The sequence below is a fragment of the Neolamprologus brichardi genome, chromosome 1 (assembly GCF_056152115.1).
Source record: "Neolamprologus brichardi isolate AB-2024 chromosome 1, ASM5615211v1, whole genome shotgun sequence".
Taxonomy (NCBI): Eukaryota; Metazoa; Chordata; class Actinopteri; order Cichliformes; family Cichlidae; genus Neolamprologus; species Neolamprologus brichardi.
In genome coordinates this window covers 26544438-26606628 of record NC_142104.1, presented here as the reverse complement: position 1 = coordinate 26606628, position 62191 = coordinate 26544438, and the positions used below count along the sequence as shown (strand labels likewise).

General features: G+C 39.8%; 1 protein-coding gene across 2 annotated transcripts; it reads right to left on the bottom strand.

Moving 5' to 3' along the window:
- Nucleotides 1-3047: 3047 nt before the first annotated feature.
- Nucleotides 3048-60050, bottom strand: nhsb (Nance-Horan syndrome b (congenital cataracts and dental anomalies)). 2 transcript variants are annotated; one of them, XM_087839945.1, is made up of 13 exons: nt 59453-60050; nt 17000-17152; nt 16778-16914; nt 14884-14931; nt 14608-14652; nt 14441-14482; nt 14027-14089; nt 13012-13204; nt 11810-11941; nt 11303-11455; nt 7835-11023; nt 7477-7600; nt 3048-4050 (listed from the first exon to the last, which is right to left on the bottom strand). In XM_087839945.1, exons 1-13 carry the CDS (start codon nt 59730-59732, stop codon nt 3417-3419), a joined length of 5193 nt encoding a protein of 1730 aa, XP_087696071.1. In that variant the 5' UTR covers nt 59733-60050; the 3' UTR covers nt 3048-3416. The 2 variants fall into 2 exon arrangements, with proteins under 2 accessions (XP_087696071.1, XP_006780475.2); XM_006780412.2 differs by lacking the exon at nt 14027-14089.
- Nucleotides 60051-62191: the final 2141 nt, after the last annotated feature.

The following is a 62191-nucleotide window of genomic DNA, read 5'->3' as shown; positions in this document are numbered from 1 at the left end:
CAAAAGAAAGAATTTGCAACATTTTTTTTCTTTAAAAACTTATTTACATTTTTATACAAAAATACAAAAGTGATTCAAATCTGATAAGTCCTAGCTAGTTTTAAGCATGGAGCATCTTTTAAATACTTACAGTTTGTTTTCAGTGTTTATTTTTTCTCCTCTATGTCACTTTTTTTTTAAAAGTCTGTTTAGTGTTATTCCATACTGTACACTTCTGAATAAAAATATCAAGTGGTTGTCATCAAACTTCCCCTTGCGTGCAGATATTGGAAACAGATTGAAAAAAAAAATCCATAAAGGTTACAGATTCTTGTTTTGTTGTATTCCCAAGCTGCTGAGGACTTAGGTTTTAGAGGGCGAAAAGAGTGTTAAACTAGAGTCTGCATGGCAACCTCAAGAGTTTCTCTTTCTTACAAAATGTGTCAACCCCTCTGTCCACTCCTTGCAAATAAAAGAAACAGTCTTGGAATACCTTTAAGGCGTCAGTGCCAGGTACAGTACGGAAAAATCACAAACTAAACTAAAGGCCAAATACTTAACTGGTCAAATACTGAGTGTTTGGAGAATTTCACATGGCAATTCACAGTCACGTTGCATTTTTCATGTAATACTGTTACAGCCCTACAAATGATTTTATTTCAGTTATTCAGTAATAATATTAGTGGGAAACAAAATATTTAGCTATTAGTCAAAAGTAGATGGTGGCACATCCAAACTAGTTTTTTGTATTTACGAATTCATGTTTTTCCTTGCTTACTCTTTATTTGTACATTGTATTGAAACTGGCGTGTACACATATGCACTTTAAACATAATCAGCAGTTTCTCCTGGAAAATATTTCTCTCACTTCCACAGCTCCACCAGGACTAGGACCCAGCACCAAAAGTGTTCAGATTTCTCCCGCCCAGCAGATTCTAGATAATTTTCTTTACAGTCTCTAATAACCTATGATTGTCCAGTGAGTAGATATACAGTACAAGATAAACCCCTGTTTGTGATCACGACTATACAGAACAGAATTAGCCAGACAGTTTGTACATCTATAGAACACACTATTGAACTTGACATTTGAACAGAAAATACAAAAATCTCTTCTCATGGAGACATCCCTCAGATAAAAATAATGATTTGGCGGTGTCCTTTTCTTTTCTTCTCCCTCGCCCATCCCCACCCCCCACCCCCCACTGTTGCTTATTGCATGCGACAGAAAACACAACAAATAAAACAGTGAACAGGAACAGGTGCGCTTCAGCAGTATGAGTATGATAAATGTCAAAGTAATCAGTTCACAGCTTTTTACTCTCTCCATCTTACACAGTGTCAGTTCTGCAATTGATATTCGCTGAGTATCAAACAGTTGTGGTTTGCTATCTATCTATCTATCTATCTATCTATCTATCTATCTATCTATCTATCTATCTATCTATCTATCTATCTATCATTACAATAAAACAGTAATATGCTTGCTGAGGTATTCACAGAATACAGTGAGTGGTTTCAATTGAAGTACGGTCTCTGAATGTAAGACGTGTATGTGTTGCGTTTGCTGTGGTAGGCAGGTGAGAGTTCAAGCTTTCCACTGATGATAGTTTGCTTCTGTAAAACACTGTGTAATGTTTATTTGAAGGATGAGAGAGAGTTCACAGCACACTCGAAACCGGGTGTGGGAGAGAAAAGGCTGCAGCGAGGCAATCGGTACCCTGCTGACTGTTGAACACTGGATGTATGCAGTCCTTTCCTCCTCTTGCCTCCTCTCGTTCAGATTTTGAAATATATGAGGTTTGGAGTGCAAGACAAAATGGTGTACACCTGACACTGGGTTGAGCTTTCACCTGTCTAATGCTACACTGGGTCAGTGCAAATGAAGGAGAGGCAACAAGGAGAGGAGAACAGTGTACATTGCTAAGATTTATGTGTTATGTTTTCAGTGAGACCTGTTCTTTGCTACACTCAGATTGATTCCTTATAAAATTTCTGTTTGTCATTTTATATAGATATGAGTTTTCTTTATATTCAGTACAAATATACATATGCATTTCACTATAAGATATATTTTCTTTTCAAGGAATATTCTTGAATAATCATGAAGTGCAAAAGCGAAGTTGATACCTTTCCAAATGAACCTCTAGTCAAACCGATTTAGAACCATCTAAAGCATTTTCACCATCTGCACTCAGTGGTGTATTTAAATCTGGTTGAAATGTACCTTTTTTTCCACTTAAGTCAGCACAGCAAGACTGGCCAGCAGCTGGAAAATCTTTAATCAGTCTAAGCATACTAGATTTCAGGGTTGGGTTCATGGTTGACTTTTGGTGAAACATGGCACAGCTCCATGTATACATGCAGAGATTTACAAATTCCCTGCTTAAAACCACCTCTGGTAGAGAAAGGCCACTGTGCGATTGTCCAGAATTAGCATGTATCTTAGACAAATAGGCGCAAGCCCTTGCTCCTTCTTATTAAACACTCAAATCCAAGACGAATCAGTTTAGATCACCGGCAATGTGGTACAAATGTCAACCAAATCTTTCTGCAGAGAAAGATTCATATAATACAAAAGAACCACAAAAATGTCAACAGAAACCAGGATCCAGGGGATGTTTCCATATAGGTTCATGCAACATGGTGAAACTTTATCATCATGTTCTGAGAAGCAATTTTACAAAAATACATGCATCATGTCATCTTTTTGGATATAATTTATGTGAAGAAATATATGATTGGCTCTGTGTGATATACTCTCTATGCCAGGTCTGCAGATGGAAATCCAGTCTAATAAGTCAATGCTGTTTTGAGAGATAACTTCCACAATGAGACAAACCTTGCTGGTTGGCAGGAATATTGAATATGGAGTCTAGGAAGTTGATGCTTTGGGCACCACAAGTTAAAAGAATATTAATTGTCATAAGAATTTTTAAATTGAATAAGAAAGCAGTTCCTCAATGACATACACACACCCACATCATTCACAACACAAGAAGTAGAAATATCAGTGGATGTTGCATGTGCTTGCTCATGCAAACACAAACGCACCTTGTCTACACTCCACAAAATTTCTTTTTATAATTTTTCAAACATTTTGAACTCGTTATTTCTTTCTTTCGTTATTTTTTTAAAAAGATAGTTCAATCAAAATAAGTCTTGCATTTTTTTTTTCGATGAGGGAATTATTTATTTAATACACTATTTTTTCATAGTTTTTCATAACCTTTATGGTTCAAATCCTCACAACAGTTTGACACCTTTTTATAGAATAAAATATCCACAACCGGATTTATTTCTGCAACAGTCAGATTTTGTGTGTCGTAAGAATTACACCATTGGCCTCGATGACACAGCCATCCAAGAAAAGTAGAAGGGGCTGTTTGAAATGCAGGGCACAGCTAAGAATAGAGGACATCACGCATTGGGTGGCTTTAGGATGATCTGTCATCATGGGGGCTCCCATCTGAGTTCTCGGTCTCCCCTTCAGAAATGGCTTGCATGGGGGCTGTGTAGAGGCGACTGCGTGTACTGTAGCGACTACTGTTGGCTACAGGGGGTATCCGAGAACGTCCTTGTCGAGATGCAGCCGACATAGGCAGGGTTTTCGATGCAAAACTCTCAGAGTTGGCCCTGGGAAAAAGACCTGGTATCTGGATTGGGTCGAGGCCAGAAATGGGGGTCTCCTGGAGCGTAGAGGGTGGCTCCTCTCCCTGTCTAATGGGGCCTTCCTGGACAGACTCCCCTGGTGTTTTAGGGGTAATAGGGCTTTTCAGAATCTCTGTAGCTGACATGCGATAGCTGGAATCAGTCCTGCTTCCTTTTTTTAGCAACAAGAGTTTAAATTCCTCGTTCGACGTACTTGATTTCTTGGCGCTGCGATAGATTGGCACAGGGGCTCGTTGTGACCCAACAGCAGTGGCTAAGGTAGCTGGAATGTTGAGAGGAGGTGCTGGAGGGATAATGACGGTGGGCACATTGCTGGGGGTCACTGGTACTGGAGGGCAGAGACGAGACTTAGCATTTAAGTCGCCAGAATCTTTACGACCCAGGACCTTTCTCTTGGATCTAAATAAGGAAATCACAATACAGTCACAATTAAAGTCCAGACAAGGAATAAACAGAAAACATAACATGTAGCAGAGTCAGTACAAAAAATAATCTAGAAAATAGATATATTACAAACACTGCATAGACTTTGGTCGTGTCCAAATTCATGGGCTGCATCCTCCTGAGGCCGCATTTGTAGACCGATTACGTCACAGCGACGCCAAATTCATAGACTCCTACGAATGCAGCCGACAAATGCGTCCTCCTTTTCCCCGATTTTGAAGGATGGGTCGGGTGTGTCCTTCGTGGCCTACCATATCCCAGAATTCATAGCGCGGCCCAGCCAGACTCCAGTTTCCAACAATGGCAATTTTAAAATTACTCATACTAATCTTTCTGGGTCACAAAATAAACTTTTAACATATTTTCAGGCAAGAAAGTAGCTGTGTAAACTTCAAATATCTGCTCGGTTTATCAAGATATCGCATATTTGCAAAAGTGCTTCGACGTTTTCGGAGACATCTGCTACCCACCAGCTTGATAGCTAGCCGGGAGCTCGAGGGTCACTGATGCCGCCGAGAACGGCACAACTCCCGGCACATCATTTTCAGATCACCGCGGACTTTCGCTACTCAGGTTAAACATAATATATAAGTCACTTAGACAACCTAAAAATGTTGTTGTTGGGCTTTTTTCAGTGTTTTATTTGTTTGTGAGTAAATTGGTTTGGCTGAGATTAAAGTTATTAGATTAGATTAGATAAAATAAAAATTTATTAATCCCCCGGGTGGGTTCCTCCTTGGTTTTTACACAGCTGACTAAACGTCAAACAGAAAACTGATTAAACAGAAGTATGAGACGGTCGAGAATTTACGCCAGTGTCCTGTTATATTTTAGATAGCAAGGAGCAGACGGCTGAGTTTATTAAACTCCACCGAGACAGTGCTGACGCTAATCAGAAGCAGGGGCGATTTTAGCCCATTTTTGGGGGTGCTTCAGCACCCCCAAAATGAATCAAAGCACCCCCAAAGATTTCTTTCTTTTTTTGACAATATTTGCTGTTTGTGTGACACACTACTAAAAATATAAAAAGCATACAGTACTGTACTTGTTTGAGACGTAACATTTTAACAACAAAAGTATAGATAACCCCCCCTCCCAAAATGGTTTGTTCCAGCTCTCTCCTGCTCTGGCTCTAGCGCTCTTGCTGCCAGAGCGATGGTGGCTGAGACACAGCGGAGCGGAGGTGTGAGTGCCTGGCTTAAAACAGGACATATTAGCTGCATTTAACCTTCAGTTACTCTTTATATAGTTAGGTAGGAGTCAGACCATGTTTCTTTTTAACTGAAAAACATTACACCCAGGTAACCTGCAGTGTTGAAAACGTGTTTTCCGACAATGTTTGCTACCCTACAATCCGTCCTGCTCTGTAGTAAATTCAGCGACATTTCACCGTCCTGTTCCTCCCATTGAAATGTATACAGCCTATTTAAAAATCTAAAACTTTAAATTTTCCGTAGCCTAAAGTTGTTACCACTGTCCTGTTTTAAATGGATACTAACTAGCTAACTGACTGAATGCCCATTAACCTTATAACTCCTGTTGTGTGTGTGTGTGTGTGTGCGTGTGTGCGTACAGAGAGACAGCCAGGTTCATAATGAATATGAGGAAGTTTTTTTAAAAAAAAGGAGCCACATTCAGGTGAAAGTGTAAAATCAAATGATCCGTCAATCAAGAATAATGTTGGATCAGTGTTTCAATATTTATATATTTTAGTAGATGTTCATGTGGTTTGGTTATTTGCCTTTTGGTTGAAAGTACACTGAGAGAGGACTTTTTTATTAGTGATCTTAAGAGTATTTTTTCATATTAATTTAATTTTCATCTAATTTAATACAATCTATTTGTGTATGATTGTCAGTCCAAAGAGGGAGAGAGGAAAGAGAGGAATGTGAGGAGAAAGGGCAAGGTCAGGAAGAACCAGGTAAGAAAACAGACAGGGAACAGTGACAGGCACAACAGAAACTCACACAATCTGGAAGTTGTGTCCTCCCTATATTAAAGCTGCTATACAGAATCTGCAAAACAAACTGGGTTGAAACATTTTGACCCTCTTTAACAACATTACAACATAACATTATAATTGATTGGGGAGATTAAAATTAATGATATATTTTTATGTGGTTCAGCCACAACTCTTCTAAAACCTCAGCCAGTAATAGGTAGGCCAGCTTTTGGACCGTCCAGTTGTCTGTATGACTGCCGCAGTACATACATCACATTTGCACACTATCAGAAAGTGCCAAACAGCCCTGGTGGAGTGAGGAGCTGTAAAGAGAAGCAGAGTGCTCTGTTTATATTCTAAAAATGTTTTAAGCTTGTTTCAAAGATTCTGTACAGCAGCTTTAAATGTTTTCCAAAAGCACACATACACTTCTCAGTGTTTCTCAAACTTTTTACAGTGTGTACCACCTGATAAAATGTCAAGCTCTCCTAAGTACCACTATGAAAGCATGAAACTCATAAATCTTACAACAGAAAATTAGTATTATTAAATTAGTAAAATTAGTATCTGCATACATTGTACACATTGTATACATTCTACCACAGGCAAAGTTGCCTCCATTTTTATAGTTTTTATTAATATTATGTAATAATTTATTTGTAACAATTTATTCTGTTTCGGGAGTATTTTTTATGTATCTGTATTATATTATACATACACATTAAATGTGAATCTCTGTCCAAAAAATGCACTCAGTTTACTTCTTACTCACTATGAGCATCATTCATTATTCTCACCCAGTAATTAAGGTTAGGATATGTATTTTTTTTATTCCAATCCATTCTTCTTTAGCAGCATTTAAATAACCTTGATCAGATTTGATGGTTTTGTTACAGACTTTTCAAAAAAGTGTTTTGCTTTTCTTTCACAAATGTGGGGATTAAATTGTGTTAAAATGTACAAAACAGTGATGTCATGTTTTGTGACGAGGACCCAGGCACAGAGAGACTTGATGAATTTAAGAATCTTATGATTTAATAAAGAAATTTGCAGACTTACACAGAGATGGTAAAATTATGATGACTGATAATGGAGATGAATACAACAGACGATGAGGACAGGGAGGAACAGGGGTTTAAATGCACCAAAGTGACAGTCAGAGAGAACTCGGGACAACATTTAAGGATGCAGGGACTGACAGAGACAGGTTTATCTTGCCTGGCTGGGCAGCTCTCTGGGTGCTCAGCACCCCCAAAGCTCTGATTCTAGAATCGCCCCTGATCAGAAGGCTAGACCGTCCAATTCCCCCAGCTGTTTACGTCCGGCCTACCCAACCTTCTGATGACCCGACCCACGTAGACTGCGAAGGCCGGGTCCTCAGGAGGATGCAGCCCATGAATTTGGACACGACCATTGTAATTAAATATATTGACCAGTACCTGTGTATCATGGCAAACAGGTCCTCAGTTGTCCGGGTCTTATTGGGTGACGTGATAATGATGTCATCATCCACTTTGGTGTCATCCATCAGAGGGGAGAGCGAATTATCACTGGGTGTGGAATCTGTAGCACACAACATCCCTAACACATGTCATCTGGCTGTCTGATCACTTAGTATGCAGTCGATGAAATAGCCATCCCTTAAACTACCTTTTTTTTTTTTTAGAATTTTAATGTTGTTTTGTGATAAAACAGCTTAATATTAATAAACATCATGGCATTTTGTGAGATTTTCTTTATTTTTTACAAAATAATACCCTACTTCTTCTGGAAGTGGTATTTTGTTTAGAAACATACCTTTACTGAAGTAATCCTCAGTGTCAGGAGTCGTGGAGTCATCTTTGCTTTCCTGTGGCTGTTGTTGCTGGGCACTTCTGGTAGCACCTGATGTCACTTCCTCCTCTTCTTCCTGTTCTTCGTGTCCTCTATTTCTTGGGTCACTGATTAGGTAAGAATGCAATGTCTCCATTGTGGTACCAGGCACTTTGATTGGACTAGCCCAGGGCCCTGAGTCTGAGTGGGATCCCCCAGCAAACTCATATGCTGGGGGTGGAGGATGATCTGATCGGATACCTCCTCTGGGACATACAGGTCTAGGGGGTTCTTTCACGTGCTCTTCCTCTTCCTCCTCTTCATCTTCATCATCATCATCATCCTGGGAGAAGGAGCGTTCTCCTAAAACCCTAAACTCAGGATGTGCACGAGATGAGTGGGTGAGCCCTCTGAACTCTCTATGAGAATGGATATGTGTGTGTAGATCCACGGGAGATGGATGGGGAGCACGTGGGACAGGTCGATGCACAGGTGAGCTGTCCTCAGAGAGGTCTGATGATGGGTCCATTCGGGTTCGGAAGGCAGTCATAGCCCAGAAAGTTCCAGGTCCATAGCGGTCCTGTCTAAGTAGCAGGCTTTCATAAGATGGAGGCCCATCAGGATGACGGCCAGGAGGTGTTGGTTGTGCATGCTCAGGGGAGAAGGTGTGCTCGTGACCTGGTGGTCTAGGAGGAGGTCTGCGAGGAGGGAGAGGCCTAGTGTTAGGAGGTGGCGGAGCCAGAGTAGAAGCACTAGGAGGACATTTGGGTCTTGTAGCAGTTTCTGTTACACTTGGTGTTTCCTGGTCTGTAGTGTAAGTAATTTGTGGATCTGCAGATTGGCTAACAGAATGAAGCTGCACTGATCGAAGAGCAGATGGTGTTATCGCTGACAGATTTGAACTAGGAATTGTTAATGTAGAGTTTGAACTTGGTGGTGGGTTGGTATTTGATGCTTCAGGAGCCAACATCTTTGTGCCAGTGGCTAAAACATTTGCAGCTCTGTGTTTGCTATGGTGCAATGTGTGCATGTGGTAAGTCCGGTGGGATAACGTGTGTCTGACATAGCCACCATGAAGGATACTGAGATCCAGCTGAGAAGGTGGAGGTGGAAAGTCTGGGTCTCTCTTATAGCAAGAGGAAATGGAAGCTCCATCTCTGGGGAAATGCTGCAGGGAAGCGAGAGAAGACTTCCTCTCTGGCACTTTGGGCTTCCTCTTGCCAGTTGAAGGAGACAATGGTCCAGGGAAAAATGCTGCCGAAGATGTGGGCAGGGTTGATGTAGGTGTTTCTGATTGGCTGGAATAACCACTTGATGGTGAAGCCAGACCAGCCAGTTTCTCAGGAGACCCTAGTTTGAAGTCTTCAGGTGGGAGTGGTGAACTAGTTGCCACGGTGTCTGAAGCCTGGGTAGGGGCCTGGGTTTGGGTTTCTGTGGAAGAGGAAGAGCTGTCTGGTGACTTGATACACTCCATGACAGTAGTGCCTGTGGCGGTGCTTGAGTTGGACATGGATGTGTACTCACCATTGGTGGACTTCAGTTCACTGTTATGAAGCCAAAGGTCTGCATAGTCAGATTGCACAGCACCTTCATCTTTAAATGAGTGTGTATCTGCAGAGCTGAAAGACATGGGCTCTACTATGTCCACGGTTTCCCCCAGTCCCATTCCCCATGTTCCCAAAGGCTCTGCCACTAAACAGGATGTCTGTAATGGTTCTGGAGCAACTCCAAGCTCTAGGTCCAGTTCCAGCTTCATATCTGTGGAAGACAAAGTAAGCTCCTGCTCAATAACCATCTTTGGTTGATCCTGATCTGCCTGTGTGTCCGTTCCGACATCAACACTACCACTGGGTTCCTTTAGTGAGGAGGTTCGTTTGGGTGGTGGAGGTTTTACTTTCGGTTTCCTCAATGAACGAGATGTCCTCCCCAGGGTTAGAGTGCCTGCTCTGAAGTCAGCTGAGGGCTCAGGGTAAACTCCATGTGATAGTGGTGCTGCCACAGTGTTGGACTGACCACAGTCAGGCCCTTGGTCTGCATAGTTATACATGTATCCTCTATAACTCTGATTACACTCTCTGATATGCACAGAGGAGGAATAGAAACTTTCTGTATCAGATGGGTAATGAGAGCCAGGCTCTGTTTCAGTGTTGCTCGTTTTGTCACTGAAGCCAGCTTGGTCTTCAAGGCTATGTTTAGAGCTGTACTCTTGGGTTACCCCATGGCTCTTGCTCAGGTTTTGGGTCTGGTCAGGGTCTTGATCTTGGTCAGTCTGATCTTGGTCTGGAGGGTATGTCCACTCTCCTTCACTGGCTGTACTGACCCCTGCATCATCCAGCTGGTCTGTGGCTGAGGATGTGAATGAGCTTGATCTGTGACCCTGGCCTTGGGGTCTGAGGTCAGAGTGATATGAGGGATCGAGGGAGAATCCCTCATCAATAGCATTGGGCACGGTGTTGAGTGACAGCTCTGAATCACAGTGGGATGAGCCTGTCAATGGTGGAGAAGAGGGTGGCGGGATGGTTTCAGATGTTTGTGAGGGGCAGGTAGAACTAGAACCACTCCAGTTCCCGCTGGATGACTGGTGGTCTTCTTTGTGATCCACATGGCTGCCTAAGACTCCTGTTGTAGACACTGAATGAATAGGGCTACTAAAAGTATCTGAGCTTGACGAGATCTCGCAGCTGCCCATGTCAGCCTTGCGTGGTAACCGTGAACGACCCCTCTCCATCCAGCTATGCTCTGGGCTTCCACCTCCTCCACCTCCTCTGTCTCTCTCCCCAGTTCGCTGCAGCCTTTTTAGGCTTCCAAGTTGTAGCGGCTCTGGAGCTGCTTGGTCATCTGTGCTCTCCTCTTCATCCTTCATCATCATCATCTTCATTCTTGGACTGGGGCCAGCTGGAATAAAGTCCTCTGCTTCGTAAGGTGACAATTCTTCATCCTCATCATCATCGTCATAATTGTCATCGTCATCCTCATCACTATCCATCAGACGTCCACCCTCTCGTGGAAGGCTACGGGAGCGCAATCGCCCACCATGGGATGTAGCTGTGGTGTATGTTGAGTCTGACTGGTCACCAAGAGAAGAAATATTTCCTGTTGAATGGGACAAAGAGGCAGGAATTCCCTGATGGCCTCGCTGAGCTCTAATACGCCTTCTGGAGGGAGCAGCTGTACCTGAAAATGAAAAAACAGAAAAGAGAGAGGGGAACAGATGGAGATATTTCTTAATGCATGTGGCCTGTAGATTGTAACTGCAAAAAAAAATTGATTATAATTCCAGATCAAATAATCACGTTTAGGGATGAAAGTAGATAAGCAGCTTCGAGATAATTTTCATGCAATGGGATCTAGAGGGTCTTTGAAAACAGAGTAGATTAATCAAGGAGGAACCGTGCTGTAATGTGTGGTAAAAGTGCTCACCCTAAAGAACCTCCTCCAGTATCAGAAACTTACATGCTATAAGAAAATCATCTGTCTGGCAGCCAGAGTCACGAGTGTGATGGAGGCGACCACTGACTGAGAGTTCTTCCTGACAGAGCGAGAGTTGATGTGGATTGGCATGGATAATCACTGTGCGCTCTCTTGCCACAGGTGATTCATCGGAATCTGAAAGCAAAGAATCAAAGTGTCTTTACTTTCGGAAATATCCTGCGCTAATTTTTTCATCTGAGTTTTTCTTCAGAACGTGATATCCACAAACAACCCCGCAGGAAGACGAACCCTTAAATAAACAACAACTTTGTTTTTTAATATCCTTTTGGCTCGCATCTTTAAACTTTACACATAATTGTGAAGTTTTTTTAACTCATGATCAAAATAATTCACATTTAAGCCTCTTTAAAAATGGAGAACCAAATTAGCTGTTTGCAAAAAAATACATGTCATCTTTTTTATTGCCAAAAGTACAAAAATACATAGTATAGTAAAATACTATGTGAGAAGGATTTTATTATAACATACCCATATCGTGCTGTACTCTTTTGGGTATTCCTGTTATGGTTTTCCTCCTCCTTAGCTTCCTTCTCCTCTGAAGAACTGACTGAGAATGGACTAGAGAGCATCGAGCACTTGCTTCCCTGTCAAACCCAACTCCTGTAATAACAACAATGTATATATAAAATGTTGTTTAATAATCTTTTTAAAGAAACTATCTGGTATGATCCCAGGTTTGGGAATATCTAGATGAGAAAGTCTCTGTTTGGGTCCTGACGGTCCTAAAGGCCAGTCAAAGTCATCATCATCATCGTGCTATAATGATTTTGGCATAGGCTGTATGTTTGTTCCTGAAGTCCTCCAAGATGACTGGTTCAATCTTGATTAAACTTACCCTATAAACTGCCTAGGGTACCAAGATTCACAACATCTATATGGCAATTGATTAGAATATTTACTTCAAATAAAATGTACTGTTTCTTTTTCTGTGTATGTGTATATAGAAACTGCACAATCAAGGCCAGTTACACCTTTTCTATGCATGTAAATAGAATCTAACATTTGCACGTTCATATGCTCCTTACACATGCGTTTTAATAGTCACCATAGGGTTTAAGCCATAAGAATTGTCAAGTTTTTATTTTCTATCCGGTACGATTCTACACCATTAACTATGGGTGAATGATGGTCACAACAGATTGCAGAGTAAGGGGAATCTTTCCAGACATGTGCATGGTATGGCCAAAGAACCGTGATAGTTGTAAAAGGCCGCAAGTAGTTGCTGCAAACAGCAGGTGTGGCTGTTCTTTCCTTTGAGGCAATATATTTCTTTGCCACTTCAGTTGCATCTTAATTTCTGTGTTTACAATTAAAAGTTCCTATTATTGCTATTAATGTGCGGTTTAAAGCGTTTGACCTATTGCAAATGGTAAAAGTACTGCCCTTTCCTCTTTTAGTGACTGTGCAAACGTGTACTTTAAAACAGTGTTGAAAATCATATTTACTAGTAACTATGTAGTCTGTATGTAGTTCTTAAATAGAGCTTAAGCTATTAAAGCTTATGATTTCAACATTTACAAATAACAGAACAGATATGTTTAACAGTAACAGCCCATGAATGAGCTGTAGCACATACCGAATAAGGCCTGTGCATTATATGTTTCAGAATATAAACTGATTTAAATGCTGTTTATTTTTCAACTTTATTTTCTCTTTCTTCTTTAACTTACCTGTGACATTGATCGGGATGATACAGGAAGAGATAGCATGAGAATCGCCAGATGACTTGTGATCTGATGGTGGGACGTTTTCCTTTGACCAGTTTGTCTGCTTATCCTGGGTTGAAGGTGCACTGGGAGCTGAGGCCTGGGCTCTGTTGCTTCCCAAGACCTCACCGCCTTCACCTTCCCCTGTAGAGGTAGCCTGTAAGAAACAGGCAGAGATTGGTAGCATTAAATGTGTGTTAGGATTTAATTTAAGAAAGTTACAGATTAACAGTAACTACTTACATTGTTGAGGTGATTTTTTTTTTTTTTTTTTTTTTTTTTTTTACAATTTCTCTAACAATATCATATACACTCATGGGCACTTCATTAGGTACACTTTATTCAAATAATGAATGACACAAATATCTATTCGGCCAATCACATGCCAGCAACTCAAGATATTTAGGTTTGTAGACATTGACAAAATTACCCAACAGAGATGAAATTCAAGAATCAGAATGGGGAAGTGATTTTGAATGTGATATGGTTGTTGGTGACAGAAGTGTACCCATCTTCTGGTGGCTGCTTTGAGCATGATAACATATCATGTCACAAAGTGCCAATCATCTCAAACTGGCTTTTTGAACATGACAGTGAGTTCACTGTACTCAAATGACCCCCACAGTCATCAGATCTCATTCTAATAGATCACCTTTGGGATGTGGTGGTGGCACAGAAGATTTACATCCTGGATATGTAGCTGACAAATCTGTAGCAACTGTGAGTTTATCTTGTCAGACCAAAACCTCTGAAGAATGTTTTCAGCACCATGTTGAATCTATGATATGAAGAATTGAGGGAAAAAGTGTCCAATCCAGCACTAGTAAGGCGTACATAATGAAGTGTCCAATGAATCTATGCAATAGCTAAGTCTAATTCAAAGTACTCCACACTGAAAGCTGTAGCTGAATGACTCAAACTACTAAACAAGTAATATGATAGGAAAATTAAAGAAATCAAAAACGAAAAAGCTTGGTACCTTTCTATTCCATGGAATGAAGATGCAACTTTCAATAGGGTGAAGTGAGTAAAAGCACTCAAACTAAGAACACAAAATATAACAAAAAATAAATTAATTAAGTCGATGAAGTGACATGTGAAATCCAAAAAATTTAAAATAATTCCAAATAAAAAGATTAAAGGAAAATCAAAAGGTGACAACTGAACAAGGCAGTGCACTCTTTTCAACCTTTTCTCCCCAACAGATATTTAATCGTTGCTGCTACATGTTCCCGTTCTTCAACCCACAACCCAGGAAATTTTTAAACATATGTTATATAGTAACAATCCTGCATTTATCTCCTAAAATAAAAGCTGTAAAAAAAGAAAAAGAAAAAAGGTGTACAAATATTTGACATCAGATGTCAGGTAAGTCACATCACATCTCTCTTACCTTTCTTTGGATCGTCTGAACATCTGCTTCTCTTGGCCTCTCCTGTAGTAGAAAGAAACACGCACATAAAAGCAAGCATTTTTTTTTACACACACAGGCAAATGTTGTAAAGTCTGTCAGGACTGAAAATGATCAATTTTTGGCCAAGTTTAAATGTTCTTTCTTACTTTTCTCTGTATGGTCTGGATTTCTGATTCTTTCACAGGCCTCTCCTTCAAGAGTTTTCGAAACAAGAAAGAGTAGAGCGAGTGTAATTAAAAACACACAACCTCTACACAAAAATGTTCCAAAGCAATTAAAAAAAATAGAAGTGGTATAAAAGATGTAGCATGATAACATATAGTTCCAGACACACAGCCTTAACTGTGCACAAATGTGCATATAACATAAATTTCACATTAGCATGTGTCAATAGAAAAATCACAAACAAATTTCTGTTTTACCTTCCTGGGTTGATAGTCTAAGTCTCGCTCCCTTTCTGCTCTCTCTTGCTGCATGCAAAAGTTAGAATAAGATATTTTATCATTTTATTGGAAGACACGAAGTACAGATTTCATAAAAACCAACAAAAAGTTGTGCCAACAGCACCACACGGCAATTTGAACCAGTTAAGGAAACACTTTAAGCTTATCTAAACAGCTTATTGTCACCTGTACACAGAATTCAAAGTAAGCAATTTTCTGATTTCATATCAATCAATCAATTTATTTATAAATATTTATGTGGGCGATCGTGGCTCAAGAGTTGGCAGTTCGTCTTCATAATCAGAACAACAGTCTCGTTGTTGTACCCTTGGGCAAGACACTTCACCCGTTGCCTACTGGTGGTGGTCAGAGGGCCCGGTGGCACCAGTGTCCGGCAGCCTCGCCTCTGTCAGTGCGCCCCAGGGCAGCTGTGGCTACAGTGTAGCTTTCCATCACGTGTGTGTGAATGGGTGAATGAATGTAGTGTAAAGCGCTTTGGGGTCCTTATGGACTAAGTAAAGCGCTATACAAATACAGGCCATTTACCATTTATAAGCACATTTGAAAACAATACAGGTTGACCAAAGTGCTGTACATAGTTGTGATGACCCACTGCACCCTGCCTTCCTTTTGGCTCATGTGTGTCTTGTTTGCAGGCACTGGACAGGCAGAGTTCCCGTTTACAATCAGTGACACTGGCAACACCTGGGCCAGTGTGCCAGGACTCTATATAAAAAGCCTTTAGGGCATAGTTTTGGTTGGCTCTGAGACACCAGGTTGGACTTTGGCTGCGTTAGGTTTGGTGTTTTACTTTTGACATTATTAGATGCATCATGTTCCACTCATTCATTCCTTCACACACTACTGATGGTACTGATTACACTTACCACTGTTTGTTTTTGACAGTAGGGTTTCTTTTCTGTTTTATTTATTTAAAAGAATAAAGCAGCTTGGAATACATTCCTAACCATTTCTGGGTTTTTTTTTTTGTCATGACAAAAAAGTAAAAAGTAGATCAAACACACACAAAGAACAAAACTCAGTCGCAATTAAATTATGTGTTTTTAAACAGCTTTTTAAAAATGTCAAGTGTTGAAGAGGTCCTAGTTTCAAGAGGCAGATTGTTCCAAAGTTTGGGTGCAGCGATCGCAAAGGCCCGATCTCCTCTGGTTTTTTGTCTGCTTCTAGGGACAACTAGACTTATCAGCTGACCTGAGAGTTCTATTAGGAGTATTTTTAGTTCCCTTAAAAGCTATGATTTGTGAGCTCCACACACAACATTCACAAATGCAAACATTATATTGGTTCAGAGCATGGAGTAGTTTCTCCTACTTGGAGGCACACGGCAGAATTGTTTTAAGACGGGTTTACACAACTATCATGGCCAAAATAACTCACAATGATAATTTTATCAGGCTATAAAAATATGTGATTGCAGCAAAAATTATATCAATCAAATTAATCTCTAACTTTCTTTATTGTGTGTTTGATCACTTGTGTTGCATAGGAATCGCAATCAAAATATGGGTGGAGGGAGGTGGAACTCTGACACCGTAAGTATATGAAAATATTATCTTTTATTTTGTTTTACAGGAGTCAACAATAAGTGTTAAGGTGCAATATCAAAATACATGCATTTGACTGAAGAAGAATCTTGGAGATACTGATGCCAAATTCCAAATTTTATCACAATTTTTGCTACAGATATTAACTGACCACTGATAAGATGCACAGTCCTAAACGAGGATTTATGAAGCAAGGGAAGTCCCTGGTGTAGTTGCTGTCATTTACAGTGAACCGCATCTTAACTCCACCCTGTTTGTTAAACGTAACATACTCTTAGTTCATGTTACTCTCAGTGAGTCATCCTTACCGCTCTTGCCAGGCGACTCCTCTGTTGCCGCCGGATGGTGTGGGGCGAAGGGAAGGTGGGCATGGGGGGCGCCACTGAGATAGAGATGGTCACCCTGTTTCTCTCCCGACTCGTGGACCGCTGCCGCTGTTGTTCATCTGTGAAAACCGAACACACGAGTACAAATTTCCAATCCATACTTTGTACATAATGCAACTTTGCCCCTGATTTTGCCTCTCTCACCTCGGTGCAGAGCTCTGAGACTGAGCTGAGCATTTCTGTGCAGCTCCTCCAGACACGGCGGTCGGGTGCAAGGATGAAATACATTGTGCTGCTGGTGCCATGGAGCCTGATAGTGAACCGACAGCTTGCTCTCTATGTCGAGGTTTGACACCGCTAAGATGAGAGGAGAGAGACACAATTAATTCTCTTAAATAGAATCTTTGATATGACTATCCATGTTTAAGTTTTAACTTGGGACTCTTGAGTTTGCGTGTCCAGTCACAAACTAAAATATGGTTTCTACATCATAAATAAACAGGACGTGCAGAAATCAAAATTGTCTCCCAAAAAATTTGAAGCAAAACAACAATGCTATGAATTGATGATGAGGAGAAGAAGGAAAAGCGATCAACATCATCGAGGACCATGTGAAGAAACAGGAGAGAGATGCACTAAATTCACAGAAAGACTATGACAAGCTCCCCAAGATGCTTGAATTAGGAAAGCTGCTGTTGTGCTGAAGGCCAGCACAATAAATGTAGATATAATGTAGTTTTCATTCATTTAATATGACATTAATTCATAAATAACTTCACTTTTGGAATTTTAAATAGTTTTGAAGGCAATCTCTATTTACTTTTAGAACAAAGGGCTTTTGCAGAGTGCTTTGCGCACACACATACAAGTATATCCTTCGATCCATATTCTTAACTATTTGTTCAGTTCAGGGTCACTAGGAGGCTCGAGCTTATTCCAGCCGTCAGAGGACTAACACAGACAGAAAGACAAGCATTCACTCCCACCTTCACACCTTTGACCAATTTAAAATCACCAGTTAACCTAACAAGTATGTCTTTAGACATGCTTGCAGGGGGAAGCTGGCGTGCCTGAAGAGATCCTACGCAGGCACAGGGAGAACATGCAGGCTCCACACTGAAAGACTTCAGCCAGTCAACCTTCTTCAAATCTGTTTACAGACAGAATTTGCCAGTCTCTAGTCTGTATGTCTTGTGCATGAAAACACGAGACAAAGCCCTGACACACCAGCAGGTGGCAGCTAAACCCACACCTTAAACTCTGAACATACCAACAGACCACTGTAAATTTCTCAGTCCTTCATGTTTTTATTGCAACAAAGATTTCAGCAAAGAAAAATTTCTCCCATCATAAATGATATATATATATATATATATATATATATATATATATATATATATATATATATATATATATATATATATATATCTCATTTGTATATATGTATGTATGTATGTATGTATAATTCATAAAGATAATGTTTTTGAAGATATAACAAGACTTCACACAGCCGAAGAAAAGAACTTGAACTTTTTTAAGAGAAACTGAGATATATTTTAGTTTCATTACAAGTAGGACAGACAAGCAAAATATATTGACCAAAGCTGGAAGAAAAGCTGAGTGTCTGTACATTGCTGACACATTATGTCCATTAAATTGGTACATTGTTGCTGTTTAGTACAACCAGCATTTCTATATGAGTACTCATAAAGTGTGGTATGATCTTAATCAAGTCAGATTAAACTGAACAAACTGAAAGCAGTGCCTGCATGAATGCTGATTTAAAGTCCAGTCTCTTGCCAACTTTCTCTCTTTTATCCATCATTGCTCTGTTTTTTACTCTACGTCTAAGTCTCTGTTTCCCCAAACTGTGATATTTGCAGATGCAGTGTCAGCAACTTGCAACATTGTTGCCAAGAATTGCATAAAACACCATTAATGACAAGAGAGGGGGAAGTATAAAAGAAAAAAGTAGAGTGCAAAAGAGAGTAAATGCTTGAGAATATAAAAACCAAATTTTGTGATAAATGTATCAACTCTTAGATCAACAGTATGTTTATCTAAGTTTAAAGGCAGAAAAATGTCAGTTTGTTTCAACTGGACAATTATTGTGTGTTCAGATGTTACAACCCCAAAATTAATTGCAATGCTGTAACACTGCAATTAACAGCAAATTGAAGCACCTATATGTCAAACAGCTGCTTTTATTACACTGACAGTGTTGGATGAACACAGTTTTGCCACATGCAGTTTCCTTTCTCTTGCCATTTTGGGTGTGCTGAATATCTGCAGGAGGACTGGTGGCACTTATAACAGCTTGGGCACAGTCCAAAATAGTTTCTCTATGAAAAGAAATTCATGGTTCTATGAAAAATGATATTATATATATATATATATATATATATATATATATATATATATATATATATATATATATATATATATATATATATATATATATATATAAAACTCTAAATATAAATAATCCTAGTAAATTAAAAAAATGAATAGAATTCAAATGAAAATCGAACAAACAGAGCTTATTAATCTAGAAATCATGAAACTTAACTTTTTGAAATACATGCTTTTAAATCTGATACTGGCAACATGTTTCATTCAAGTCATGTTTACCTCAGTGTTGCATCATTTTTTTCAACAGCACTCTGTTTCATAGCTGCTTTACAGTAGTTGAAAAAGATCTTTTCTTTCTTCCCAGTTTTGCTTGATGTAAACTTCAGATGTTTAACTTCATCATAAATTATTCCCACTTCTGATAGATTTGATCAAAGATTTGGCAATAGTATTCGTAATCTGTGAAACAAAAGGGATGGAAAGAGGATGCCATGCCTATCTGGGATGCTCTTTTAAGACTCAGTCATGTTATTAATAGAGCTTTATTAATGAACTAGTTGTGAGATGTCTCACCAGGTGTTCTTTTTTTAAGAACTGCAAAACTGTTTGTTGCCTTTATATCACTGTTTCATTTAAGAGCTTTTACCAGCAAATTCAATATATCTGTCAAAAATAATCAACATTTTATAAGTTGTTTTTTGTGCTACTTTTGATTCAATATGTGCTAAATGATCTAAAAATGTATTTTTATTACCATTTTACACAGTGTCAGAACTATACTTGTATCAAGGTTGTATGAAGCAGGACTACAACCAGACATAATCATCTGTGACAACTACACATGTCCCAGATTTAGCATTAACTTTTCTATTACTGGTCCAGCTATATTTATATATAGTTATATATATATACAGATTTTGTATCTCTTTTTTAAATCTCTTTCAATCTCTCTTGTGCAGATGTGAGTGAATGTAAGTCATTAGTAGAATGTATTAGGGTGTATCTGGGTCAGGCAGTATACTCCCTAGGCAGTAGCTGCAGAATCTTGTCATAGTAGACAGCTGTTATATAAGAAACACAAGCCAGCCAGTTCTGCTGAGGAAAATTGCACTGTGAGCGTATGGCAACTCAAACGGTGCAACATCTCATATTTTCTGAGATTCTGGTTTTGTATCTCCTCCTGGTCCACTGTGGCCTTTTTCTGTGGAATTTGCATGGTCTCCTTGTGTCTCTGTGGGTAACTGGTGATTCTGAACCGGCTGAGAATGTGAGGTAGATAATATGCTCATGCATGGAATAGTGTACTGTATTAAAGTATTTTGAGTGGTCAGTGTGAGCACAAATGACTATAAAGATGTAAATGACGTTACTGTATTTACATTACAGTTACAATTACAAGCTACAATCAGCTGATTTTATTTCATGTGTGGAAAGAGAAAAATGGCACAGTGGTACAGCAATAGAGCTTCTGAGGAGTGGAGATACGGAAATTACTTTAATTTTTATTGCACAATAGGATGAGAGTGCGATGGTAAAGTTGAAGTGGCATCCAGCTACATTATGCTGCTCATACAACTTTAGCCCTTTGCAAGCAGCTGCACAGACAACATGATAACACAAAGCTAGCAAAGAATCCAGACTGACTTTATAGCTGTGTTTGCTGTCTCCTGCCCAGCAGCCAGACCCTGATCTTCACCTGGTAGCAAAGGGAGTGATTTCTATTATTGAAGGCTCTCTGCCTTACAGTATAAAGCGCCTTGAGTTGAACGTTGTTGTGATTGTGCGCTGTATGTAAATAAAATGGAATTGAATTGAATGAGAACTCACACTTGTAGGCTCCGTTTCTACCTTTTCATGTTTCTAAAGTAGAATCACTGTGGCGATTGCTTTAAAGTCTCTTTGGGCTGCTTTTCATCTTTGCTTTGTGTTGCCGGCTGTGTTTTCATGTGCAAATACTAAAGAAAGATCCTACGTGTGTCACCATTAGGGTAGAGATTTGTGTTGGCGTGTGGGACTGTAGCCTATAGGTTTATATTGTTAACTGGTAATGATGTAATAATTTCAGGTAATTTTATAGAGTAATGATACAATAATAAGTAGTGTAATGAATCACTTTCTGTGGTGAGTAACCAAGTAACATACTGCTTAACTTAAATGTATTACTTAAATAACGAGTATTGTATAATACATTATTTTTCTTGAGTCTTTACCCCAGCACTGCTCCCGATACAATATTATTGCAATTTTGAACATTTTGCAATATTCTATATGATTATTGCATTAACATATATTGCAATTTATCAAACTTTTTTTTGGGAAAATGATGTCCTTCAATTTAAACTTTCCATATCTCTTTGTCACTAAAAGGTCCCGTAAATGTTGTCATAAGACTGCCAGTCTGCGATTGAATGGGATCAAGTTTGCAGTTAAATTAAATCAGCTTCTGATAATACAGCAAATAACAGTGATTAATCGTCAAAAATCACATATCTGTTGCTGTCTACATAGACAAAAATTCACCTTTAATTTTAACATTTACTCAAAGCAACCTCCCTGTTCCCTCAAGTTGCGCTCATTTTACAAATACTTAGTCAACATGTTGGCAGTCTGTCCACATTTATAAATGAGGTACCAATTATTTGCCAACCTTTGACAATCTCTCTGAGAGATTGGCAAGATGGGCCCTTTTGTTTGTAGTATTCCTGGAGTATTTTAATTTATTATAATAAAATATCAATATTTTGTGTGACTGTATCAATACAATATTGCCAGACAAAATGTACTTATATATGCAGTATCAGTTTTTTCCAACCCCTATAAAAATGGCAGTATAATCGTTTGCTGTACAAGGCTTATTGTTATAAAAACGAAGAATTAATTTAATCAGTTAATCTTTAGGTTGATTTATTGATTAATGTCTATTAATCTATACAATATACAATGGCATACAATATATATTTTTAAACTTGACCAACAGTACAAAACTCAGTCAACTAAACGTTTATACAAAGTGGCAACTTAGATACCAACATGGAAGTGCTTAAAAGCCAGTCCCTCATGGCAGAAATAAACATACCTTGGCACAAAAAAAATATGCTTTTATCTCTTCCTGGTTCTCTAATCGCTAGTTTCCCTGATCTTGACAACTGAAAAGGACTTAATTCTTTTTTTTCTAACCACATGCATAGATTTTCTGCCATTTATCCCACAAGGAGAATATCTATGTAGGAAGTCCCCAACCAGTTGATGGATTTGAATCCAGGGCCTTCTTGCTATAAAACAACAGTACTACCACTGCATCACTATGTGACAACATGCTTGGTAGACAATACAGGTTTATAAAATTAAGCATGCAGACCGCTTCTACAAACACGAGTGAAAGAATGAATCACTTTCAGGAACTTGGTGAATTCCAGCATAGTACCGTGATACAATGCCACCTGTGCAATAAGTCCAGTCGTGAAATTTCCTCACTATTAATTATTCCACAGTCAGCTGTTAATGGTATATAACAAAGTGGAAGCGTTTGCGAGTGACAGCAAATGAACCACAAAGTGGTTGGCCACGTAAAATCGCAGCGCATGGTCAGCAGATGCTGAGGTGCATAGCGTATCGAAATTCCCAACTTTCTGCAGAGTCAGTTGCTGCAGACTTCCAAACCTTATGTGAACTTCATATTAGCTCAAGAATAGTGCTTAAAGAGTTTCATGGAATGGGTTTCCATGTTTGAGCAGTTGCATCCAAGCCTTACATCACATTATATGAAAGTGCAATGGAAAGCGTTGGATGCAGTGGTGTAAAGCACGCCGCCACTGGACTCTAGAGCACTGGAGGAATGAATCACACTTCTCCATCTGGCAATGCGATGGACGAGTCTCGGTTTGGCAGTTGCCAGGAGAACAGTACTTGTCTGAATGTATTGTGTGAAGTGTAAAGTTTGATGGAGGGGGAATTATGGTGTGGGTTTCTCTTTCAGGAGTTGGGGTGGGTCCTTTAGTTCCAGAAGAAATGGAACTCTTAATGCTTCAGAATACCAAGACATGTTGGATAATTTCATGCTCCAAACTTTATGGGAACATTCTGGGGACGGCCCCTTCCTGTTCCAACATGACTGTGCAACACAGACTTTGCACAAAGCAAAGTCCATAAAGACATGGATGAATAAGTTTGGTGTGGAAGAACTTGACTGGCATGCACAGAGCCCTGATCTTAAACTGATAGAACATCTTTGGGATGAATTAGAGTGGAGACCGCAAGCCAGGCCTTCTCATCCAACATCAGTGTCTGAAAGAATGGTCAAGAATTCCCTTAAGCTCACTCCTAAACCTTTTGAATTAACATTCCTAGAAGAGTTGCAGCTGATATAGCTGCAAAGGTCAGGCCGACATCCTATTAAACCCTTTGGATTAAGAATGGGATGTCACTCAAATTTATATGAATTTGAAGGCAGATAAATTAATTTGCGAATACAGCATACACAAAAGGTTTAAAGTTATGCATTATTAACACTAAATGGATATCTGTGTTTGAGCACTCTATATATACAGCCTAACACACCACTCCCTCCCAAAAATATGGATACGGCAATATTCTACATTGATTCTACAAATGATATAAAATCAACACAGGAGAATGGTCCTGTCCTAATAAAAATCCAATGAACATTTTAGACAATCAAAATAGGGACTAAACAGGAAGAAAGAAGTTTAAGATACACTTGATGTTGGAGACAGTACCTCTGGATCGCACAGGGACGCACCCTAGACCAAGACAAGCCAAAGCCATAGTCAGCAGCTGTATAGTTCCTCTTTTTCTTTTCTCCCTCTGTGTCTTCGTCTGTTGGTCCTCCTTTCTCTTTTAGACTCCTTATCATCTGTTTCTCAGTAATAACACCTTATTTAAAGCTACAGACCTTTCTAAACCATTCCTGTGCAAGCCCAACATCCAACAACAACTAACAACATCTGCATACACAGACCTCTCCCTCCTCCTCCTCCTCCTCATCACCCACCCACCTGCTATCCCTGCTTTCTCCTCCCTTCAGCTGACCCAACATATCACTATAAAGGAGTATTTCTTTCTTGTCCACAGAATATGTGGATGTTCCACTTTGGCTTTCCTGACAGCCTCATGACACTAACAAAGAGTGACAGGACTACACGTCTGTATGCCATCCCTGTTGTCCCTGTGATTCACCCCCATGTGCCCGTATCAGATGGTAGATTCCGGCCTGGGCATGGCCTGTCCCTGACCATAATCTCTTTATGATGCGGTAATATGTGGAAGGAGGCTTCAGCGTCAAAGTATTAATGTATTAATCCACCACATGCTGGGAATATGTATGACCGTGATCTAAAAGACATGCTGTGCGGTTATAACATCTCTCATTGATGCAGTCAAATATTTGAAGAACCTTGCAACACTGAACAAGAGGGGAGAAAATTGAGTCTACAGTTTGAAAAGCTGAGCTCAATGGTGCTTTTTTTTTTTTTTTTTTTTGCTTTTTTTTCAATAATGCAGTGTCCTCTTTAGAGAAACTTTGTCTTTGTCGGAACTGACTATCACGGTCATGATCCCCATGTGGGTGTAAAATAAACAGCACGCACTCACAGAAAGAGAGAGTGTAAGCGCACCCCGCCTGGTAATCTGCTGTAATCTGGAGCTCTGACTTTGGAGAAGAGCTGGTGGAGCTGGCAGTCTGATCAAGGAGCTTTCAGCCTCCTGCCATGCCCGGGAGACACACCAGCAATATTTGAACTCACATCTAAAGCCACCACGTGTCCCCGCACGCTTCCCCGCAGTGGTCAATATGCAGACAAAGAGAGCACATGGCTCCGAATATTAAATGTACAGACATTGCTCGTGGGTTGCCTCAGTTATTTACAGCACATTTCCTAAACAGGACTGCTGGGAAGTCTTTAATAGCTTGGCGTCCCTGGGGTTGTTTGTCAGGGGCTGTGGTACTGAGTGATCTATGAAACATCAGTGCAAGATCAGAGACCTTTCAACCACATATTAACTGCTTCGTAACCTGAGCTTCTCAGATAGGACCCTAATGGGTTGCTCTGCCTGAGAAGCTTAACCAAATCACTTTTATCAGTCTCATCTTTTAAGTCACTTAAAACAAGCTTTTACAGACTTGTTTTAATGGAGGGATCACACTCGGTATTTTTCTCTTGCATTTTCTTAGCTTGATGATTATGATTGTAACTCTGATACCATATAAATGACTACTTCTGTATATATTTTTGTCAAAAGATACACACTGTTTTTGAGACTGACTTGCTAATATAATGTATGCTCAACAGCAGCAACGTCATGTTGCTAAAAGTTCTTTAAAGCTGAAATTTAAAATAAAACAGTAAGCACTACAGACCTTTCACTAATGTACTTGCTACCTTTAACCTCCTAAGACATGCATGTATTTTTTATTTCTCTTTGCTATTTGGGCTGATTGGGACCTGATGAATGTAAAAACAGATTTTTTTTTTTACCTGATTTTTGTTTCTGAGAAAAAATATATATATTTTGGTCTAAACCACCCAAAATGTGATGTCCACATATGTGGACGCCAAGTCCTAGGAGGTTAAGAATAAACCACTTTGCAGTGACTTCATGTTGTATGTCATAATTCTTCCATGTCCAAAGTCATTGGCAAAGGCAAAAGTGCTGAACATTTATGTTCGAAGAACCATCTTGCTCGGTAGACGTTTAAGATCCTTTCACTGAATTTACAACAAAATAGTAAAGGTTGCTAGTTCAGAATTTATTGGACTTCACAAAATGCTTTGAAATTGAATTATGAGTCCCTGATAAGATTTCTAAAGCTAGATTTTTAAAAAATTTGATGGAATTGTAGTGTAATTTATCTCAATGCGCTGGCATATAATGTGACTTGCTTCGAGTGTGTCTCTTCTCAAATCATTACATTTACTGCTGTTCTCTGTTTCTGTTCCTATTTCGAAAGCTGCACACCTGCGCCATTGTTCAGTCTCCCCCCTCCTCAGTCCCTCTGTTCTTTCCCTCCTGCACAACATTCATGTTATCATAGCTACATGCCCATTTCTATAAGGCTGTGGGACTTGGCCGTAATGGCAAACAGAGATGAGGCAGAGCATCTGTCAATACAGGCGTAGGCTTATTTATAGCATCCACTACGTCACAATGGGTCAGACGAGCCAGAGAAAATATCAACAATATAACAGCAGGTTAAATGTTCAAGGGATTATTTCCTGGCTCTGTACTTGCTGTTTGCTCAGTATTAACAGACACCAGTGGAAAGCTCCTGTGCTGCCCCTTAGTGGTACTGCATGAACACTACATAGAGTGAGAGCCAATGTTGTGTATTTGTAATTATGGTTATTTTATTACTGGGGTGCGTTGTACAAACATTCACTTCATGTACAATTGTTATAAAGGCATAAAAAAGCTATATGTCATCAAAGGATTTCTATACCAGACGGCAAGTACGCTTTGTTTCTTAATGTTGGCAATTATCACATGGCAGTCTACACGGTGCCTCAGTAAATATATAAGTAAATACATGTTTTGTATTTTTTCTACCAAACACCTGACATACTTAAAATGTTATCTGCATGTTTTTATAAAGACTTTTATGAATAAAGATGGTCATTTCATACTGATGCTGTTTAGTATCTGTCTTAATGCTGTCTGTTGTTCCATCTTCCATCACTGTGTCTAGTGATCCATGATACCTTAATGCATCCCTAACCAGACTAGCGACAAAAACGTTTGTTATAACTGTAAAAAACAATTGTAACGCTTCACTTACAGGTAGTTTAATTTTAGGAGAAATTACCTGATGTGACATGTATAGAGAATTATCAAGATAAAATTATACATAGATCTTTTTTTTTTTTTTTGGCAAAGCAGGCAACTGCTTAACTTGAGAAAAGTTCTTATAAATGTTTAATAAAGTACCTGCACATTACCAAGTGGGAGACACACACTGTTAGCACCGTGTGTCATCAGGTACAAAGTCACATTTCTCTAAAAAGTGATCAAATACTGGAGATTCCTCAAGTAATAAGAAACAATAAACACTTATGTTGGTGTGTATCTGCTGGATGAGCAGTGTTGGGACTAACGCGTTATTATGTAACGCGTTACAGTAACTACGTTATTATTGTGGTAACGAGCACGGTAACTAGTTATTATGCCAAAATCAGGAACGCGTTAGTCGTTACTGGGATTTAGATAGTGTCGTTACTCGTTACTTCGTGTGGTGGCTATCGCGGAGCTTCCACAGATTCTGTAACATTAGCAAGTGGTGGAGGCCAGCAGGTGGATGAGGGAAAGGGGACGCAGAAGGAAAAGAGACCCGAGGCGGCCGCCGGTCCAAGTGTGAACTGAACTTCAGGTAAGAAGTTGTGACCTGCAGTCTATCTGGGTCAGATATAAACCAAGTTTAGGTGGAGTTTATTTTCGTTATTCTGACTTTTTCCGTACTGCGCACTAGCTAGCATGACGGAGTTTCTATACAGCTGGGTGGGTGCTATGAAGTTAATGTTGAACTTTATTTTGTTCATAAGTTATTAGAGTTGCCAACCGTCCCGTCTGGTATTCAGAGAAAATATTAGGCGTTTCTTATTGAGGTGAAAAGGAACACAGTTTGTCCCGTAATTCAACTACAATGAAAAAGACACAAAGCTGGAGTTATTCTGTGTCTTTGCTGCACAGCTGCCTCTTCTTCTTTCATCCCCCCCCCTCTCCTGTTTCTACTTCAATCATGAAAACTGATCAATGATCAGCTGATCGGCTCTCTTGTTTGTTTATCGCCCACTTTGCGCCAGAAAGAGAAAACCAGCGGATGTCGCGCTAAACAACAGCAGCACGTTTAAGCTTGATCAGCTGTTGTTAGAATTTACTTAATATTAATTTCTAGTATCAGCTGATGTTTGCTGGAGCCACAGCTGCAAAAAAGCTGCTGGTCATGATATCGGTTTGGTTATCTGGTGAGAGGGAAACATGAAGATGAAACCAGGAGATGTCCTTACTGAATCATCAGAGCTGAACAGGTGATGGAGAAACAGGTTTACCTTTTAGGTGACATGAATGAGTTGAAGGGAAGTTATGAACTGTTTCTGAGAGACAAATAACCCCAGGATCCTTTTTTAGGTAGCTGACAGCTGGTAACTGTGCAGGTGCGGATCTAGCAAAGTTTTGCCAGGGGGGCCAGGTAGGGCATTAACAGGGAGAGGTGGGCACAAAGAAATACTTTTCTTTCTTATTCTCATTTAAAATGTCTAGCTTTTAAAAAATAATTATCTGAATCTTACAACAAAGGATTGATAGATTGATGCATATATCCCATCAAAACTGTGTACATCACTGTCACAACAGCGTTTGTTTTCATTCAAAGGCTTTATGATTTTTCCTATAATGGTGGGCCGGTCTCTAGTCAAAATGCCCAGGCCGATTTTTTGTCCCCGTCCAGCCCTGTATGCAGCTCATCTGCAGTCTGGTGTTACCTACATCTTCCTATTCAGAAGGCAGCATTTCCGAGTTCTGAGTACAATCAAAGCACCACGACTGCAGTTTTTGTGTTGGATGTAAAAAGCGCACATGATGCTGTGACGTAGGCTAGAATCATGGCAGCAGTCAATGACGGTCCAGGCGTGGGATTTCTCTTGTGGAAATATGCACATTATCTTTTCCTTTCTATTGTTAGGTGGCACAGTGCACTTGTGGCAAGTAAGCAAGCTAGAAGACTGGCAAAGTTATGGAAGCAACACATTAACAAGAGAATTCTGAGTAAAACCAAAGTTACTTTCCCTAGTAACTAGTTACTTTGAAAGTAACGAGTAACTTGAAGTAACTGAGTTACTTTTGATAGAAGTAACTAGTAATGTAACTAAGTTACTATTTTAAAGTAACTTACCCAACACTGTGGATGAGTAACACTTTTCCCCAAAGAATTAAAGTTAACTGTTAATGTAAAGGTAGATTTATATACTATAATGGTGTACTCATACCATCCGCTTTATACAGTAACCATAGTTAAGTGTGTCTTTGTTTCTCTCCAAAAATATCAGAGATCACCTCTGTATAGGCCAGCGGCAGGAGGGTGGGAATAAATGCCACTATCATACTGTAAGAACTGTGGCCGTATGTGTGTGTGATTTCATATTGTTCTCTGTGTGCTTGTCAGACACACTGCTGCCAACATGTCTGTGTGTGTGTGTGTGTGTGTGTGTTTGTGTGTGTGTGTGTGTGTGTGAGCGCTTCAGCCATGTTAGTGGAATGGCACAAGACAAGCCATCGCCCATGTTATTTTTAACTGTGTGTCTCCATGGAAACCGGCACATTTGCAAGGAGTGGGTGATCTCCTGCTGTGCACGTGCCGAGGAAGACTCCTACCCTGGTCACAGCGTGAATGGGTATGTGTCTGTGTGCATGCATGCGCAAGTGTGTGTGTCTGTCTGAGTCTGTTTTCAACTGGTCTTTATTCCAATCACACTAATGGGCTATGTTTTTCTTTTTCTTTTTAGTGTTCTGTCTGTCTGTAATTCTAATGACATGCCAAGTCTAAGAGTGTGACAGAAGAAGAGACCAAAGAGAGACAGGCAGATACTGAGGGGGAGAGGAAAGGGCTTCTGAGGTGACTGAAGAAACACCAACATGCTGTAGAAGACGACAGGTGGGATTCTGCTGCAGCTATGTTAACCTGAAATAACCAAATCTAAGGAAGTGGGTTCACCAATTCCAAAAATATGGCAGTGGTCATACTGGGAAATGTTGAAAAAAATCTCCCCAAAAGACACAAGAAAACAAAACAAAAAAACCCTTAACAACTGGACTTCTTTTTGTCCTACACACCGTCATCAGCACTGACTCTCTGTTCCTTATAATCAGTGAATAACAGTGACTAAGACATTCCTGTGCTATTGGGCTGTAGAGGCGCTTTATGTTAGATGAAGACATTCATTTATGGCTTTAGAAATGATCCAACAGTTATCAGCTGAGTGAATTTAGTTGTTTCTATGGAAACAACTTAAAGATTAAAGCTGCGAAGAGTGAGAGCTGTGCCAGAGTGATTCCCATAACGCCTTGTGCCTGGGGATCTCAAGGAAAGGAAAAAAGAAAGGGAAGGAAGAGAGTGACTCACTTTTAGAGCTAGCGGTGCTGTAAGTGAAAGTACTATGTAAATATTATAAGTCCAACCTAGTAACCTCGTAACATCGCTCTTAGTCCAGTTTTATGGAAAAATGACAAGAGTTCCTATTTATACTAATTCATTGCTGCCCAGTTAAACTGATAAGCTCTGAGATATTCCACCTGGAGTGCTTTTAGAGATCACTTTTCCAGTGTTTTGTCATCGTTTCCTAATGTTTTAAAATGCCTGTCTGGCATTGAAATTTCACAAACACAAAGAGACTTGTGTTTCACTGTACACTTTGTTACTGCTTATAGCCCCTTTAATCATACAAGATTTAAAAATTGTTGGTTTCAAGCTCTCATTATTCTGCCACTTTCCAATATTGCCAGCAAATCTGGCAACATATAAAAGAATATGTGTGTCCATGGACCTTTTTTTTTAACCTGCACATAGAGGCAGAGTCTGAACATGAGGCATTTTCTTTCAGCATCAACACTAACCGATAAAAAATCCCAATGAAATACAAAATACAGTTTATTTCATTAATGTGTCAGAGTTGCAGCCTATAAAATAATATTAATACTTATAAGAACAGAGAAAACACTAACGTTTACTGAAGTGTAATTGTTGGTACTAGCTGTAAAAATCTTACTTCTGAGTTCATTAACTACCTCCAGCTTCACAGGGTTACCCAGCAGGATTCAAGTCATGAAAGTAGACAAGGAAACAGACACTGACAAAGAACACAAACTTTAAATACAAAGGAAGTAATGAGGGAAAAGGAGACACCTGAAGTAGAGACGTCAGGGGTGCTACAGACAGTCGGACTCAATCAAGAGACAGAAAGTACAAAGTAGATACCAGACACTAGAGTCAGTGACTAACAAAGTAAAACGGGAAGCGACTGACAATCAAATCCGAAACACTGCAGACAGGTGAACTTAACAGCAGGAAAACAGGAGAAGAAAAAAGGAAGAATCCAGTAAATTCACCAGAAAACTAAAGTAATTAACGCCAGATAGGAACTAAGCACACATACTGTTGAGTACATGTGAATGAAAAACAAGAATGAAACCAAGAACCATGGCGATTTATCGAATAAACAGAAATCACACTCTAACCATGAAGAATAAAAAACTAAAAAACATAACATAAACAAGAATACTAACCTTAAACACAGAATTTAAATTTAAGCCGCTTATTTGTATTACAGAAGTATTTGGTCATACTGGTAGGTAATTTACTTTATTCCTTTACTTTATTTTATTGCTGGAGTATTTTTGCAGGAATTTTTGAAAACAATATAGCTACATAAATTGTCATTATATTGGCAGAAATGTTAGTATTTCTGAAATTGAGAAATTGAACATAAAATGATACATTTTTGTCAGCATCAAAGACCAAGGCCTCGAGGATAAGTAAATAAATGTTTTCAAGAACCAAAAAAAGAAGTCCAATTGCCTTTAGCTCAAGTGCTTAAGGCTACCATGACCTGACCGAATGAAAACCTACATAGATATATCAGTTTATGGCAGAAAATTATTAAAGTGTTATTGTGTTGTGGGATTTGGGGCTTCCTGGGCTATTTAAAGGTCCACTACAACCAAATTACTAACCCTATTTATGGAGTTTTTCAGAAAAAAATATTTGTCCGTCTATGAAATAGACCATCACACTGTCACTAACCATGTCAAATATACTCTTAAATAATAGAAGAAAACACACGCACACACACACAAACTTTAATAATATCACTGTCTGTAATTAGAGTGTTTTCCTCACTCTCTGTCTCTTTCTATTACTACATCAATTTGATTCTTCTTTTGGATTTAATGTATGTGAATCCTCCCCATGTCCTCCTCTCCCTCTCTTACCCTCTCTCTCCCTTCCCCCTCCCCCTGGGTGATGCCAGTGCTGTTGTCAGGCTGGAGCTAAAAGCAGCCAATCGTGTGGCTCTGCGTTGAGGAGCTCTGGGGTGATGTTAGGCAGTTTCATACGATGAGCTTTGCCAAATGTAGGTCATGCTTCTCTCTTTCTCTGTCTCTCTCCCTCCCTCTCTCTTACCTTTCCACACACATAAACCTCTTCACCCCTTCACACATGAACACATACACGATGAACACATACACAGGAAATAGATAAATGTGTATTTTCATCACATAAGTAGACACGCACACAGCACCAGCGACACACAAAGGTGTTCATACTCGTACATTCACTAATGCAAACATGCAGAATTCATCCCAACACTCTCGTGGGTTTTCACTGGAGGCAGGGTGACGCTGTGCTCGGTGGTAATGCTCTTGGTTGTCTGTTAATAACTGGTGGGTTTCTTCCCTACAGGATGAAAACTTCATAAGATGCCCAGATCCATCTAAACCTAAATTTTTCCACTGATAATAAAAGCCAAACGATTAAACTTACATTATCCTGAACTCTTGCTGAACTGCTTCTGTCTGTATAACACAAGCAGGATTTTAAAGTCAAGAGCAGCGGTAGGAGTCCGCAGATTATACCAGGCACTAATCAGAGCCCTAAACTGAGCAGTCTGAATGGATTTAGGAAATAATGCAATAGCTGTGTGTCATATTAAAGAAATCAAATTGTTTAAATCCCGGAAGAGTGATGTGCATTGCTGTTGCATCCCCACAGTGCAACATCACCCACCTTAACAACAAAAAACAAAACCTTTTAAAAGAATGGATCTGTAATGTAAAGTAGTCATGAACATATCGACCAACTTGAAGTTGCATGCCTTGCATTGCCTGTCCAGACTCGTGTTTGTTGTTTAGACTAATAATAACGTGGCCACATCTCCCATTCGTTTCCCGAGCTAAGCTGCTGCAAAATGGCAAGAAATGTGTTTCTGCAGCACAATTTTATGTTCTTGACCTTTTGCACTAAAATCTCATCATTTATCATTGTCATCATTTCATCCTACTTAGCAAAAATGTGTGTGAAATCTTGCAATAACTGACACGTGAATTTTTAGAGTAATGGCCAAAAGTTAATTTCAGGGGTAATGGTGACCTTTGAACAACAGGTGTGTTTGAGATATGGCATTTACAAGCACGCACAGTGACCTTCATCACTGACCTTTGACTTTCAAGATCTGATTAGTCCATCGCTTCAACTGAAAGTCTGAGCTGTATTTGAAGGAATTTCCCTCAAGAGTTAGGTAGATGGACACAAATACATATGGATGTGCATGAGTCATACAGATGGAGGGACATATAAGCCAAAAATGGATGAAAGAGTAATGACATGTGCAAATCACACATCACATATCAATAGGTATGGTATTATTAAAATGTTTGTAGCATCTGCTAATGAATGAATACGTTTATGCACAGACTGTCAGAGCAAGTGGTTCACGACCCTGGGATTGGCTTTCTTTCAAGGTTCAGAAGAGGAATGTGATGGACTGTGTAATGATTAAAAAGACATTAAAGAAAAAAAACATGAGGAAGAGAAGAAAAAAGCTGTGCTACAAAGAAGTGTATTCATATTTTTGACTTTTGTTTTCACATCTCAGCAGAGGATTTGATTTACAAGTTGTCAGTTGTTGAATGAAGAGCTATGTCTAGAGGGGAAGTTACTCATCTGACATGAGACAAAGAGCCACAGCAAGACAGTGCTGTTGAATAAGGTAGCAAAGAGGTGGTGCTGGTGGTGGTAGGCGGAGGGAGCTGGTGAAATTTTAACAATCAGCCTCATTTACTTTGCTTTTAAAAATCTGAAACTAAATCATGTCAGGCAGCTATAGAAATGTTCTGACTGCTTATTTTCCATCACAGCCCCCCCCCCCCCCCACCCCCAAAAAAGAAAAAAAAAATACTATATAATTGTATCCCACCTTAAATTATTTGTGTCAACTGATACTTCCCACAATTTTTTTCCAGATTCACATGTGAATTGACATTTGGCTCCCTTTCATGGCTCAAGGGGTGAACCTTTTCTTTTAAGCTGCTTTGTTGTAGAATATGAATTAGAATCACACCACGAGCGGCTGACAAATATACAGCATCTCTGACACACACACTTGCACACACACACACACACACACACACACATACACACAAAGCTCCTCCTCAGAGAACGAATCATTTCTACTTCCCTGGGTTGCCACTGCTAGGTTGACCTATTTTTGTCCAGACCTCGCTCTCTCTCTCCCTTTCTCTCTCTCTCTCTCTTGTTCACTCACTCCAGCCCCATAATTCACCCTGCTTAATAATTCACTACAGCTTCATAAGCCTCTACTCAACTAAACAACAGACTCAGGAAAAAAAAAAGGCAGTTTTCACAGATGTGTTTTGGAAAGCCACATAAATAGAATAACGTGTGTAGTATAGGAACTACTGTATTAAAGGAAGTATAAATAGTTTGGAAAGGGATTGGCAAAAGATGTAAGTAACTTGTCGCTGTGAGAAGTGGAACTTGGCAGGTAATTTGCATTCATCACGTGACGTTCATCACTTTCTGCAGGGTAACAGAATGAGCCATGAATATTGGAAAAAACAAAGATAATTGTGGTGCTTGTGGAGAGCTGTGTGTAAAACTGCAGATTATTTGCAAGTCTGTGCACAGAATCGCTCCGCTTGTTGCGATTGGATGGCCAGATTGGGCAAGAACCAATAAGGGCACCGGGAGTAAGAGAGCAGGCACACAGAGAGTACTCTCGCTGACGCTGGGCACACCCTGTAGCCCTCTGTGTGTGTGTGTGTGTGTGTGTGTGTGCGTGCGTGCGTGCACGTCCCTGCCATGCCTATAAAATTAATGTGTATACAAAGTTCATGGTTATTTATATATTTAGTGCACAAAGGAAAGATTTTTTTCTTTTAACTAAAAATTCTTGCCTCCGTTATTTTACATCTACCCTACCCCCTTTTTAAATCTGCTCCCGGGAGCCGATGGAGAACAAAGACAACAACAATAATACATTCCGCACCCATATTGTCATTGCATTATAAATAACCGCTGCACCTCTGCAGCTTTTCTATAAGCCCGTGTACCTGTGTGTGTCTTTAAATTTGATGCACTTATTTCTTCATTTACTTGCTCTAATTCTGTTGACTTTAGCCTGCCAGATTACTTTGCCTTCCAGGGTCATTTTGTATAGGTACACTTATTTGTTACCTTGATGCGAGGTAGTTGAGAATAATGATACCGCCAGGAGCTGCATAGCTCAACTTTTCTCTGCAAACAGTGGGAAACAAATAGCCTGGCTCTGTGCAAAAGCAACAAAATCTACTTGCCAGCACATCTCACCAGCAAGCTAATTAATAACGGGTTCGATCTGAATGAATTTGTGGTTTTACATTATTTTTTACACTGAGAGTAGTGTCAAAAAAATAAAATCATATACCCACACATCATGGCAAAGGTGACATGAGGACGTTATTTTTGCTAATGCAATTTATTTGTGAAGGATTTTTGTTTTAACTATCCCTTCAGTGTCTGGTGTCTGTGGCCAATATGTGTACTTTTTGTCAACAGGAGCTAAGTACATCGTTGAAATGCATCACTATGTACAGAATAATGCTTAAAATATTCATAAATAAATCAAATATTAATATAAGTTGGCATAATTAAATTAAAGTTTTATGTGATTACAGCAGTTCGTTGAGGAGGCAGACTGCACTACATCTATGTAGATATATTTCCTAGAGTAAGTGTTGTACTGGATGAAAACTTTCCACAGCTGATTACATCTCTGCAGCCACATGAAGTCCACCAGGCAGATATGTTACAGATCCTGCTTCCTGCTGACACGAGGCTACCTTTTTTTTTATACCCTGCTTCAAACCAACTAGCTGCAAGGTTATAGTTTTGATGTTTAGTAAATAAAATCTGCAGCTTTTATACCTATAATTTATAGGTATATAAATGATTTATAGCTATTATTCACTAGACTAGTACATCTACATAAATAAGAAAATCCTGTCTTTACTTCCATGTTGTATTTCCACCAATAAGAGTGCAAGAAGAGCAGGGTGTCGGCTGCATGAGAGTGTACGATGCCGTAGTCTGATCGATGTGACAGTGAGAGTGAGTCTCCTCGAAGAAGCTTGGCCTTATTGCTCTTCTCTTCCACGCTGTCCCTTCACACACATGACATACTCTGTCTCTCACTGTCAAACACACACACACACGCATATACAACATTGTACAATGACTACAGATTTCTTTCCTTCTCCCTCCATCTGTCGTCTTTTTTTCCCCGTTATTCCATCACAGTTGAATCTTGGAAGCTAGCTTTAGTTATCACAGGCTCACAGCTCTATGTTCTCCGCTGACTACATACTGGTCACTATCAGCCATTCAGCATCTAAACTATCACAACTTTTACTTCAAATTCAAACAGGAGGAACACTCCATGTAGAAATGCAGAAGTTATTACAGTATTGATATTATAAGTCCAGTTTCTGAAGCTGTGAGCTGTCAGGGAATGGCACTAGCTCTGGTTTTATAAAAATATGTGATCATGTAATGACAGAGATTGTTCTTCATGCACACATTGATCACTAAGCAAGCAAAAACAAAAATGATTAACAGATTAAGAAAGCTCTATAGAAACCTTTTAATCCGTTTTTGTGCACTTCAGGGCAATGATCCAGGACTTACAGAGAACAACTAGCGTTCATGTTAAAAGACACAAAGCACCCAGTGGCTTCAGAATCGCAGATTAAATCACTGGTTACATGATTATTTGCACCATAAGGATGTCTTTATTGAATAAGCATTCATATGGAATTTGAGTTTGTCCACCTAATGAATGGAAATCAAATCATTCGGCAATCTTACAACTCTACTTTAGTCTTTATTAACAGCTGTTTGTGGAAGGCTCGACTCAGCCATATGCATTAGTGGAAGACTGTGTGTCTGATGTTTGCTGCTGTGCAGGTAGTGTCTTTTGGGGATTTTTCCTTTGAAAACAGCTGCTTGCAGCAGCCAAACAGACACTGATAGTTTAACAATCCGGTTAAATTCACAATACAGATGACCCTTGGTATTAGCTGAAATACCTGAGACCCCCCCTAAAAATGCTAAAAACACCAAATATATCTCATACTATCATCCTAATGAAAATAATTTGCAAATATTTTAGATATGGTCTATGAAAAAATCAGTGCATAAGCAAAATTTTCACGAATAATTTGGAGTTACGTTGTAATCTGCAAATAGGGAAATCTGCAACTGTATAGCTCTGTAAAGCCATGAGAAGCTGAAGATTAAGGTGAAAATTATGTTGCCATTTGATTCATAATTATTATGAAAGAAATAAAAAAAATGGAAAATTTGATTGGAGCAATGTCTAGAATAAATGTCGGCCGGCACAAGTAAACTACAGAACAGTACCAGAAATACCAGGAGCTACTGTCTGGCTTTTCCTTATGTCTTTACTAGCATAATCTGTGTTGTTCAGCACTTTGGTCGGCCTGGTGTGTTTTTAAAGTACTATACAAATAAACGATGATGCTGATGCTGATGTTAACTCTGTGGGTTTCTTATGAGAGATCTGTCTTGGAGATTTCCTCTTTCATCTAGGTAAAGGTGAAATGCATCTGGAGATCTTGCAGGATTTAAGAATAATATGAAAAATAATTAAATACGAAATCTCAAAAACAGTCCTTTTGACTCTGTGACCACTGACCACAGTGACTGTTTCTTCCAGGGAAAGCATTTCTGGACGTTTTCCATCGTTTTTTCACAAGACCCTGCACAATCCTGTGAGAAACTAAACAAACTATGTCAGCAATGCTCACAGGAACTGCAAATAAATTAAAAAAAAAAAAAATACCAGCATTACATGCCAGAGTTTACAGATCTCAGTTAGCTCGAATTCATGACAGTACAATAAGAAAACAACTGTACAACGCATGGCTTGTTTTGCAGACACAGGATTTGGGCACCATGTAGTCACTGATTTGCTCATGAACTCCTCTGTATACCAAAATATTCTAGACTCAAGTGTGAAGCCATCTGCTTATGTACAGAATTGCCGAAAAAGAGAGCAATTAAGATTTTGCGAAAACCAAGTCTAGACCTTATCCTGTTCGAAATGCTGTGGACCTCAGAGCTTCTGTGCAGACAAACAGAAGCCCTCAGACCTCAATAAACTGAAGCAATGTGGCAAAGAAGAGTGGACCAATAATGCGAGAGACAGATAAAGCCATACAGAAAACGATTAGTTCAAGTTATTGCTGTTAAAAGGGGGTATTGAATCATGGCGTGTAGAGTTCTGTGAAAATTGTTTGCATGACTGTAGTTTATTTCTTTCCTATGAATGAGATACTACTACAGTGAAGTCTTTGTAATTATATTTGAGCTTTCTTTCATCACTTGTTGTGACAGAGAATCATTGTTTGCAGTGGAGATCCTGGTGTTAGCAATGCAAACAACAATGGATGTCTCGTGGTGTCCATGCAGTATCTCTGCAGTTGCTCTAGGCCTGATGCAAATTTCTAGTCTTCAGGAGGTGTGTGTCAAGTCAGAACACACATCACGACTGATGAAGTGATCACATACATAGCCGTGTGTGCTTGTTAATAAAGATTAAGGTGTACAGAAAGTTATTAGAAGCATAAGCTTCACAGCTATGTTCTGCAAGTTACTGGGCTAACAGGCTTTTTAGCAAATATATCTCTCTGGCTATTAAAAACAAGTGAAGCAGAAAAAAAAGCAAGCGCAACAATATAATGACAAATTCAGTAAAAAGTACATAATCCCTAAAAAATCTATTATCATTTTTTAGTAATAATTTCAAAGTACTAAACATTAATACCTCATCTGTGCCAGATCTTATTTTGCAAGTTTTTCAAAGGTTTTGCTGTTTTATGCGGAGAACACAACTTTTCTGAGCTGAAAAGAAAATAAAGCAGTTTGAGTCTGGGAAGAGATGGCAGCGGATTGAGGAGATACTCACACAGATTTTAACCCCCCGGTGGGGGATTGTGCTTGCATTTAATCCCCTCAGAGTTTAAGCAGACTGTGGTGGAGCTTTTATTTAAAATGCTATTATTTTTTTTTAGCATGCTGTCACTAAATTTAAGATTTTGACTTTCTAATGAGTATGTTGGCTTTACCGAAAACTTTACACTGTCTGCAGGTCCCAACTCTTAAAATAAACTGAACATAAAACATCCATCCATCCATCTTCATCCGCTTTATCCGGGGCCGGGTCGCGGGGGCAGCAGCCTAAGCAGAGAGGCCCAGACCTCCCTCTCCCCAGCCACCTCCTCCAGCTTATCCGGGGGAACACCAAGGCGTTCCCAGGCCAGCCGAGAGTTATAATCTCTCCAGCGTGTCCTGGGTCTGCCCCTGGGCCGCCCGGAACACCTTACCTAGGAGGCGCCCAGGAGGCATCCTTGTCAGATGCCCAAACCACCTCAGCTGGCTCCTTTCGATGTGGAGAAGCAGCGGCTCTACTCTGAGCCCCTCCCGGATGGCCGAACTTCTCACCCTATCTCTAAGGGAGAGGCCAGCCACCCTTCGGAGGAAGCTCATTTCTGCCGCTTGTATCCGCGATCTCGTTCTTTCGGTCACATAAAACAAATATAACAATATATAACAAATATAATATATAACAAATAAACTCTGTGGCTCTTACTGTTCGTGTTTGAAGCAGCCCATCTCAGCCAAGGCTCACCAAAGCTCCTCACAGAATTCTCAAACTGTCGGGGTGTTACAATGAGGAAAAAGCAGCACATGCTTGACTCAGACATACACCACTCACAAAAACAAAACAGTTTTTTTCTGCTTAGGAACAATCCAAAATATCACCCGAATTTTTGCCTTAACTTTTCAACTTAGTTTTCAGTTTTTTCCAACAACTTTCAGGACTTCTGAGCAAAATCAATCTGCTGAGGAACATACAACTAAAAGCTTTGTACAGCTACTAAACAGACTCAGTGGTGAAACTGCTTTATAAATAAGTATTTCCTAGGTTAGGTGTATATGTCAATATCCACGGTGATTCATATAAATAAAAAAGAAAGCACACGGGCATCACAGGGCAGGCAACTCTTATTTTATCAGTTAATTTGTGTTGTGTATTTATAGTGAAATACTTCTTTTTATAACCGTCTTCATCTGCTGTCTGCTTGAAATTTTTTGATTAAACATTTGAGGCTATTAAACTGCTTAAATGCATAAATTTAGAAATCGCCTAAAAGTCTCAGGCATTGTCTTCATAGTGTTCTCACTTGCCATACATGCCATAGTTTAGAATGTCTTTTTCATGGCCCGCGTAAAGATTATTTGTTCATCTCCTGTGCCCAAAGACTTTACAAGGTCTGACGTTGTGTAAGGCTTTTATGCTTACATTTTGATCAGTAGCATGTTAGGCGCCAGTCATGTAGGACTAGAGACCAGTCAGCGACCATCGAGAAACAACAGGTTGCTAGGGAAATCTTTGTATTCTGTATATAAAAAGGTACATGGTGCGGTACAGCAAACCTTCTTGCGATTGCTTTGGTTAATAATAAATTTCTACGGTCACCAGCAGTTTGCAAGGAAGATGTTGACTTGTCTGCAAACACTTCCAAATGACTTGGCTAGCTGTAGTGAAACAGTGAAAAGTGCTACAGAAATCACAAATGGAGACTGAGACCTTCAAAGCACATGGTGTGCCTTTTGAAATATGTTGGCTGCAGTGGAAAATAAGGTGCAATCTCTATTTTGAAGGTGAGCACTCTGTTTTTCCAGTTCAAGTTTCACTATCGCTTGGAGAGTAAATGGTGAGTTTTTGCAGACAAGTCAGCAACTTTAATGCAAACTGATAAAAATGGAAACCAAAGCAAAGAAGATCTGTGATTGATTTTACCTAGTGACGGCCAGCAAGCTGCTACAAGCAGCAAGTGAGAGATCATGTCAGTGTTGGACTCAAGAGTGAGCATATTGGTGTGTAAACACAGACCTGTGAGAGAGAAACTCCTAAATAAATTTCTGTCCGTAATCTGATGGATCGGTTTCTATGCATTTTTGGGCATCATTTAGTAAAACATATAGCACAAATTCCATCATTTAAAAAAATCATTATTATAGAATGGTAGAGTTATATATTAAAATAGGTACCATTTGTTGCACAGGAATAAATTATTAGTATAAATTAGAATTTGTGTTCCTTTCTTCTAAGAGTTTAAATAAGAAAATATATGGAAAAAAAAAACCCAAAACATTTTGACTGCTATTTCTCCAAATTAAAAATCTAGACTTCCCACAATAGACTTTCATGGAGCTTCATCTGCTACAGCAGGACACGAGATAACAAGATCAGTTTTAGTCATATCCAATCTATCTCTTTACCATGGGGTTAAGAGAGGTATTTACTGTCTAAATCTGTTTAAAGGCTTTGAAGCTGTAGCCTTGTTATACATTACTGTGCCTTTAAGAACCAGTACTTCACCGTGTCTTTATTTTTGCTTATACCATAGTTTTTCCAAGTTGCAGGGTATATTTAGAGGGTAACTGATGGCATATACATTTTGCACTAAGAGGCAACACTTTGAATGCATGTTTGGGATTGATAGCAGGTATACAAAGGGCAGACAGGTTCACATACATCAAAACATCACAATGCATTTGTTTGTGTTTAAGAATGGCGATTGCTGAAACCTAATCATAAAAAGTCTGATATTGTTGAAGTCACTGCACGTAGATATTGTAGTGCAAAACTGGGTATTTTGTTAGAAAGAATACTCGGTCATATTCGGTAATAACCTGCTTCTGTGCAGCTTAAATTAAAAGCATTCCATTATCAAATGGAAAATGACCACTAATCATGTAATGTTAACCACTCCTAGCTGCTCACTGTACACATATTTTCCCCCAGTAATAGGTGGTTGTGCCTCAGTCAATATGGCAGACAAATCTTGAGGAAATCTAAATGCGATGAGAAACCTTAATATGACCATTCGCATGTTTTTTAGTTTATCATAGAAAAAAGAAGCTATGACCTATAATAGATCATCTTTGGCCCTCTAAATGATGTTACAGCATGTAGTGTTGCACCATAACACATTAATTTCCTGTTTTGGTAGGTACGTACGTTCTTTTAGAGCAGAGCTACAGATTAAAAATGTCCAAGGTGAAGCGGTCAAAAGTCTGGCTGTACTTCACAGCAAAATATGCAAACTCAGCAGCCTGCAACAAGTGCTTTAAGCTGATACTGTGCAAAGGAGGTAACATCCTCTTATCTTATCTCATGGTAAATGGTAAATGGCCTGCATTTGTATAGCGCTTTTCTAGTCCTTAAGGACCCCAAAGCGCTTTACACTACATTCAGACTCACATTCACACACTGGTGATGGCAAGCTACATTGTAGCCACAGCTGCCCTGGGGCGCACTGACAGACCGGGCCCTCTGACCACCACCAGTAGGCAAACATGGGGTTAGTATCTGGCATGCAGCCAGGAGGCAGCCTGGGATCGAACCACCGACCTTCTGATTAGTGGCTGACCTACAGCCACCCATATCTTATCTTATCTTATCTTATCTTATCTTATCTTAATTGTTAGCAGCTAGCTGCTAAGCACTTGTTTGTGCAGTTTCCTTTCCTTTTTGCTGTAAAGCAAATCTGATTTTGCGTGGGAAAATTCCAGCTTGGTGGCAGCAATTACAGAATAATTTACAGGCAACCACTTTAATTGCTGAAGGTGCTATTTTTCCATGTTCATTAAAAAATACCCCTTTAACATATCCTGACCATGCTGCCAAGGAGATTTAGTTCAGACAATTTCACAGATGAATGAACTTGAAAAAACACCAAAAATTTTAGTACTAAACAAACCTCTAATAAATCTCTGTCATTTATCTATAGACCTAAAACTTTGAACTCCAGGGTTTCAGATTAGCTGGATTTAGAGATATCAGACATTAAACAACTTTGAGAACTCAGTCCAGATTGCAGTTCTCTTATAAAAAAATCAAATTTAAAGCACAAGATTGTTACAAAAACTTAATCGTCTGTGCTTTTGCATAATCTACATTAACATAATCTTAAAGCAAAAAAAAAAAAAAATCCATCCCTCATTCAGCGACTTTGCTGATGTCTATGGATTTACTGTGAGTTATTAGCATTCACCTAGATTCACCTCACCAGTGGATTTTAAGGAAGTCCATAGACTTAGCTTAATGTGTTAACAAATAATGTGCTCACTGTTGTGAATGGTTACAAATACGAATAATACAATAAACTATTTGGTCATTTCAGCTGAACAGTAACAGTTTGATGCCAGAACAAGCACGACACTTGAATAAAAATGGCGGTTTTACATAGCGAACCTTGTCTCGTTAGGAACGGCCTGTTTTTAGGCAAAGGCTCTAAATGAGTACCGTAATGAGTTGTTAAAAAGAGGAGAAAATGTATAATGCATTATCTCCCTTTTTATCCTGATGATGAGAGGAGGGACAGTTTCTGTGGGACATCCAAGTGTTGGTCATGGATTCGTGCACGTGTGCTTGTCTAATGTTTTATACAAGCATTTCTCCGTATGTGGATGTGTTAATTTAAAGTGTATTTGCATTTTAATGTTTTATCTGCATGCTTGTGACTGAGAAGAAAGCATCTGGTATTTTTTAAGAAGAGAGCACATTACTTGCCTAGGCTAGTTTCATGTTTTCTTGCTGGTGAAATCTTTGACAGAGCCTCAGCTACATGCATGACATGCTTCCTGCTTGTAGTATCAAGCAGTGTGATTGTGTGACATCAGGGCTGTTCATCAGTGACCATGTGGCAATCATAAACACTGATTGTGTAAATGATCTCTACAAAGGTTCAGCTGGGTCAGTCTCATCCTCAGGATCACTGTGATTGTGATCCACTGCAAACCATATGGCTCTGCTTCACTTTAACACGCATGGATTAAATGCAGAGGTGGCAAAAGTAAAGACATTCTGTTCTTAAGTTCAAGTACAGATATTAAATATTCCAGTAAAAGTTAAAGTACTGATTCAACTTCTTTACTCAAGTAAAAATGAAAAAGTACAGGCTCTGAAAGTACTCAAAGTAAGAAAGGATAAGTAACTAAGAACATTTCTACCACCTACTTTTATGCAAAGCTAACTGAACGTTGTGTTTAATGTAATAATAAAATAATATTAGTAGACAGAAATTCAAATTTATTTTAGTCTAAACATTTTAATTCTGATAAAATTACTCAGCTTGAATCAGTTAAGTAGAACATAAGCAGAGAAAAAATAGCTTGTTTCTGTTGCCTACATTGTAGAGGGTGACTTTGTGTCTAAACAGGAAAATGAATGAACGGTTAAAGTGGGATTCAGCAGGTGGGGAACCCTAAAAATCACTTGTAGTGGCTCAGTGTGGGGAAAAGAATCAGATAGATTTCCTTAGTGTACAGGATGTGATCAGCTGACCTGCTGCTCTTTGTGGATTTACACACCTGAATTCAACCAGATGTCAGCAGATGTTTCACGAGTTGTCCTGTCTTATTTCCATCCTCTACACTGACAGTACACACTGTTTGTGCTGTTTCATTTGCTAGATGGTATAAAGGTGGTATTCAGCAAATTAATCTCAGCATTATTAGTTTAACTTCATATGAATCTCTGCTACACTTGATGTAAACCTCAGCCACAGTGCACCAGTCACACACTGTTCTTTGCTTTAAATCCATCACAGTGCAGCAAACTAACCTGTTTATCCTGCAGATTATTTTCATGCAGCTTCTAAATAACAGTTAGTCTACCTCAGTTTGCTTTGTAGCATGTTTTAAAATATGAAAAAAACATAATGTCACATGTACAGACCCAATATGTGATTTGAAAACAAGAGGACTTACATGTAACCTTTACATTTTTAGTTTATCAAACACCACTGAGCAGTTTTTCCCTTTAAATCTAACCTCTCTTCCTTCTCTTCCGTCTCTTATCTTTCTCCATCTCTGAGTAAAGTTAGCTCTCTTTCTTTTCTCCACTTGTGAAATACAGCAGCTGGATCTTTAGCTAGCAACACACTGTGCGACAAACTGCACACAAACAGTTTGGATTTGAAATTACCTGACACTTAAAACATATTCTCCCTTTATGCTTTATGGCTAGCTAGATGCTGAAGTATCGCATCAAAGTCATCATACTTGAAGACGGCGTCTGACTGCAAGTGGTCAGAGGCCTGGTCCCCGTGCTCGAAGGAACCATTTCTAAGGCAGCAACACACAAGTTCACTGGACCTTAATTGGTCAGAATAATTGTGTTCATGCCAAAGTCTCCAATGTCTGTGTTCCATAGTGTTAGTGTAGCATAATTGATTAGGTGCTGATACAAAGGAAAATAATAAGAAATGTGGCTTTAACATGTTAACAGGCTATTAATCTGCTATCACAATTCATCTGTAGGGACTTGGCCTCACTGGAGTAATCTTCTGGGTAAGGCTCAATCACTCTCTCTGGCTCTCTCTCTCTCTCTCACACACACACACACACACACACACACACACACACACACACACACGCACGCACACACACACTAGTCGTGAGGAGTCCCCTGTAAGTCAAACAATTGGTTAATTGTAATTTCTTGCCACTGTAATTATTTGACTGTGTGGTGATAATTACAGGGAGCAGATTCTGTCAGCGTACTGTAATTATTTTTCACATATTGTATGTGGAGTATTATTACTGAAAAAAAAAAAGGATAAACAACATCAATTTTCCTTCCTATTGTATATTTCTCCCTGTGACAGTGCTTCTGTCTGATAGGTGGTCCAACACTTGGCCCAGACTGAAATAGCTCAACAACTGCTGGATCGATCGTTGTGAAATTTGGTACGGGCATTAATGATTCCCTAAAGATGGATCCCATTGGCTTTGGTGACTTAATGTCTCCTCTCAGGATATTAAAACATGGATAACTGGGTGACATGTTTTGGATACACTACAACTGTTACTTCAAAGATTAGAGTTTCACTCAGGATTAACTGTAACAATTTTGGTCAGTGTTCAACTTTTTATGTAACCGCACCAATTAAATAACCTGATTTGACATATTTTCTTTAGCTGTACTTTTTGTTAAGTATGCTACAAAAGATGATAAAAGTAGAGTAGGACGTTACAGAGAAGGTATTGTGTGCGCAGTCTCTTTATCTTATTACATTACTCAATGCTCAGTAGCAGTCCATCTTCCTTCTCCCGTATCTCCTCTACTCTCGTCTCCTCTGCTCTCCTCTCCCTTGTAACAGCTGTGCTTGCCTGCAGCGTTGAGCTAACGCATCTCTGGCCTGTCATCCAGAGGTACATTAGCACACTCATCGAGCAAGCCACAGAACACACAACGTGCATGCAAAACCTACAAGAACTTCTTATGCTTATAGGGTGACTTTTTCTTTCAATCTTACATGAAATATCACAGACTCCTTAAAAATTAAAGAATACGAGAACTCATCTGTGAAGGAAGACAAGTAGCACTTTGTGAGGGACTGCACTTTTTTGCATACAGATATGCACGTGTTTGCAAAACGGTAGGCTTTGGTATGCTCTCTGATACAATTGATAGTGACAGATACACGGCTAATTAGTGCAGCTATGGCTGGGCTGTCCTCACCTCTCACCAGCCCGCTGTGAAATTGGATTAATTTAACTTACCCTATTGCACCGCATTGGCTGCAGAATTTGACCAAAAGCAAGTTTGTTTCACAGAGCACAGATTTCTTTCTAGACGCGTTTTAAAATTTTCTCTGCATATTTCAGTAACGTTACCTGTCGTGCTAATGCTTGCTCCACATCTCAGACACATACATGAGCATGCACGCAGGAAGCTAAGCATGTTGACTTCAAGGCAGGGGTTCCTTATAGTCCAATTAGGCTGGTTCCTCTTTACGGTGTGCTAAGGTTCTTACAGAGACAATCTGTTTCTAGGGAGCTCCTTAAGAGCAGATCAGTCCTTAAAACAAGCACCAGGCAACCTCTACTAAGCTTTTTCTGACTCCATCTGTTTCTATTTTTATGCTGATATTCAACTAAGTCACTCCAGAAGTTTTTCCTTTGAAAATCATCTGCCATGCTTTGCCCCTAAATCCCAAGTTGATACCCATAATCTCTGTTGTCCATATTCTGAGGATGAGTAAAGCACATGGTCACAACATTATTGATATAATTGTCTTCCCATCCTATTTTTGCCATCTGATAATACAAGACTACAACAACTGACAGCTCTGATCACTGGAGCTGTATAGTAGTATTAACAGCCCCGCTGAGCCAAGGAAGGAATAACCAAGTCTCTTTTGGGGACTCTCCAAAACTTGTAGGTGAAAGTAGCAGTATACATGAAACAAGCTCAGTTTAACAATTCTCATCATAAGAGCATTTTGGATAATTGAACAACCCTCAACTCTGCTCATTCATTATTAACAAATTTTCCCCACATAGTCTCATATTCCCCAATCTCTTCACCAGCTATCGTTTTATTTCTGTGTTATAACATGGCAGCTCCTCCAGTAACACCCCAACCCAATACCACACCTGTTTGTAAAAGCGTGGTGCAGACAATGAAAGAGTTTCACAAGCTCTGCAATAACTGACTCTATCTCTAAAACACTAAAAAGATCTCCAAATTCAAACACTTTTACTGACGTTAATTGAACAAATGATTTGTAACAGCATGTAGAGAAATCTTTAATGTAACAGTGACACCAGGGAAAATCCTGTGCTATGAACTTACCCAGAATCTCATACATGTGAAACAGAAATTTCTTCACAAAAAGTGAAAAAGATGCTGCATAACATCATGGCCTGCATTTGTATAGCGCTTTACTCAGTCCCTAAGGACCCCAAAGCGCTTTACACTACATTCAGTCATTCACCCATTCACACACTGGTGATGGCAAGCTACATTGTAGCCACAGCTGCCCTGGGGCGCACTGACAGAGGCGAGGCTGCCGGACACTGGCGCCACCTCTGACCACCACCAGTAGGCAAACATGGGGTTAGTATCTTGCCCAAGGACATGCAGCCAGGAGGCAGCCTGGGATCGAACCACCGACCTTCTGATTAGTGGCTGACCTGCTCTGCCACCTGAGCTACAGCCACCCCCATCAAACTGGCGAACGTTCCAGCAACATTTCTTTTAAACAGGAATAAAACCAGAATACAACCAGTTGGCATCCAGATGAATCAAATGGTCTATTGCAACGAGATATAACGCAGAGGAGTTTCTCTCACTGGTGAAGGCTCATTCAGATTGATTGCTACATTGACAGTCTGTCTGAATTTATAAATCAGATGGTGATCATTTGCAAACCTACACCAGAGAGTCAGTCAGTTAGTCAGTCAGACCTCCTGCAAGGCGATCGGGCCTGTTGCCTTGTAACTGAAAGTGCTTGCTTAGAGGTTAAAGGTACTGCATGCTTAACTTCTGGGTGACCACCTGGTTGCTTGCTAGTCGCAAGGAGATTGCTGTCCTACTTTTCCTCTGTTGGATCGGAGCCATTACAATGAAACGATCACTGTTATTTTATTTTAAAAGCAGATAAAATATTAAACATTATGTTGCTGATGTTATATCTATGGAAATACTTTTCTCTTCCCATTGAATACTAATAAAACAAAATTTTCTGTGGTGTAAAACAAAAAACAAGACCAAATTTGATACGTTTTAAACAGAGACTTTTTCCTTTTCACATTCTTGCTGATTAATTTGATCACAAATTATTTCAATATCATTTTACATATTACCATTATGATGGCTCATTGGTTGGTAAGATGTCAACAAGCACCTACTGAAATTTGTCGAGTGTCAAGAAATTCTGTTCGCAGTGGTGTAAGAGCAAGGATGCCAGAAAATATTTAAATTCAGAAAAGAAACCCAGTGATTATCACATGTCTATTTACAGTGTTTATAAGAAAATAATATATATATTTCCTGCCTTCTGTAGCAAAAAACTACTGAAACTGATAATTTAACACTTTATAAATCTGATTGTTCTGAAAATGACTTCAGTTTTATATGTTACACAAAAATAAAGGTTTGTCATTGGTAGATATGCCTGTCCACTTATTTTAGCTTTGTTGACAAATATGAGGATGCCACTTCCTGTTTATCCATTGTGTTTCACAATTTTTTTTTACTTATTAAATGTTCAAAGAGAGCAAGGTAAATAGTTTAAACACTCTAAATCATGCTTTAAATTAAGATTTATCTTGGTTTTCTTTGTACAAAACGAGAGTTTTTAAAATTTAGAAAAACAAAGAAAAGGTGTTTGTATGGTTATAAGCTGGAAATGCTAGATTACAGAGATGTCCTCTCGATGTGCTCCCTCACTCTCTCTCTCTCTCTCTCTCCCTCTATCTCCCTCACACACACACACACACACACACACACACACACACACAGAGCAGAGACTGATTGCTGACTATGTTGTTTTTTTGTTTGTTTGTTTTTTTGGTCCCCGGCCATCTTTCGAAGATTTTGGGTGAATGGTGATGATGATAGGGTCTCCAGACAGAGATGACAACAGGTCAGCACAGTTCAGTTTAGCATGTCACAGGAGGCTGGCACACATACACACATCAGGGACAGAGTTATGCATGGGCAGAGCTACTGGATACACACAGGCGAGTTTTTCTTGACTGAGCTGCAATGACATGAGATTGCTACAATTGCTGTCTGTTACACACGGGCTGTCTCTACGACAGCATTTGCCATCACTATACTTTATGACAAAATAATCATGCAAAGAGGTTCAGTTTAGCAGATTTTGCAACGTGGCACATCAGCTGTAATGCTCATCCATTAATGATGCTGTCATTACTACATTATTATACTAGTACTCAGTACTCGTGAGTACTGATCTTTAAAGTAATCCTTCATTTTCATATCAAACTACTGTAAAGTTTTGTGAATCCACCTTGCAGAGCCTGACGCTGCCATGCTGACCGCCTCTGTCGTAAATAGACTTTTAGATACAACACAATTAAAACAGCTGCCGTGGCAGCTTTTGCTATGGCAGGTCTCTGCTGGACAAATGTGGCTGCTATCATAATAAACTCACACACGTAATGCAAAGCAATGAAAACAATGGCAGGTGCCAGCACGGTTGGAGCATAGTGCTAAAAGAATGAAGGAGAATGCAGTTTTATTATTTGGGTATACTGATCGCTTTAACATTTTTTAAAAAAGAAAACAGTCCTTTTATGTTTCAGTTGTCATTTGTTGAAGGAAACTGGTTAAGCTGATCTGATTTAAATCATGCTGGGACATTATTAACATTTACTTTGACTGATAACTAATGGCATCAAGTTATTATAGTGTCTGCTCACTTGGGGAAATAGTTCTATTTTCTGCAAAAAATATTTTAGCTTGGGTCACATTTTTACTCTACATTCTACCCTACAGTCCAAGCTCTATGTGCAATATCTGTGAATAAGTCCATCCATCCTTCCATTTATCCATCCATCCATCCATCCATCCATCCATCCAACCCTAACCTATCCCAGTGAGAGGTGGGGTATATCCTAGACAGGTTGCTAGTCTGTTGCAGGGATAATACATGAAGATAAACAACCATTCATGTCCACATTCAGGCATAACCGCTCAGCTGTGATAACATGAATATGCCAGAGATCAGTGTGCACATGTGAAGAATCACCTTCATGGAGTCGGCATGCCAGGAATCCACTTGGCTGACTCCTGGGTTGTATAGACCTAGAAGTCCTACATACATGTTTTATCGCCGGCTGCAATGGCGACAGAGCCACAGGCACTTAAAGCAGAATTTTAAATGATAACATGAGGGGAAAACGATGAGGCTTTCAGAGTTCAGCAGGTCAGGTGTGTATGTTATGCCAGTGTGTGTGCATGTGAGAGAGAGTGTGCATGTATTTTCATGTTTAATTGTGCTTATTTTTGTGTGCAGCTGTATGTGCGTGTTTACCAGCTAGCATAGGAAGGCAAAACTGTGACAGATGTCTGTGTGTGTTTGTGTGCTACTGTGCGCGAGGCAACGGAATCACTCCAGCCAAAATTAGCATAGAGGTAATTGGGCCACGAGAACAGAAAATGTGCAGTGGTGATTTTACTCTCCATGACATAAGAGACTCTGAGGAGTTGAATAAAATACATTGTGTGTGTATGTGTGTGTGGTGTGTGTCTGTGTGTGCGTGTGTAAGTCGAGGACAGCCGGGCGCTCTGTTGTCTTGTGCAGATAGTAATAACAACACAGTATGGCGTCACATCCCTTTCTCGTGCTTTCCCCACATGTCGTGTCCACATGTTTCTGTGGCAACATAAGTGGACATATGCTGACCATATGCTTTGGTTTACTTGTTGTAGCTCGTCTGTATCTCCAACTCTCTTTCTTAGTTCTTCCTATCTCACTCACCTTTTATTCTCACGCACCATGTGTTTATATACTACTCTGTATTTAATCATTAGCTAATATTAATCTCTGGCTCTCTTCCACAGCGTGTGTGTATCCTGTCTTCCCCCCCTCAGTCCCAAGAGGTCGTGGCTGATGGACAGCTGGAGGTTTCTTCCTGTCAAAACTGAATTTTTCTTTCCCACTGAGGCCAAAGCACTTGCTCATAGGTCACATAACTGTTGGGGTTTTCTGTAAGGTGCTGTAAGGTCTTTATCTAACAGTATTAGTAATTTTATGAAGTCCTCCCTCTCTGAAGCCTCCTTTTCACTTAAGATCTTTTATGTTTCTACCTGTCCTCGCACTGATAATTGAAATGAACGTGTCCATGTGTAAAAAAATTAGCTTTCTGTAGGTTCTGTGTCACTAATTCACATTAAACGAGCACAGTGATTCTCGTTTAATGTGCATTAAACGAGAGGGATGAACTATTTTCATATGCATGCTTAAATGCAACTCTTAAACATTACAGAAGTAGGCCTGTTTGTTTCAGCTGAAGCTGTTTACCCAACACACATACAGACCATTGTCTTTCTGCTGCACTGATTGGATGCTCTCCCAGAATAATCTCTTTTGAATGCATATTGGCAATAATTGGTTTGACTGTGAAAATGACATTTTTTAATGTCACAATCTTAGTTTAAACAGTTAATGCTACACTACGCTTGCCCCATAAATAAACTCTGCTTTTAAGAACTTGAATTTTGTATGAAAAATATTTGGACCCTAGCTGGACTGGTTAGGGTAGAAGGACGACACGCTAAAGCACACTTGTAGTGGATCTTGCAACATAGATGCAAACCAAGGAACAGGAAAACAATTTTCATTCAAGCAACTGGACAGCATCTTCAGTACCCTCTTCTTACAATGTGCCAGCTTCCAACTGTAGCTTATCTCTGACTTAACCACCAGATTTTGAATATGCTAGAAATTATTCTCATAAACATGCCGGCATTGTCAATACAAGCATACTTCCATAATAAAAGTGTGACTTTAATAACTTTACACCACTCATGTCTCCCATTTTTGTGGACACTCTTTATTAATACTATTAAGAATTTGTCATCATTTTCTTTGATTTCTCCTCATCTCTTCTTTTAGCTATCAAACTCTCTCCTCTCCTCTCCTCTCCTCTCCTCTCCTCTCCTCTCCTCTCCTCTCCTCTCCTCTCCTCTCCTCTCCGGCTTGTAAGTGTCTGCGTGAAAATCAAAGTGCATTAAACATTAAATATGCTGTCAAGAGGCAGAAGACTCTCCATGCTGCCGATGATGGTGAAAGTAGGGCAGTGAGGAAAGAGGTATAGATGGAGTGGAGAAAGCAAAGGAGAAGAAGGGGGATGAGAATGGATACAGACAAGAAAAGATGGAGGACAGAAAAAAAAGGAATGAGAGAGGCAGGGAGACAGTCACTAAAAGCTTTGCACACAAATCATCACACATATTGAACTGGGAACATCTGAATCGATGCATCTGACTTGGGTTGTTTGTGGTAAGGTGTGAGGCAGACAAACGGTGCCTAGATGCAGAGTATTCTGATGTGCAATGCATGTTTGAAACCAAATACCTGCACTGCTCCGAGAACCACACACTGAATGGATTAAGCCTGTAAACCAGTAGCACCCTATGACGTTGGTCAATATCTCTAAGTAGGTGATTTTCCATTGTAGGAATTCAGGCCACCGGACTTGTGGGGTGACGATAGCTTTAAGAAAGGTTTCAACCATGATGCATCTCAAAACAGTGCATGATTGTAACCATAGATCTGTTAGACCACAACAACATCAGCAAACAAGAGAATGGAGCCAAGTTTTCAGTTTTTATCATCTAGCTTCTAAAAGATTGCTTGTTTTCAAAAATGGCACTTTTTCCAAGTTGAACCAATCAATGTTGAGCCCTGCTGAGAACTCATCCAATCGTACTAAGACGTACCTCTCCTAGAGTGGTTATGTTTTCCTCCATAGATAATAGTTCATTCTGCTAGTTTGTTTATGAGTTGGTTAATAATAAATACACATTCAAACCACTGAGAATTACTGTGTACTGCCAGGCTCTCAGTCTCTCTCTCTGTCAGTCGCTCTCCTCAATTTATCTCAAACAAAGAGATGCTGTTTGCTTCAGAAGCGACCCTAGTTTTAGTTGTTAGAACGACTAGCGACTTAAAATGTACGACACGCATTAGAGAGAAAGGGACTGACTCAGCTGAAAGGTTAAAGCAGGCCTCCCTCTCTGTCCTCTGTTACTATGCAGACTAGCGAGAGATAGAGCAGCCTCCCGCTGCCACAGGCCATACGCTCTGAAACTCAAAGTCAAATTTGCTTTAATGGCATACCACAAAGAAACTAGTGTTGCCAGAGCAGTACAATATATTTGCCACAGTCCCCACAGTCCAATATGCTCACATTAAAATCCCTTCCATCTTGTGTGTAGGTGTGTGTGTGTGTGTGTGTGTGTGTGTGTTCAGTGGAGAGTGTATGGTGTAGATTACTACTTAACAGAAGATCCTGAATCCAAACCAGTCAGGGTATGTGAGCCTTACAGAGGTGAACTGCACTTAACTGTAATTCTCACAGCATTATTTAATTAATGTACATAATACATAAGTCTGGTCTGCCAGCATTCACACATTATTCCATTATTTACCCCGAATGCTTGTACTTGTATCAAATATGTAAATATTAATTTGGAATTTGTTATTTTTTAAAACACATTTTGTCAAATAGTCCATTAACTGAAAATACTGTATAGATGCTGTCTGTTCTTAATATCACTTTTCTGACCAGTTATATTAGTTCTTAATAACTGATTAAGTCTGATGCTGTGTGCTGGGCAGGTGATTTACATTACAGTATTAAAGAGTTTCAGTGCCTTTTGCTTCACCTGCTGTACTGTAAATGGGGCTAATCAGGGTAAGACTGTTGTACCATACAGAATTATTTAACAGCAATATCTGAAAAATTAGATACAAGAGGTCCAGAAGCTGCTCAGCTGGCTGTGGAAGCTGTGAGCGATTTCACACGGACATTTGAGTTATTTTTTTAATGTGAAAATTTGATTGGGGAAGCTTTGATGAGTGATAAACAATATACCTGAAGTACACTATTATTATGCTAGACAGATAAGACTGTCTTAGGGAGGATTCACACAAAAGCATTTTGGGCTTTGACTTTTTTTGCTTCTCATTCACTTTAAAAGGGGGGATGTCTCGCAATGCTGAAGTGAATTAAGGATCCGTTGCTTTGCTTGAAATTGTTGAAAACTGTTGAAGCACCATTGCAGGCATCAGCCAATCACATCTTGTTTGTTGTGATATATATCCACAGATGGTTCCATACTCAATGATGGTTTTAGTGTGCTCTGTAATGTCTGTTCTCTTACCATTGCTGGTATGGATTCCAAAAAAAAAAAAAAAGTGTGTATGTATGTATATGTGTGTGTAGATATATATGTATGTATGTGTGTTTGTCACTATGTAATTATTATTGCCTGTTACCTGTGAGCTGCCGTGGAGATGCTTGCTTGTTTTTTGTTGATGAGTGAGTATAGGGGTGGGATTTAATAAGTTTTCTTCGTCCCACTCCTTTTCAGGTAATTTTTGTTTTTTGTTTTGTGCACTTTATGTTCAATATATGTATTTTGTTGTGCCTGAAATGAATAAATAAATGAAATGAATGAATGAACAGAGAGTGTCATTGGTTGACTGATAACACCGTTTGGCATCAAAATGTAGGAGAAGGTGATCACTGAGGGAAATAATCAACCTGCTGTATATAGAGATGTCACCATAGCCAATGCTTACAGTACCGTTTAATAGAAAAATGCAACAGTAACTGTATTTTTTTATATCAGGCAGCATATGTATCAAGGCAGCAGTTCTTCCACACTAAAAGAGTTCTATCCTTAAATACTGAAGAAGAACAAGATTAAAGCCCACAAGTACCAAAGAAAGTAGAAGACAATTACTGCAGAAAGGCAGAGTTAGATATGGGATATGGAAGTGTGTTTTGCTTGGGGAGTTACCAAGGAATGATAACTGATTTGTAAAAGGCAATATACAAACAATGTGTTAGTGTTTTTTGGACTAAGACAGGAAATACTTCTTTAGCTACTCGACCAGTATATTTTTGATATTTCGATGACCCTTGTTGTATAATTACTATGCTATTGCTAACTGGTATTTAAAGGTAGTCTATATTCGGTCAACAGAATATAGTTGCTGAACGATCATGCCAGTAAAGACCCTTACCCTGCCACCCCCCCAAAAAAGGTGTATTAAAAAATGTGTGACAAGTGTAAGATGTATAGGATAAAAATGTATAGGAAAGAGGACTTAATTTATATTGGCTTCTCACATGACATCATGTGCACATTTTTCAAAAGCTGTCTGGCATATTAGATCAGATACAGCCACTGATCATGGGGGCAAAATGGGGTTCCTGGAGGCTGCTGGCTGTCACTAGGTGAAATCAATTGCAAAGAGGGTGCTGCACCATGAATTGCCTTGTCCTTTGTAGCAGATTGCTGTAGTCACCTATAAATTCCTATGGGAGACACCAATTTGTCTGTAAACACTTAGTAACTACCAGCCAAAGATTATTAAAGCTTTAAAAAATGAGACACAACCCAGAAATAAGAGAATTCGCCTTCAAAGTAAAAGTTGTGCGTTAGTGCTGCAACCAGTGCGTGCCATCTCTTGTTTGTGTTGGAGTTTTCAGTTTCACTCAGACTTGGAAATTATCTGATTGCAGTGTCTTCCATACAAACTACAGGTGACTACATCAATCCGCTACTGACGAAAGCAGTCACAAAGAGGTGTGTGTGTGTGTGTGTTTATTTGTTTGTATCTGAGTTTCACTGAGTATCACTGAGCCTTGGGCTGCCAGTGAGATACTTAAATCTGGCACCCTGAGTCCCAGGAAAGTACAGACAGCCGTTACTCCAATCTGACATCCTGATGGCCAACAGTAAAAATATCCCTCAGCCTTAAGCCGTGTTCCCATATAAAGTGATATCCCTTTTGTTGCTGACATCTAGTTGCTACTGGATATTCCAGGCGTGGGTGCTTACGTAACCCTCTGGTATATTTCGCAGCCTGTCACATGTCAGTCAACAGTAGTTCTCACGCCTAGTTTTGCTCACCTCAAAGTTAAATAAGTGATAAGTGCCCATTTCCCATCACTAGCTATTGTTTGTCCTGTTATTGCTACAAATCCTCAAATTTCACAACAATCTGTTATCTCTGGTTGTCACATCTCCACTGGTTTCCTCCTCTATGATATTCATACATTTGCCATGAGATTCCCCTGCATGATTGGCTTATCCCTCAGTCCATATGTACAGAGAAGGAGTATCATAAGCGCATTATCAGAGCAGCGGGAGTTTCAGTCCTCTATCAGTGCGGAAAAGCAGCACTGAGCTGTAGGTCACCTGCTTTTCGTTACGCATTATCAAACAAAAGAAAGTTGTACATTTGCAAGTTAACACCACGTGCTAGTGCCAACAGATGACAACAAGTACAGACTGTTTAATTATGTTTTGATCAGTGTCTCACACAACGCAGGTGGTCTGAACACCGTCTGAAGACTGCCCACTGCTATGTTCAGGATCAATCCAAGTTAGCACCATATTGACTCCCTGGAATCTTGATACGCTCCACCATCAGGTGGGGAAACTGTTGTCAGCGACACTGAATCTCCGTCTGTGTTTAAACAGTGACTTTTACATCCTCTGGGTTATTGCTTCTGTTTTATCAGTTTTCAGACCATGGAGCCACTTCTTTGCATAATCTCTGCATAATAAGAATATGATCATAAATGATGCCAGTGACTGGTAAGTTCAAAACAATACTCTTGTGGGAAATTAAATATCTAAGGATCAGAAAGGGGAAAATGTTTTACAGTGTATATAACTGGGCAAGATATCTTTAACATTTTAATTGTGTGATAGATTTGTAGGCATGTAACACTGTACGAGGGACAGTTAAAGAAAAAATAGAATACGGCATGGCATCATTCAGCTGTTTTGCCAAAGTTGGCCACATTGCACTGGAATTCTCAAACAACAACAATTCAAATGGGGAAGAGGAGCTCAAGTTATATTTTTATTATAGTGTATGCACATATGAGCAGCAATTTCGTTTTTTCTCTTGGACGCCTAAAATTGCAGCATATAAAAAGTTGATGTCAACATCTCAGGTTGTCAGATTTAAAGAACATTAAAGGGCCAGAAAGGGTAAAACAGCATTTCACAATAGAGAATTTCTAGTTGACAGCTTGAGTGCAAAGACTTTTCAAAACTCTGACGGTGGTGCATGTTTAAAAAACAACAACTTGTGTTTGATGTCTTGACTGGATAGGGGGATAAAAAAAAGCCCAATCCACTAAACAAATCAGTCTTCTGTGCCCATCAAGTATGTGACAAGTTTCTGGGTTTAGTGCTGCTTGTGTCAGGTCTGAAGAGTTTCCATTATGTAGAGATGAGTTTACTGTTTAATCATGTGGCACAACTGAACATATTTTCTGTCTTGCTGAATGTGAGACAACCAAGCCTTATTAACAAAAAACAACACAGCAGAACAGATTCCCATGTAATACAGACATGGCCGCCGTACCACACGCTCAGAGATGTGTGTTGAGGGGGTTATATCTGAAGAGGGGTGCTTATGTTCCTACAATCAGACCCCCACCCACCCCCAAGAAGCTCTTATTGTCCCCACACTATGATAACATGCAGCAGTGATGAGTCCCAGCGTACAGAACTGCCCTAAAATCTCTGAAACGAACCTCTAAAATCTCAAGACGTATACTGACGGCACTGCAGAGAACATAAATAATATGTAGCTGCTGCACAGAACGCTCTGTTACAGTCAGTTGCAGGCTCTCTCATCGCTGCCAATCAGGCGGGTTTTCTTTCTGTTTTCTGTTTTTTTTTCCTTGTGAGATCCGCGGAAGCTGGAAATTAATGCAACGCCTAAAAATATAGGCGCGATCGCTCCACATTTACCCTGCAACATGGACATCTGGATTCATTATTGATGCTGTGTTGGTGCCGCTGCATGTGGAAAGGGTGGGTTTGGCGCACGGGGAGTCGTCTATGAAAAACCCATCTCTCTCTCTTTCTAACACACACACAGATAGAAAAGCACAGACAAACACACACGTATCCCCCCCCCCCCCTTTTTTTTTTTTTAAACAGATACTGGAACCTTAACTTCATGCAGACTGCCCTGTTCACACCCTCTCTGAGAGAAGGAGGCCTTGTTGGGGGACCGGGAAACACGGCCTGAACATGCTTCAGGTGTGCGCTTCCCGCAGTAGCGAGACTGCGATGCTGAGCCAATGCAGCGGCAACACACGCCCCTCCGCTCCGCTTCTCGCTGCCTGCTTGTCAAAACACACACACACACACACACACACACACACACACACACACACACACACAGATTCCCCTCCACGTCGAAGGACACACACACAGAGACGCGCGCATCCGAGTTTCCAACGCCACATAAATGTGCAGTCAACACATCTTGCGTTGTGAAACATGCATCTGGATGGGCAAATGTGCAAACGCACTCGTGTGACACATTTCAATGAAGGTGGGGGTGCGAGCGCGGCCGAGTCTACGGCGGGCGCGCGTGCAGCTGTGTTAAAAATATATATAAATATATTTTTATTTTATTTTATGAGGAAGGGACACTAAGAAGGATTAGGGGACACATGAGGGATGTTAATGTATGGAAACCAAAGCCAAAACGCTCAGGTGTAAATTATGGAGCGATTTCTCCCCATAATATGGGGGTATGCACATGTGTTCGTCTACTTACGCACAGCCTCCTTTTTGGGGTCTAGGGCACTGGCAGTCTGCTGTATCTGGCCTATTTTATTCTGAAGGACCCAGACCCGTTGGTTGGTGCTAATGATGTCGTTTTCCAGCTCCTGAAATAAGGAGCAGGCGTGTCGGGCCAGGTCGGAGAGCTGTCGCAAGGTCCGGGAAAGAACCACATTGCTGATGGCACACAGGTCCTCGAAAAGCAGACCATCATCATTGGGGATCGGGTGTCTGCACAGAAGCTGCGGCTCCACAATCCTTTTGGCGAATGGCATTTTGCACGCCAAAGATGATGAGGGTTGTAAGCCAAGCGTAAAATCCCGCTGCCTAGAAGTAAAAGGTAAAAGGGTAAAACGGACAACATCCAAATATATAAATCCACGAGAAGCCCGATGAGGTTCAGGCCGTCTGCGCGTTATCCCCGGGCGTCAATCCAAAGTTCCCAGATTCTCCTTGAGATCCTCCATCCTGCTGCTGGTTTCTGGGGATCATTCACACTCCCGCTCACACACGCACACACATGCACACACATGCAGGACACAGCTAAGCCCAGGTCAGTGGTGTGAGGATGCGTGTTGAGTCTGCGATCATGGGTTGCCTCCGTCCAGCGTCAAATCAGCCAGAGCGAAAAGGAAATGCCGCTGAAAGGTTTCAAAATAAGAATCTGGGACAACGAAGGTAATAGAAAATCACTAAAAAGGTGTCGTCAAAATTAATGGCAATTACACAGGATACAGAGGTGGATACGACAAAAAGTGAAAACATGTCTTGCAAAGCCCTGTTTTTAAATACACAAAGGTTACTTCATAAGCGATCTCCGCGTTTGGAGCTTTTATTTTTTAGGCCTTCCCTTTTTTTTCCGCCCACATTGCGGTAATTCTTCTGGTATTTGATGCAACCTGGCTCCGTGGCCTGAAGTATGTGCAGGCAGAGAAGATGAGGGAGAAGGCTGAGGTAAAACCCGGAGATGCAGATATGAGTAGATGGGGAATGGTCGTGACAGTCGTGCATGTCAGCAGACACTGAAAGATGATAATTCTGAAAAATATTAATGTCTTACTTGGCCTAAATGCAGGTGATCAGGTAAGTCTGGGGAACGTTTTCAGCATCCAAAACGTCTTGAAGGCGATGTTCGGAGCTGGGCACACAAGTTGATATAATTTCTAAACTCATTTTAATTAATAACATTTCCGGTGTACTGAAAAAAATTCCACGGGATCTAATTATTCATGAAAACAGCTTTTTCTAATTTTATGAGAATATCTTACAAACTTAAATAAGTAATTAAGTATCTATACTGTACTGAGCAAAGTTTCATTTACATACAGTGTCATTAAACGGGCCAAAAGAATTTCAATAAGGAGAGATCACTTGGAAGGATTGAACACGATTTATTGAGATAGAGAAATTAATGTATTTGGCAATTAGACTCTGATGACCCATCATGGCAGAGAAGAATCTCAGTGGTGATAGGATTTAGGATCTGACACTGGAGGTGGTGGTAAAATTGAAGCTTGGATGGAGCTCCTCTGACTGAGGTGTATTCAGCACTTTAGCTGTGTTTGATTTTTAACACAATGTTTCTCACAACTCTCTAAACCCCAAATATAGCTGGAATATAATTGTCTCTTGGCGCCATTAGGTAGTGAACTCCAGCTCACACTGGGGCACTTGGCAGCTGAGTGTGGAGCGGCTGGGGGGAGAATTAGCACCAGTTCTGAGGCCATGGCTCTGCCACGTTTGCCTGTGGCCACTGGTGTTAGATGTTGGCAGAAAGAATAAGATTGTGGATGCAAGCTGCGGAAATGAGCTTCCTGTTTGTGAGGAGGCGCTAGAGCTGCTATTCCTACAAATGGAAAGGAGCCGGCAGACGTGGTGCATGCGCCTCTGAATTGAGGTGTTTTGGGATATCCTATCACAAGAAGACCTCTGTGCAGAGGTTATACCTCTCAGCTAGTGTGGGACCAGCTTCGTGTCCCCCAGAATAGCCAAAGGAGGTGGGTGCACCTAGAGAGGTCTGGGTGTCTCTTTGTAGACTGCTAGCTTGTGTCTTAAATTAGTATCAAACTATATTTCCCATTGAACAAAGAACATGGTGTTTTGTTATGTCATTGTAATCTGGAGTTGTTGTTTAAACAAGTTACAGTTAAGCTTTGTTTTTCTGATACCCACCCCCCAAGAAAAAAATGCATGCAAAGACTGAAAACCACAATTATAGATAATGTGGACACAGTAGGTAATGAATATAAACTCACAAACTACAAAATTAAATTGTGTGACCATGTTGCAATGCACACGTCACTGCACAGTATCTTCTCATGATGCACTGAGGCTCCAAATTCATAAACTGTTAACCCTGTACACCTCTCCAAAAAGTTTAACTACAGCAGATCCTCTGTCAACCTATTTTTTTTCTTTTTTTGCTGAATTTCTGTTTCCAGTATGCTAAGCCTGCCCGTTGTCTGTTTCATTCACAGTGATTAGCCTATAGCCTCTAGGCTCAGTCTGTATATGGACGTGTGCAGTAAACCTGCTGTTGCAGCAAATTTGAGGCAGTGCAGATTAACAGGGACCTGTCACGGGCCTCTCTCCGAACTGCCAAGAAGACAAGAATGCTACAATTGTTCCCTATACAGTTATGCATTATATCCTTTATTATTATTTATAATGAGACAGTTTTTGTCATGGAGATCAATTCAATCAATTAGACATTTGAGAAGTATTAAGACAGGGA

Excerpts from the sequence above, each read along its gene's own strand:
- nhsb (XM_087839945.1), bottom strand. The coding sequence starts at position 59,732 with ATGCCATTCGCCAAAAGGATTGTGGAGCCGCAGCTTCTGTGCAGACAC. Across the intron at positions 14,090-14,440 it reads TTCAGACGATCCAAAGAAAG|TTTGAGTGCTTTTACTCACT; the intron begins GTAAGAGAGATG and ends TTGTGTTCTTAG. Across the intron at positions 11,942-13,011 it reads CATCCCGATCAATGTCACAG|GAGTTGGGTTTGACAGGGAA; the intron begins GTAAGTTAAAGA and ends TTGTTATTACAG.